The 72,089-nt window shown below is 43.3% G+C and overlaps 1 protein-coding gene and 1 long non-coding RNA gene across 3 annotated transcripts; both read left to right on the top strand.

Moving 5' to 3' along the window:
* Positions 1 to 10,774: 10,774 nt before the first annotated feature.
* On the top strand, positions 10,775 to 13,544 carry LOC122541971 (uncharacterized). Its single transcript, XR_006309730.2, has 3 exons — positions 10,775 to 11,169; positions 12,079 to 12,121; positions 13,158 to 13,544. It is a non-coding gene; the product is annotated as an uncharacterized LOC122541971 (long non-coding RNA).
* Positions 13,545 to 24,148: 10,604 nt separating this feature from the next.
* Positions 24,149 to 70,997, top strand: LOC122542201 (oxysterols receptor LXR-beta-like). Of its 2 annotated transcripts, none has more exons than XM_043679664.2 (11): positions 24,149 to 24,229; positions 32,727 to 32,963; positions 34,556 to 34,645; positions 36,521 to 36,679; positions 39,724 to 39,993; positions 42,188 to 42,396; positions 43,658 to 43,837; positions 59,525 to 59,624; positions 61,876 to 61,989; positions 64,267 to 64,361; positions 65,803 to 70,997. In XM_043679664.2, the coding sequence occupies exons 3-11, from the start codon at positions 34,606 to 34,608 to the stop codon at positions 65,947 to 65,949; spliced, it is 1,314 nt and encodes a 437-aa protein (XP_043535599.1). In that variant the 5' UTR covers positions 24,149 to 24,229; positions 32,727 to 32,963; positions 34,556 to 34,605; the 3' UTR covers positions 65,950 to 70,997. The 2 variants fall into 2 exon arrangements, with proteins under 2 accessions (XP_043535599.1, XP_043535600.1); XM_043679665.2 differs by lacking the exon at positions 24,149 to 24,229 and adding an exon at positions 30,438 to 30,462.
* Positions 70,998 to 72,089: the final 1,092 nt, after the last annotated feature.

The raw sequence follows: 72,089 nt of genomic DNA, 5'->3' as shown, positions 1-72,089 counted from the left end.
CAGCGACAAAAACAGAAATTGCTGGAAAAGCTCAGCATGTCTGGCAGCATCTATGGAGAGAAATCAGAGTTAGTGTTTCAGGTTGAGTGACCCTTCCTCAGAACTGCAAGATCTTGTATTTGGCTGGTTTAGTGGTTAGCCTGAACTGCATCAAAGGAGCTATTCCTAACTGTATGTATTTACCCAGTAAAGGACATGAGGTTGGATTAATCAGAAACAGAATGCTAGAGAAACCCAGTAAGTTGGCAGCATCTGTGGAGAGAGAAACAGAGCTAACTCTTCTCTTAACCTCATTAAGAGTCATATTGGACTCAAAAATTTAATACTTGCTCCTCCTGCAAAGTGCTGCCAGATCGCCAATGTTTCTCCCAAACTTTTAGTTTTTATTTCAGACTTCCAGCATTTGCAGTGCTTTTAAAAAATATGGTTAATTAAGATTGAGTAAAGTTAGGAGAAACACTTTGCTTAGAGAACTGTACCCAGTCCGTCACCACCTTCAGGGACTGGGGTGGGGGAAGAAGCTGAATGAAAAATCGAGTGGGAAATTTGGACATGAATGAAAGACAATGAAAGAGACTTAAAAGAGATCCATTCAAACCTCAGAAATAATTCTAGACATTTTAATAACCGTTAAGAGACAGGGTGGGGTTGATGTAATTATAAGCCAGGAAAAGCTGTGCAAACACATAATTATAATGGCAAAATGAAAATCAAGGCATTGAAGTGCCGATGTCTAAAAATTCTCATTGATAATTGCTGATCATAGCATGACCTTTCCTCTTCTATTCCTTTCATTCATACCTTAACTGATTAAAGGAAAAGTGTTTTATTGAACCACTATGTGTGGTGCTTTGACATTGGGTATTGGCAGGTCTGTGATTGTCCCAACCGAATGTATTCTGTGTGTTCTTAGAAGTCTGCAGGAACACGCTTCATTGGAATGTTATTTATTTAATGTATTGTCACTTGTACCTAAGGCCAGTGAAAAATGGATAATGTCACCACATTCCAGCGCTATCTTGGATTACAGAATAAATTACTGAATAAGTTGTATAAATGGTAAAATACAGAATAAATTAATATTAAATTGATATTCTTAAAACTGAAACAGCTTCAGAAGTTCAACTGTCCCTCTCTATAGACTTCATCCTCTCTGCTCCCTCAGTCGCTGCCATCCAACATCGTCCCCAGGATCCTGGCAATGTCCTCCTTTCCCATCGCCTCTGAGCTGGAGATGGTCATGCTGCACTGGTCCCGCAGCCTCTGCCGATGCTGGACATTGACAGACGGGATCCTGGCTCCAAATCCTGACCAGTGGGGTCCTGGCTCATCTTCCGACGCCGCTGCCCGAGATGGAGCAGGGATAGAGACACATGGGGCCCTGGCCTCCCGCAGGAGGACGTCAGGAGGTGGCCCCGGGGGCAACCAAAACAAAACCAAAATGTGACCGAGCTGGAACGACAACCGTGAAGCCGTGTGGATGTGGCAGAACCCGCTGCATGAGCTATGAGCTACTGAGCCCCGTGATCAGGAGCCTAACACTGCCCAGCCCGCCAATGCCATAGAACATAGAACAGTACAGGCCCTTCAGCCCTCAATGTTGTTCCAGCCTTTCATCCTACTCTAAGATCAGACTAACCTATATACCCTTCATTGTACTAACTTTCATGTGCCCATCCAAGAGTCGCTTAAATGTCCCAATGTCTCTGACTGTACTACCACTGTTGGCAGTGCATGCCACGCACCCACCATTCTCTGTGTAAAGAACCTACCTCTGACATCTCCCTTAAACTTTCCTCCAATCACCTTAAAATTATGCCCCTTTGTGATAGACATTTCCGCCATGGGAAAATGTCTCTGACTATCCACTCTATCTATGCTTCTCAATACCTTGTACACCTCTATCAAGTCACCTCTCATCCTTCTTCACTCCAATGAGAAAAGTCCTAGCTCACTCAACCTTTTCTTCACAAGACATGCCCTCCAGTTCAGGTAGCATCTTGGTAAATCTCCTCTGCACCCTTTCTCAAGCTTTTACATCTTTCCTACAATGAGGTGATCCGAACTGAACATAATATTCCAAGACTCTATAGAGCTGCAGTACAACCTCGCGGCACTCAACCTCAATCCCCCGCTAATGAAAGCCTTCTTAACAACCCTATCAACCTGGGTGGCAACTTTGAGGGATCTATGGATATGGACCCCCAAGATCCCTCTGATCCTCCACACTGCCAAGAATCCTGTCTTTAACCCTGTATTCTGCATCCAAATTCAACCTTCCAAAGCGAATGACTTCATGTTTTTCCAGGTTGAACTTCGTCTGCCACCTATCAGCATATTTCTGCATCCTGTCAATGTCCTGTTGAAACCGACAACAGCCGACAACACTATCCTCAACTCCACCAATCTTCGTGTCATCAGCAAACTTACTAACCCACCCTTCCACGTCCTCATCCAAGTCATTTATAAAAATCACAAAGAGCAGAGGTCCCAGAACACCACTGGTCAATGAGCTCTAGGCTAAATACTTTCCGAGGAGAAAGTGAGGACTGCAGATGCTGGAGATCAGAGCTGAAAATGTGTTGCTGGAAAAGCGCAGCAGGTCAGGCAGCATCCAAGGAACAGGAGAATCGACGTTTCGGGCATAAGCCCTTCTTCAGGACTCATGCTGACTATCTCTAATCAAACAATGGTTTTCCAAGTAATCATAAATCCTGTCTCTCAGAATCCTCTCCAATACTTTGCCCACCACTGATGTGAGACTGACTCGCCTGTACTTCCCAGGATTATCCCTATTCCTTTTCTTGAACAGGGGGATAACATTTGCCACCCTCCAATAATCTGGTGGACAGTGGACAGTGAGGATGCAAAGGTCATTGCCAAAGGTGCAGCAATCTCTTCCCATGCTTCCTGTAGTGACCTAAGGTATATCCCGTCTGGCCCAGGGGATTTATCTATCCTTAAGTTATTCAAAATTTTCAGCACACCTTCCTTCCTAACATCAACCTGTTTGAGCATATCAGTCTGTTTCACACTATCCTCACAAAAGACAAGCTCCCTCTCAGTAGTGAATACTGAAGCAAAGTATTCATTAAGGACCTCTCCTATTTTCTCTGACTCCAGGTGCAAGTTCCCTCCAATATCCCTGATCAGGCCATCACTCTTGTTCCTCACATAAGTCTAGAATGCCTTAGTGTTTTCCATAATCCTACCTGCTAAAGCTTTTTGATGCCCCCTTCTAGCGCTCCATTCTTCAGTCCCTTCCTGTCTACCTTGTAACCCTCTAAAGCACTGTCTGACCCAGGCCTCCACAACCCTAATGTAAGCTTCCTTCTTCTTGTTGACTAGGTGTTCCATATCCCTTGTCACACAAGGTTCTTCCAACCTATCATCCCTTCCTTGCCTCAGTGAGACAAACCTATCCAGCATGATTAGCAAGTGCTTCCTGAACAAACTCCACATTTCTGTTGTGCATTTCCTTGAAAACATCTGCTCCCAATTTAGGTGCCCCAATTCCGGCCTAATAGCATTTTAATTCCCCCTTCCCCAATTAACTACTTCCCATACTGTCTGCTCTTATCCCACTCCATGAGTAAAGGTCAGGGAGTTATGATCACTATCACTGAAATGCTCTCCCACCAAGGGATCTGACACCTGACCTTGTTCATTGCCAAGCACCAAATCCAATATGGTCTCCCCTCTAGTTGTCCTATATACATATTGAGTCAGGAACCCTTCCTGGACATACCTGATAAAAACTGCTCCATCCAAACTATTTGGACTAAGTAGGTTCCAATCAATATTAGGGAAGTTAAAGTCACCCATGACAACAAACCTGTCACTTCTGCACATTTCCAAAATCTGCCTCCTAATCTGCTCCTCCGTGTCTCTGTTGCTATTGGAGGGCCTCTAGAAAACTCCCAATAAAGTGACTGCTCCTTTTCTGTTTCTGACTTCCAGCAATACTGACTCTATAGACAAACCCTCTGCGACGATCTCCCTTTCTGCAGCTGTGATACTATCCCTGATTAGCAATGCCACTCCCCCAACTCTCTTACCTTCCCCCAATTCCTTTTGAAACATCTAAATTCTGGAACGTTCAACAGCCATTCCTGCCCCTGTGATATCCAAGTCTCTGTAATAGCCACAACATCATAGTTCCAAGTACTGATCCATGCTCTGAGTTCGTTACCCTTATTCTTGATATTTCTTGCATTAAAATAGACACATTTCAAACCCCATCACCTTTGCCCTATCAAGTGCCTATCTGTCTTCACAGACTCTCTGCATGCTGTATCTGGTTGTTCATTACCTACTCCATCACCTGATCTGTAGCTCAGCTTCCCACCATCCCCCATCTTGGAATGTGATCAGGAATGGGAATCCTTGTTGATTTTGCTCCTCCTTAATTGAGTGATCCTGAGGCCAATTCGAATTGCGGATTGGGGATCAAGCTGAAGATCTCTCTCTGGTTCACTTCCTTTTTGGAGAGACTGGCTGGGTTATGGACCCGTCCAGGAGCACAGATTTTCACCAGTAATTCTCCTCATGCAGATGCATAACATTTTCTTTATTTAAAATCAACTTCAGTCGTGGATAAGGGCTGACTTGAGGTATGTTTTACTGAAAAGGAGATGTGGCATAGTGGTTATGTCATTGAGGAGAAAGTGAGGTCTGCAGATGCTGGAGATCAGAGCTGAAAATGTGTTGCTGGAAAAGCGCAGCAGGTCAGGCAGCATCCAGGGAACAGGAGAATCGCCGTTTCGGGCATAAGCCCTTCTTCAGGAAACCTCAGGATCACTCAATTAAGGAGGAGCAAAATCAACAAGGATTCCCATTCCTGATCACATTCCAAGATGGGGGATGGTGGGAAGCTGAGCTACAGATCAGGTGATGGAGTAGGTAATGAACAGCCAGATATCGCATGTCATTGGACTAGTCATCCTGAGGCCCAGGCAAATGCAGTTAATAAATCTGGAATTGGAAGCCAGGCTCAGTAATATGTGATCATGTTTGTCAATTATTCTAAAAACCCATCTGTTCACTCAAATACAATTACAATATTTAAAAGGCATCTGGATGGTATATGCATAGGGAGGGCTCAGAGGGGTATGGGCCAAATGCTGGCAAATGGGACTAGATTCGTTTAGGATATCTGGTCAGCATGGACGAATTGGACCAAAGGGTCTGTTTCCGTGCTGTACATTGCTATGACTCTATAAATTCTTAAGAGAAGGAAATCTGCCACCTCTATCTGGTTTAGCTTACATGAGACTCCAGATTCACAGCAATGCAATTGACTCTTCAATGCCCTCTGAAACAGTCTAGCAAACCACTCAATTCAAGGGTAATTAGTAATACCATCTCTGCCAATGATATCCACATCCCCTGAGGAAGAAACCAAAATGTTCTCCCAAATGTAACAGAACACAGCAAAATAACATTTTACCTCTAGGTAGGCATTGTACCACTGCAAGGCAAGAGACCCTATTACCTGTAATTACATGATAGGCATTCAAAGCTTAAGACCAATTAGTGCTTATTAATTGTGCCGATGATGTATGGTGTTGGACCATTCTTAAATCTGATCATTTCACATATTAATCCATTTGGTTGCTCTGAATTGTACAGGTGGAGACACTATGAGACTTATCTGTGGGTGGGAAGCAGTAAACTGAAAAGCTGTGGGATGCTGGAAATCAGAAACAAAAACGACCCAGTGAGTTTTTCCAGCCATTTCTGTTTGTGAAGCAGTGAAATGGGTGGAACAATGATCTCTAAGCGAAGGGCAGAATCGACTGAATCTGTTGTAAGTTGACTGTAATTGTATAAAAGCCCCCGAGAAACGACGTCGGGGTAAATCCATTGACTCTGCAGAACATCTGGTCATTGTTGCATTGCTGCTTATGGGATCTTGCTGTGCACAAATTATACTACATTTTGAAAACGACATTATTGGCTGACTTGTGAAAAGTGCTGTTTAGGTGTATTTTTTTTCTTTCCCCAATATGGGAAAGAATGACCACTTGGCTGGATTTTAAAAATATGTTTTTTTAAATTTCAAAAATATACTTTATTCATAAAATAATTTAATGATCTGTACAACTGGACATGCCATACATATGTAAACATTCCATTTGTCTGCATACCAAAAACAGAGTAATCATTCCTATTTACAGGTCTGTACGATTACATTTTTAGCTGAGGCGTCACCAGAGCCCAAATGACTGCATGGGCCCCCTGTTCTTCGTTAGGCAGGCAGATGTTACACGGTGGTCTTTCCCCACCGCGCCTTGGCGGCAACTGCCCCAAGCTTCAGCGCGTCCCTCAACACGTAGTCCTGGACCATGGAATGTGCCAGTCTGCAACACTCAGTCAGGGTCAACTCCTTCAGCTGGAAGATCAACAGGTTTTGGACCGCCCAGAGAGCGTCCTTCACCGAGTTGATGATCCTCCAGGCACAGTTGATGTTTGTCTCGGTGTGCGTCCCAGGGAACAGGCCGTAGAGCACGGAGTCCCGCATCACGGCGCTGCTCGGGACGAACCTCGACAAACACCACTGCATTCCTCTCCAGACTTCTTCTGCGTAGGCACATTCCAGAAGGAGGTGTGTGACAGTCTCGTCCCCCCCCGCAGCCGCTTCGAGGGCAGCGTGCGGTGCGGCTGAAAGTCCGGGCGTGCATAAAGGATCTCACAGGCAGAGCCCTTCTCACCACCAGCCAGTCTTGGTGCTTGTTGGAAAGATCTGGCGATGAGGCATTCTGCCAAATGGCTTTGACAGTCTGCTCAGGGAACTGCTCGATAGGATCCGCCTTTTCCTTTTCGCGAAGGGTCTCAAGGACACTACGTGCTGACCACTTCCTGATGGACTTGTGGTCAAAGGTGTTTTTCTTCATAAACTTCTCCATGAAGGATAGGTGATACGGAACGGTCCAACTACTCGGAGCGTTCCGCGGCAGCGAGGCCAGGCGCATCCTTCGCAACACCGGGGACAGGTAGAACCTCAGTACGTAGTGACACTTGGTGTTTGCGTACCGGGGATCCACACACAGCTTGATGCAGCCACACACAAAGGTGGCCATCAGGGTGAGGGTGGCATTGGGTGTATTTTTTCCCCCGTTGCCCGGATCTTTGTACACCGAGTCCCTTTGGACCATCTTTGACCTCCATATGAACTGGAAGATGGCCCGGGTGACTGCAGCGGCACAGTTTCTGAGAATAGGCCAGACCTGTGCCACGTATAATAGCAATGACAGTGCCTCACACCTGATGACCAGGTTTTTTCCCGTGATGGAGAGCAACCTTAGCTTCCATCTGCCCAGTTTCTGCCTCACTTTGCTGATACGCTCCTCCCAAGACTTGGCGCATGCCCCAGCCCCTCCGAACCAAATACCCAGCACTTTCAGGTGGTCGGTCCTGACGGTGAAGGAGATCGAGGATTGGTCGGCCCAGTTCCCGAAGAGCATGGCCTCGCTCTTGCCTCGGTTTACCTTGGCCCCCGAGGCCCGTTCGAACTGGTCACATATGCACATGAGTCTGCGCACGGACAGTGGATCCGATCAGAAAACGGCGATGTCATCCATGTACAGGGAGGCCTTAACCTGCAGGCCCCCGCTGCCAGGAATAGTCACCCCTCTCAGGCTCGCATCCTTCCTGATGGACTCGACAAATGGCTCTATGCAGCACACAAACAAGGCAGGAGAGAGGGGGCAGCCCTGCCTGACTCCAGATCTGACTGGGAAGCTATCTGATTCCCACCCATTGATTGAGACTGCACTGACAATGTTGGTGTAGAGCAGTCTGATCCAATTGCAGATTCCCTCCCCAAAGCCCATTTTGGAGAGAACATCTCTCATATACCTGTGTGATATCCTGTCAAAGGCTTTCACCTGGTCCAGGCTAATCAGGCAGGTGTCCAACCCTCTGTCCTGCACGTAGGCGATCGTATCCCTGAGGAGTATGAGACTCTCAGCGATCTTCCTGCCCAGCACAGCACAGGTTTGGTCATGGTGAATCAGCGACCCCGAACGCTCTCGGTCAGATCCACCGACGTCAAGCCGGTGTTCTTCTCTGACCACTGCCTCCTGCTGGCCGACTGTCACCTACAGGACGAGCAGCGGGCTGGTAAAGGAACGTGGAAGCTGAACACAAAGCTGTTGACCCCGGGAAACATTGAGGAGCTCAAGAGGGACTACGCAGGTTGGAGAACCGTGAAGCCCCTCTTTGAGTCCCCAGCGGACTGGTGGGAAACAGTAAAGGGGAACATCAAGAGGTTCTTCATCTTCAAGGAGAAAGCCTTTGACAGGATATCACACAGGTATATGAGAGATGTTCTCTCCAAAATGGGCTTTGGGGAGGGAATCTGCAATTGGATCAGACTGCTCTACACCAACATTGTCAGTGCAGTCTCAATCAATGGGTGGGAATCAGATAGCTTCCCAGTCAGATCTGGAGTCAGGCAGGGCTGCCCCCTCTCTCCTGCCTTGTTTGTGTGCTGCATAGAGCCATTTGTCGAGTCCATCAGGAAGGATGCGAGCCTGAGAGGGGTGACTATTCCTGGCAGCGGGGGCCTGCAGGTTAAGGCCTCCCTGTACATGGATGACATCGCCGTTTTCTGATCGGATCCACTGTCCGTGCGCAGACTCATGTGCATATGTGACCAGTTCGAACGGGCCTCGGGGGCCAAGGTAAACCGAGGCAAGAACGAGGCCATGCTCTTCGGGAACTGGGCCGACCAATCCTCGATCTCCTTCACCGTCAGGACCGACCACCTGAAGGTGCTGGGTATTTGGTTCGGAGGGGCTGGGGCGTGCGCCAAGTCTTGGGAGGAGCATATCAGCAAAGTGAGGCAGAAACTGGGCAGATGGAAGCTACGGTCGCTCTCCATCGCGGGAAAAAACCTGGTCATCAGGTGTGAGGCACTGTCATTGCTGTTATACGTGGCACAGGTCTGGCCTATTCCCAGAACCTGTGCCGCTGCAGTCACCCGGGCCATCTTCCAGTTCATATGGAGGTCAAAGATGGACCGGTCCGAAGGGACTCGCTGTACAAAGATCTGGGCAACGGGGGAAAAAATACACCCAATGCCACCCTCACCCTGATGGCCACCTTTGTGTGTGGTTGCATCAAGCTGTGTGTGGATCCCCGGTACGCAAACACCAAGTGTCACTACGTACTGAGGTTCTACCTGTCCCCGGTGTTGCGAAGGATAGGCCTGGCCTCGCTGCCGCGGAACGCTCCGAGTAGTTGGACCGTTCCGTATCACCTGTTCTTCGTGGAGAAATTTATGAAGAAAAACACCTTTGACCACAAGTCCATCAGGAAGTGGTCAGCACGTAGTGTCCTTGAAACCCTTCGGGAAAAGGAGAGGGCGGATCCTATCGAGCAGTTCCCTGAGCAGACTGTCAAAGCCATTTGGCAGAATGCCTCATCGCCAGAACTTTCCAACAAGCGCCAAGACGTGGCTTGGCTGGTGGTGAGAAGGGCTCTGCCTGTGAGATCCTTTATGCACACCCAGACTCTCAGCCGCACCGCACGCTGCCCTCGAAGCGGCTGCGGGGGGGATGAGACTGTCACACACCTCCTTCTGGAATGTGCTTACGCAGAAGAAGTCTGGAGAGGAATGCAGTGGTGTTTGTCGAGGTTCGTCCCGAGCAGCGCCGTGACGCGGGACTCCGTGCTCTACGGCCTGTTCCCCGAGACGCACACCGAGATGAACATCAACTGTGCCTGGAGGATCATCAACTCGGTGAAGGACGCTCTAGGCGGTCCGAAACCTGTTGATCTTCCAGCTGAAGGAGTTGACCCCGACTGAGTGTTGCAGACTGGCACATTCCATGGTCCAGGACTACGTGTTGAGGGACGTGCTGAAGCTTGAGGCAGCTGCCGCCAAGGCGCGGTGGGGAAAGACCACGGTGTAACATCTGCCTGCCTAACAAAGAACAGGGGACCCACGCAGTCATTTGGGCTCTGCTGACGCCTCAGCTAATTATATGGGGATATGATTGAAAAATGTACAGACCTGTATAAAAATGATAAATTCTCATCTCTATGTACATGTTTACATATGTACATGACCAACTGTCCAGACCATCAAATTATTTTATGAATAAAGTATATTTTTGAAATAAAAAAAATCGCCAACCCGGTCAGGTCTGCTCTGGGATTTTAAAAATGTGTTGCTGGAAAAGCGCATCAGGTCAGGCAGCATCCAAGGAACAGGAGAATCGACGTTTCGGGCATAAGCCCTTCTCCATTCCTGAAGAAGGGCTTATGCCACAAACGTCGATTCTCCTGCTCCTTGGATGCTGCCTGACCTGATGAGCTTTTCCAGCAACACATTTTTAAGCCCTGATCTCCAGCATCTGCAGTCCCCACTTTCTCCCAATTGGCTGGATTGTCAAACTATAACTTTGAAGGAAAGAAAATCATGCTCTCTCACACTCCCTGCAGGAAATGTTCGCATTTGGACATTGTAACCTGAAGGTACAGATTCCGCGCCAGTCCCAAGCCACGAGGCGAATAGGTGACTAATGCAATGCCTTCGAACGGTTCTTTTTTGTTAATTTAGCAAATTCAGACAATATAAGTTTTTTTTTAAATCTTAGTGAACATACAATGAACGCAATCTTTATAAAACACGCGCCGGTAATGTAACAATTAGCGCAGGCGTATTTTTTAATTGCCTAGTATTGGGACCTGGAGACTGGGGTTATAAAAGGATTGCGGGAGGGCGCAGCTATCTCTTTGCAGCCTCGGAGGTGATGAGATTAGTGTTTGGGATCGGGCTGGGTGAGGGAGGGTAAGAGGCGCCGGGGTCTGGGCCGTGGGAAACCCCTCGATATTGTTACAGCTCGAGTTGCAACAATGTTGCAGAGTTCTATTTTAGAATGTGGGTCTTAAAGGGATCGCGCGCTCTTGTCAGGGTATCTCAGAATGGAGCATGCTGGGTTTTTTGAGGGGATGGCAGGAGGGGGAGAAGGCTATAAATAAATTTCTGGGGAATTGATTTAATCCCCTCTGAAGGAGAGTGATGTGGTTGACCACGTGTCAGGTTTGGGGTAATGTGCTTTAGTAGGCTCAAAATTATAAGCAGACATGCGGATGTAATTTGAGGCCGGGTTGGCAGCTAAGCGCCGAACCTTCCGAAAGGCAATTTTCTTCGTGGGGGTAAGTGTCCGAGGCGGCTGCTTTGCATGTATTTGATGTTTGAATTGAGATTATATTAAGCTGTCTCAATGGGAAGCTCCTCTGGGGCAGGTCAGGCCTCCTAGCCTGTATCGCACTGATGTTAGCACTGGGCTACCTCCCTTTAGGTAGGGCTACCATGTGCTTATCGGTAACTTTATTGACCGAGTGGAGGCTCGGCAATTATTAATGTTTGAAATGTGTACTTTATATGAAGGCTCCTAAGAATTGCCTAATGTAAGTGTGAATTTGGTGCTTGATTGGATAGAGTCCTTTTGAGCCTCTTACACCACTATTTTCCAAGCATGACTGTCTCCTTTTGTCTACCTTAGGTGTAATATGCACCTTGACCTAAATGTTTTAGGTTTGGATTTTCTTTCTAACACTGCTTTGTTGTTCATTCTCAATCAGCCAAGCTTGTGATTTCCCAAATCTTGGTTCATCATCCCTCGCCCCTGGAATAATTTGTCTATCAAAAGTTTATTACTTAAAATTACTTGATCTTATGCCATCAAATAACTCATGCAGGTTATCTCTCATTCCTAGTGTTCTCTCTACCAGAAGCCGTGCAGTGTACAAGAGATTTTGTGCCTTTCAATGACTTGTAATAGCATTGACTCATAGCAAGGCTTAACGATGACTGGAATGGAATATCTTTAAGCTAGGAAATAACCTTTTTAGATGTGAATATTCTAAGCAGTAGGTCCAATTTCAGCTGTACTTGCTATTCTATTGTGTAACAAACTCATCTGGTACAGTCTGTACAAACGGTTGGTGTACACTAAAGTCACTCCTTGGAACTCAAATCTTGTCAATGCAGCATGTGGTTAAGATTATGTAATGCCTAGGTTTCTATATTCTAAATACAAGTACTTGTTTCTTTTTTTCTAGTTTAATTGATTGACCCTGGATTGAGACTTGATGATGATCAGTTGTAAGTGTTAAGATTTCCTTCTAACATTTGCCCAACTTGCCTTGTGCTATTTCCTTCCTTCAGCTAGCTTCTACATCTTGGCTAGTTTTAGCTTTGAGTGGGCCAAATGGCCTGAGTTATCATTGAGATGGTTTAACAATTGCAATCTAAAAATGTAACTATAATTAGTCACTCATTGGGAGATGACTGGGGTGAGAACATGCCATGATCTTTTTAATCAAACTGATAACATTTTCTGGTGTAGAATGGGGTTTTTTTTACCTCATGGGATTAAGCCATTGCAGGCAGTAAAGATTGGCCTTGCCAATTCTTAATTGCTCTTAAACTGGCTTGTTCAGCCAGGTAGGAGTCGCCCCCTTTCAGGGTCTGGCATCATACTTTGATCACTAGGTTAAGGGTGGCTAATGTCTTTCAAAGGACACTGATCCAAAAGCCCATCTGGATTTAAAGTCCCATGTCCCTACAGTCTGCCCCTCTGGTTGAACAGTTCAGTGGCAATTCCACAATGCCATTATCTTCCCATTGTATTCCTTCATGGGATGCCAGTATAGAACATGAGCAGGATCACTATTGGTGGTTTGATTCAGGGTTGTAAGCAGTAATTTGAAGACTGCTGGTTTTTGGGGCAGAGGGGAAACTGTCACTAAGTATCACATTCAAGCAGTTGTCTGTTTTTGAACATTGTGCAACTGGGAATTGCGGTTATTGAGGCATTCTAAGTAAAATGTTTTCTCTTTTTCTTATTTGTAAACTCTCCTCCCTCTTTAATCTAAATGTGGTGATCACTGCCATAGGTTTTTGAGGAGACTCCTAGCTTTTACCAGTGATGCTTAGCACTGGGCTATGAATGCAGCTGATTTGGAAAGTGCGTCTGCTGAACTGACATATCAGCAGAACTGAGGGAAAGCTTGGGAGGCTCCTCATGAGGCTGTGATACAGGGGTTGGTTACAGGCAGATAATCTGTAGTCAGTTGTTGCCATGAGTACTGGATTGTTAAAGTTGATCAGTCACTAACAGACTTTCTTTTATCAATAGGTATGTCTTCAACCTGAGCATCCAGACAGGTGGACTGAGGGAAGTGGAATGATTTCATCAAATGTATGCTTTTGGAGTGGGAAAAGGGTTTTAATTTTGCCATTTCTAGGCAGAATTTTCAGTCCTAATATCTGCATTAGTTATTGCAAAATTGACGAAGGTGCTTACCAGGCTGCTGAACAATGCTGTTCTTGTGGTTTGGGAATGATTCTCTTTACAAACTGGGATGACATAGTTAATCCATGTCACTTGTAATTGACCTGGTTCATATTCACCTTGTGCAAATTGTAGGTGCCAGCCTTCATGCTGTCAGCTGTTCTAGACAATCTGGATTTTTTGCTGTGATTTATTGTAAAAGTACTGTCTCAATAAAAAAAATTCACTTAACTTAGTGTGGTGTCTCTTATTGGTTTGTAGTGACCTGAATGATATTGAGCTGAGGGATGTGTGCAGTCTTAATTGGCTGCAGTTAATAAATGAATCTGTGGGTGAATGTTTCTAAAAGTCAGCAAGGCTAGTCTAACCATGCAGCTCCCTTGAAGATAGAAGCTGCACTCTGGTATCCTGTGGGAGGCATGGTGGCACAGTGGTTAGCACTGCTGCCTCACAGTGCCAGTGACCCGGGTTCAATACCCACCTCAGGCGACTGACTGTGTGGAATTTGCACGTTCTCCCCGTGGCTGCGTGGGTTCCCTCCGGGTGCTCCGGTTTCCTCCCACAGTCCAAAGATGTGCAGGTCAGGTGAATTGGCCATGCTAAATTGCCCGTAGTGTTAGGTAAGGGGTAAATGTAGGGGTATGGGTGGGTTGCGCTTCGGCGGGGCAGTGTGGACTTGTTGGGCCGAAGGGCCTGTTTCCACATTGTAAGTAATCTAATCTAATCCTGTCTAATTTGCTGACTCATTTCAACACTAGGAAACAGATCACTTGCTCAATTGTCACAATTGAAGGTTGCATGTGGTAGGTGGTGTACATCCTTTTTTTGAAAGGAAATTAACAGGATAAGTTGGACAGTGATTGTGTAAATGCTGATGGGCTGACTATCCTGGCTTCCATTCTGTAAACGTACTACATCAGTTACAAATCCAGAGCTGCTGATAGGGTGTCTGGAGATCAGTTATCACTGCATATGCAAAATGTGGTAATGCTGAATGGGTGTGGGAGCATTGGAGTGCAATTAGTTTAATTCTAATTGGGAATGTTAGGAGTACTGTATTAGGTTTTACAAGTGATTGGTGTTGATTTGGAGGGGGGAGAGAAGACAAGACTAGGGAGGGTCAGCCAATCCATTTCTAATTAGACTAGGAATGGGAAGTGTAATCTAAAGGAGCTGTGAATAACAGCACTATTCAAATTGAGAAATTAGAAATAAACCAAGCCAGCAAGGAAACAATGGGTTGTGATTCTAAGACACTAATTTGCCCAGGCAAAAGATGCAGTGATGTCTCATGATTAAATTTCTTGTTGGAACAATGCAGCAGGCCAAGGACATAGATGGGAGTGAAGTGGCTAATTAGAATAACAGGAGGTTGTTTTATTGGTAATGGTTTCTTAATACAAAACATGTAATAAAATGGTCACTTGTGCTACCACTATTCTGGGAACACTGAGCCAATCTCACTTGATGAGATGGACCATTCTCAGCTGCCACTCGTGTATAAGGCTGTACATTTTGAAAAGTTTTTAACAAAAGTGTTTTATGCTCTACAAAAATGGTCTTGATAGAAATCAAGTAAGATTTAACCTTTGTTATGGAACAACCACTATACAGATTCAAACCTTAGCTGAATGGTTGTCCTGTTTCCATGGAGCTGCTTTGTTCAGTTGGCATGGATGTTCCTGGCAAATGATGGAACAAAATGTTTGATGCAAGCAATCAGTGACTAACCCTCCCCTCTGTTAAGCAGAGCAGTGGGAATGAAGGTGGTAGAGAACCAGTTCTCTTTGATCTTGCTGACTGAACACTGGTTCTGTTTGAATTAATTGCCTTTGTTGAAAGGTACAATGGATTTTTGTTTAGTGCTCCAGTTGTTTTCAGTACCAGACAGGTTTTTTCAAGATTATAAAATTACAAATCTATTTTGGATTTGTCTTTTTTAGTCTGTGACTGCAGCTTGTACCTGCCTCTAATATTTCACTGCAGTTCCTTGGGGTAGTGCTGCTTGGCTCTGTTGCAGGGTTTAAAGAGTTAGAAGCTAATCTACATCACTTTGGCAAGGGCAAGGTTCATAATTCAGTCCACTTCACGATCCAAATTTATATTAAGAACTTTGGTTTCAATTGAATTCTGAATGTGGTGCCAAGTGCTTGGAAATGTTTGAAATGGGCCCTTTAGGTGAGTAATTCAGTACTTTTGGAGTGGGTGGGGAAGTAGAGAAATCTGGCTGCCTAGCAACAAGATGCCCTATGACATAGGCAAACTGTTCCTCTTTTAGAGAGTTAGTCAAGTCGTCGGTGAATGTGCAGTTTCTTAGATAAATTCAAGGAGTGTCTTAAGAACAAGTGATTTAGCAGTCTCATAACATTTAGCACAGGAGAAAATACAAGTGGTAGTTAGGTTCATTTAAACTGTTTCTGGACCCATTTTGAGAAATGGGTGAGCTGAGTTTATGGGGCCTGAAATGTTTCTTTCACTCATACCACTTTTTATGGAATGCAGAAGTCTACAAAGACGTGCCAATTGATTCTTTTTAGCCTTAATCTTTATTTGTAATCGGCCATTTCAACTAGTCCTTATGCACTAAGTTTTTAGTTCCGTTTTGTATAATATGCTGTTTTTAAAAGTATATTGGCAGCCTTGTGAAAATGTTTAGTACTTGACCATAGCAACCAAATTGCAAAAAAAACTGATCTGTCGAGCCATTTTTCAATCTGGAATCATAGGTCATAGATCTATAGCATAGAAACAGCCTTCACCACTTCCTCTGGCAACTCATTCCATACACACCACCCTCTGTGGAAAAAGCTGCCCCTTAGGTCCCTTTTGTATCTTTCCCCTGTCTCCCTAAACTCCCCCTCCCACTCTGCCGAGGATATGGAGGTGCTGGGCCTCCTCCACCACCGCTCCCTCACCACCAGACGCCTGGAGGAAGAATGCCTCATCTTCTGCCTCGGAACACTTCAACCCCAGGGCATCAATGTGGATTTCAACAGTTTCCTCATTTCCCCTTCCCCCACCTCATCCTAGCTTCTAACCTCCAGCAACTCGATCCCCTGACCTGTCCGGACTTGTCCGACCTGCCCAGCTCCTTTTCCACCTATCCACTCCACCCTCTCCTCCCTGACCTATCACCTTCATCTCCTTCCCCACTGACCTATTGTACTCTATGCCACTCTCTCCCCACCCCCACCCTCCTCTAGCTTATCTCTCCACGCTTCAGGCTCTCTGCCTTTATTCCTGATGAAGGGCTTTTGCCCGAAACGTCAATTTTGCCTGTCTTCGGATGCTGCCTGAATTGCTGTGCTCTTCCAGCACCACTGATCCAGAATCTGGTTTCCAGCATCTGCAGTCATTGTTTTTACCTCACCCTCTGAAACAGCTCACCCAAGACACTCAGTTCAAGGGTCACCAGGAATGGACAACAAATACTGATTTAGGGTGTAGGTTTGCTCACTGAGCTGTAGGTTTGATATCCAGACGTTTCATTACCTGGCTAGGTAACATCATCAGTGGCGACCTCCAAACCTTCACAAACCTTGCAACAAATACTGGCTTTGGCAGGGTCACTCTCAACCAATGAATGTAAAAAGGATACATTGCTGCCTGGAAAATCTTACTCTCTGTTCAAGATCCAGGATCTGAATTTTTTAAGTTGAAAGCTGCACTGGGGATGATAATTTTACTTTTGTCTATTTCATCATTTCAACCTCTCTTCATCAAGAGGAGGCTCCTGTGTGGATCCTAATCTATGTGTTCTCTTTAGATGAAAAATTTAATAAAATGGCTGCTTCACCTTCTAAATAATTATCACTTATTGGAAGGGCAATGGGATATGGATGGAGGGAGATTGTTATACAGTCATCCAGGCTTTGGACAAACTACAGCTGGATTACTGTGAACAGTATTGGTTTCCTTATTTAAGGAAGGGTGTAGGACATTGGAAACAGATCAGAAAGGGTTTATCAGACAAATACCTGGAATAGGTGAGTTGTATTAACCGGAAAGATTGGACGCAATTGGCTTATATCCTCTGGAGTTCAGGAGAGCAAGAGGTGACTTGTTTGAAACGTAAGATCCTGCAAGGTCTGTGCAGATAGGTGCATGTTGAGAGGGTGTTTCCTCTTGTGGGACAATCTAGAAGTAAAGGGTCACTGTTTAAAAAGGTGTCACCCATTTAAGGCAGAGATGAGATTTTTTTTCCTCAGTGTTGAGTGCTTGGAACCTTTTTCCTCAAAAGGCAGTGAAAGCAGGGTCTTTGATCATTTTAAGGCAGAGGTAGATGGCTTCTTCATAACCAGGAAGGGATGGTGAAGTGAGAGGGGAAAGATTTAAAACAGATCTGAGGGCTAACTTTTTCATGCAGAGGTGGTGCATGTATGGAACAACCTGCTAGAGAAAGTGGTGGAAGCTGGGGGTAGGCAGGAATGTGGGGTGATCACATCAGCCACAATGTTATTGAGATGGCTCCATGAGTAAAGTGCCCTGCTGCTGAGTCTGTGTAAATTCTAGGCAATACAACTATATCCATGTAATTCAGTCCAACTTGCTTCCTGATGAGCTACGTAAGGGATTGTTGTTGTAATAATGCCATTGTGGTAATGGTCACAGGTCCAGATGAATCCTGTATGGGTTCAAATCTCACTATGGCTGTTGGTGTCATTCAAATTCAATGAGTAAATCTGGAATTCTATTCTCAACATTATTGATTGTTGCAAAACCTCTTGTGGTTTATTAATCTTCTTTCATGGACTTTAGTAAGATCTTTGACAAGTTTCCACATGGTAGACTGGTTAGTAAAGTTAGATCACAAGGGATGCCAATTAGATACGAAATTGGCTTGCTGGTAAGAAACAAAGGGTGGTGTGAGAGGGATGTGTTTCGGACTGAAAACCTGTGACCAGTTGTGTTCCATAGGCATAGGTCCTGGATCCATTGTTGAGGGCCAACACTTTCATGTTTGTATTTGGTATGAACTGCCAGAGGCAGTTACAACATATAAACAATTTGGATGAGAATAAAAGAATACATGTTTAGTAAGTTTGCATATGACTCCAAAATTGGTGGCATAGTGGACAGTGAAGAAAATTATCTCTCAATGGGATTTTGATCAAATGGTTTGAGGAGTGGCAGATGGAGTTTAATTTGGATAAATGAAAGGTGTTGTATTTTGATTAGACAAACCAGGACAGGACTTACACAATAAGCGGTAGGGCCCTGAGAAGTGGTTTCAAGCAGAGAGATCTAGGCATTCAGGTACATAGTTCCTTGAAAAGGTTTGCCACTTGTAGGCAGGTTGGTGAAGAAGGTGTTTGGCACACTTGTCTTCATTGGTCAAAGCATTTAGTATAAAGGTTGCGGCTGACTGGTCTATGGTGAGGCCTGTGTCCAGTTCTGGTCACCCTACGATGGGAAGGATATTATTAAATTGGAAAGTTACTGGGACTGGAAGGTTTGAATTATAAGGAGATGCTGGATACACTGGGACTTCGTCCCCTGGAGTACAGAAGGTTTAGGGGCGACCTTGTAGAATTCTATAAAATCATGAGGGACATAGATAAAGGGAAAGTAGAAGTCTTTTCCCTGAAGTAGGGAACTTCAAAACTAGAGGGCATAATTTTAAGGTGAGAGGAAAAAGATTTAAAAGGGACTTGAGGGGCAACTTTTCCACCTAGAGGGTGGTTAATGTGTGGAATGAACTGCCAGAGGAAGTAGGAGATGTGGCTGCAGATATAACATTTAAAAGACATTTGGACAGGTAAGGTTTAGAGGAAAATGGGCCAAATGCAGGCAAATGGGACTAGTTTAATTTGGAAAACATGATCAGCATGGATGAGTTGAGTTGAAGGGTCTGTCCATGCCGTATGACTCTAGTGAAGAAAATATGCTGTCCTTGTCTGGTCTTAACTACATGTGACTCCAGACCCACAGCAACGTGGTGAATCTGAAATGGCAGAACAAGCCATTCAGTTCAAAGTCTTTGATTTTTAGTTTTATTCCATTCACCAAGCATGGAGGGGGTGGGTTTAGACACTGTTTAGATGACATTCGTCACACATTTGAGAGTTCAGGAATCCACTTGAAACAATGGACCACGAGAAATCTGTCGTTAACTGTCACAATGTCGGTCTTTTTACAAGGTTACTATACCCTTGAGTTTTTTTATCCAGAGAGGGAGTAATTGGCCAGGCTCCAACTAGGCTGGGTTTGAAAGGTTTATTGGGGCCCTTTTTATTTTCCCCTCACAGGTAATGCCTCCGGCCTGAGGCTTTCATGTCTTAAAAAAAGGTATAATCAAAGGGGCATGGGCAGCTGGCTGTGTAGCTAGCCTTTGTTTAGATTAAAGGTTTTGATTCAGTTCAGCAGCAGTGTGTGAGAAGAAAGGCTGAGGGAGCAAGTCCAGTCGGGTTCTCTCTCTCTCTCTCTTTAACTTCAACCCTGTAAGCTCTGGTTTGTTTCATTTTTACTCTTTGTGCTAAGGGATTAGATTAGATTTTGTTTATTGGAACTGCTGCAAGTATTTTCAGAACAGCACCATTAAGTTGGGATGGTCTGTCGGTCTTTTGGACAGGATAACTTATCTGGTATTCTATTTTCTGTTCTTTGTGTTTCATTCTGTAATTTGGGGATAAATTGTGTTTGTTCAAAACTTGGCAGTTGGACCAGCTAATTCACTCCAGGAATATCCACTAAAAACAAATAGCAAAGTTACGGGTCTGGGCTACCTGCTTAAAAATGTTTTGAGGAGTCGGGCCTGGTCCATAACATTAACCACCCAAGCTCAACCTATCCCTGCTGCTGTCACGTGGACATTGCTGAGCAGCAGAAGGATGAAGATGTACCTTCGAGTCAAGGTCAGCAGTCCAAAAAACATTTGATAGCCCACATGGCAGAGGTCATCACTGCTTAACATCCCACCAACCACATGAGCACAAACATTTACTTTTGCCAATGATATCAGTCCTGATGATGGGTTAAGCCCAAACGTCAACTCTCTTGCTCCTCGGATGCTGCCTGACCTGCTGTGCTTTTTCTAGCACCACATTTTATTGACTCTGACTTCTCCAGCATCTGCAGTCCTCACTATCACCTATCACCTAGATACCTCAGGTAAAATATTTCCAGGACGTGGAAGCCATACTTAATTCAGACCTGTCAAACAGAGCTGAACCTTCTTTAAGCAAAGACTGCAACCAAACTCAGCCAAGTCCATTGTCTCCAAAGTCCTAAGCCGAAATCTCTCACCTTATTGTGGGGAAAAGTTACCTGACTCCTATCAATCTTGGTGTGACCCTTTACCACTCCCTAGCTTACCATTACCATCTCTGAAAGACTGAAAAAGACCAGTTCATAAATGAACACAATCTGCAAACTCACTGGGGTTCAAAAACTCATCCTCTTTATCTCTGCTGCTTCTCTGCCACTCTCAACATCCTCTGGGCTTCAAGTCATCACACCAAAGCAACAAGCAATGAATTAACACAGGTCAGCAGCATCTCCCCTCTTAACTTCACTGATTTGCAAGTGACACTTAGGAGTTGGATTGTCATATTGCAGCTGTACAGGACATTGGTGAGGCCACCTTTGGAATACTGCATACATTTCTGGTCACCCTTCTAAAGGAAGGATGTTGTTGAATTTGAGAGGGTACAGAAAAGATTTACAAGAATGTTGCCACGGTTAAAGGATTTGAGCTGTAGAAAGAGGCTGAATAGGCTGAGGCTTTTTCCTTTGAAGTCTTGAGGGGTGACCTTATAGAGGTTTATAAAATCATGAGGGGCTCAGTTAAGATGAATAGCCAAGGTTAGGGGAATTCAAAGCTAGAGGGTATAGGTTAAAGAGAGGGGGGGAAAGATTTAAGGCACCCAAACGGGTACCTTTTTCACGCAGAGGGTGATGCGTATGTGGAATGAGTTGCCAGAGGGGATGGTGGAGATTGGTACAATTATAACATTTAAAAGGCATCTGGATGGGTACATGAATATGAAGGGTTTAGAGGGATATGGGCCAAGTGCTGGCAAATGAGACTAGATTAGGTTAGGATATCTGAGATCCACGTCAGATGCCATATCACGTGCCCTTCACTCCTCCCTAGAACATCTTGACACCAAGAACAGCTACATAAGAATCCTACTCAATGAGTACAGTTCAGCCTTCAACACTTGAGACTGAGTTACTACTAAACTTAGTGATCTCAGACTAAACCCCACTCTCTGCAACTGGATCCTCAGTTTCCTGATCCACAGGCCACAATCAGTGAAGATTGGGGACAATATTTCATCGTCACTGATACTCAACACTGAAGCCCCCCAGGGGTGCATACTCAGCCACTATTGTACTCCCTGTATACCCATGACTAGGTCGCCAAATACCAGACTAATGCCATTTACAAGTTCGCTGATGACACTACCATAGTTGGTCAAATCTCAGATGGCAACGAAACAGACTACAGACAGGAGGTGGAAGACCTGGAAAAATGGTGCACTGAGAACAACTTAGCCCTCAATGCCACCAAAACCAAGGAACTCATTATTGACTTTCGGCAGGATGTTACTCATGCCCCCCTACACATAACAGCACAGAGGTGGAACGAGTGGAGAGTGTTAAGCTCCTGGGAGTGGTCATCCACAACAAGCTTTCTCGGACTCTTCATGTGGATGCACTGGTTACAAAGGCCCAACAACGTGTCTTCTTCCTCAGGCAGCTGAGGACATTTGGCATGGTGGCGAATACCCTTGCCAACCTTTACAGGTGCGCCATTGAGAGCATTCTGCTGGATGTATCACTACCTGGTGCGGCAACTGTACCATTCAAGATCAGAGATGGTTACAGAGAGTGGTGAACTTGGCCCAGACAATCACAAAGGCCAACCTCCCATCTATAGAATCCATCTACTGGGCCAGTTGTCAAGGAAAGGCTGCCAGCATTCTCAAAGATCCATCCCACCCTGGCAATGTTTTTCTACCATTGGGGAGAAGGTACAGAAGCCTGAACACATGCACCAGCTGGTTTAGTAACTGTTTCTACCCTACTGTTCTTAGAATACTAAATGGACTCAGAAACTTTTAACATTCGCCTGTACCTGTGTTTTTGTTTTTGCTATTGTTTACCCATTATTTATTATCTTTGCTACTTAACAACGTGATCTGCCTGTATTGCTCGCAAGACAAAGCTTTTCACTGTGCCTCGGTACATGTGACAATAAATTTAATTCAATGGTTGGCATGGACAGGTTGGACTGAAGGGTCTATTTCTGTGCTATACATCTCTACAACTCTTAACAGGCAAAGGTTCAAGGTGTGTCCAAATTAATGGATGACTAAGAGGCTTTCTTGAGTTTAAAAGACTTATAGGGAAGTCAACTTATTGGGGTCAGGTTGGAAAATGTAGTTGAAGCCAAAATCTTACTGAATGGCAGAACAGGTTGGAAGGGCCGAATGGCCTACTGCTGTTCCTCATTCTTATGTTTGTTTGCATGCATTTGATGTTTGTAATGCGGCTTTTGGCAAAATTATTATTTTAGGAGACAAAAACAGAAAATGCTGGCTAAACTCAGTAGGTCTGACAGCATCTATGGAGAGAAAAATTGAGATAACGTTTCGAGTATGAGTTATACAGTTTTTACAGTATGGAAGGCAGCCATTTGGCACATCATGTTTATAGCTATCATCAAGCATCCATCTACTCTAATCCCATTTTCCAGCACTCAACAGTAGCAATGACATTTGTATGCAAAGACATTTCAAGTGCTTATCTAATTACATTCGATTTTTAAGATAGTGAGTTCTAGATACCCACTACATTCTGCGTGAAAGAAAGTTTTCCCTCACATCCCCACTAAATTGCCTGATCTTTATCTTAAAACTGTACTCCCTAGACTCATTGATGAAGGGGAAATGTTTCTATCTGTGCTCCTCAGAAATTTGTACACCTCAGCTTTCTCTTGACTCTGGACTTACATTGTGGACTCTTTCTTTGCTCTCCACAGATGTTGCCAGATGTGCTGAGTTTCTTCAGTACTTAAATGAAACAAAGATCTGCAGTTGCTGGACATCTGAAATAAATAAACACTGAAAATGCCGGAGAAACTCAGCATGTCTGGCAGCAACGATGGAGCAAGAAGCAGAATTAATGTTTTGAGTCTAGTATGGCTCTCTTCAGAACTGGGAAGGGTCCCTGGACACAAAACGTTGACTCTATTTATCCCTCCACAGATGTTGCCAGACCTGCTGAGTTTATCCAGTAATTTCTGTTATTATTCCAGAGTTCCAGCATTGTGCTCATCTTGTGGTAAGAGCCCTTCCTTCATTCTGCTTGATGTGAGAATGCACTGTCAAATTGAGCAAAGGGAGTAAATCCTTGCAGCTGAAAAGCAATTGTCAATTGTGCACAATGGCTGGGATGGACTAGAGGCCTCTGCAGGACCGACCAAGGCATTGCTGCCCCGAACAAAGATGGCGTCCCAATGGCGCAACAGGCAGCGGGGCAAAGATCACACAACGGGATTCAATCTTAATATAAGTAAAAAAGCTCAGATATCGAACCAACCTTTTTGACTAGCCAAGCGGCGCCACCATTTTCAAATTTGGAAAAGAAAAACCCGTCGGAAGGGAATGATATCACTCGAAAGCGGCTTCCGCCGGATATTACGTCGACGCGTCACGCCTGTCAAACTTGACGGCCGCTGTGATGGACGTGAGGATAAACCAATGAAATAAGGGATATGTATGGCGTATGTCCAACGAGCGTTGTGGATGGGCGGGACCTGCGCTGATCGTTAAGTTAGGTTGCGCCTAGGTTTCCCTGAAGTTGTCAAAGGAGGGGGAGGGGAGAGAGAGAAACTACAGGAGAAAGGGGAAAGTTCTTAGGGGCTGGACGGAAAAATAATAACTTCACTTAATACCCCAGTTAAGCTGGTAAGGACGTGGAGATTGTGATCTTTATGGGCTGTGGTGTGTGACGGTTCTAATGGAGGGGAGAGGGGTTTAGATCTGGTGTTTGTTATTCCTGTTTAAATGCTGCATTATTATTCTAGGTGAGTTAGAAAGGGGGTTGACTTGGACAGGGGGTTGGAAAGGCCTCCTGCCTATATCCAGGCCCAGAGTGGACCCACTCTGTCTATACGACACCTTTACGGGGGTTGGGGGGGTGGTCATTGAGATCTACATTCACAATCTCCCCTCAAATCTCTGGCTAGGCTAAGATGACCCTTATCACCAGGCTGGCTGTAAAATTGCTTTAAATCACTATTTTATGACAATGATTTGTCCGCTACATTTGTTCCAAGAGGTTGGTGGATGTCGTTTACTTTGAAATTACGTGCAGATTGAAAACTGATATGTTTTGACTGAACCTCTACCATCAGATTGGCCTCCCTCTGTTTGGTTGTTAATCTGACCTTCTGACTGCTAACCAGCTTGGTGTTTCTGTCCTGTTTCATTGGTTGGATGTTGCTTATCTTGCATGGTTTATTCAAACCCATGACTTGGATGCAAGTAAATGCCCTGAAGGGGAATATCCTGTGCTGTCTGCTTAACCTGTATTAAGCATCTTACAAGAGGAAATGATACAGAGCATTCTGATCTGTTTTCTCTGTGTGGTATGGTGCATCGTGGTGCAATTTGGACAGACCCTGGGAAAATAAAATCGAGTTTTGGAGAAAAAATAAATCAGTTTTATTTCTGTGACAGCTAGAATCTTTTGTGGGGTTGTGGTGGGGTGTGGGGAGGTGCTTGTCACTTGCTGAGACTCAATGATGCTGTTGTTGAGGAATTTGTAGTGTACCCAAAACACTTCCCTATAAAAGGTGGAGTGGGAGAGCAAGTGTCATTGGTCTTTCCCTCTGCTACCTTAGGAGTAACACTGATGGATGTGGAGCAATTAATTGATAATCTTGTTTTTCACTTAAGGAAGGGTGTGCAGATATACTCAACCACTCTTCTAAAAGTAATCAATGTGGAGTCCCACTGTATGGAATGGGGAGGTGGGGTGTGCTTGGCATTTTAAATTAGTGCTGTAATAGCTCTGTGGGCTCAGATTTGTTGTGTGTGTTACTTGCAGTCCTTTTTGAAATTAAAATGAAAATGACACTAAGTATAAATTTTTTTCATAATCATTTTGTTGACATTATCAAAGATGAATGCTTCGTGCCTGCATAGAATCCTTAGGTACATTGTCTTATGAGTAATGATTGGACAGGCTGACCTTCTGTTCATTTGAGTTCAGGACAATGAGAATTGAGCTGTTTGAAGTTAAGATTCCTGAATGGTCTTAATAAAGTGAACATGGGAAGGATGTTTACCTTTTGAGAGCTAGGAGAACTGTTAAAATTGGGGATCATGCTTTTAGGACCAAGATGAGGGATTTTTTTTTTCTTGAAGGATTGTGAGACTTTGGAATACTCTGCCTCAGAAGGTACTGGAAGAGGAATCGTTTGAATATTTTTAGGGAGGGGTTGGTTCCCTTGCTTAAGATTACTGGAGATAGATGGGAATACAGAATTTGGAACACAAACAGATGATCTTGATCAATGGTTGTGCAGGCTGGAAGGGTTGAATGTCCTGTTGCTGCTCCTAATGTATTTGTTAATTTGAATGTGGCTTTGGAGCTAATCCCAAACCTACATGGCTTTCCACAACGTGGATAAGGTTGAATTGTTTAATTTATGTTTTGTTTGTTGTGCCTAGTCTTTCTCACCAGCCATTTGTCCTTAGCTATCTGTACTCTTTGCTGTTGGAAGGAAGCGATGCCACTACTTGAGGCTGCTACCTGGGTTGTTCTTTCTTGCACATTTTATTCCCAGTCTGCGGTAAATGTCCCATATTTCCTGAGACTTGTCTTCAAGCAGTCTGTGAACCTTAATCTAGGCAGACATCACAAGCATATCTGAGTTGAAGTTGTGAATACGTCACAGTCTTGGGGATTTTAACATCCATCACACGTACTGCGTGTCTGCTGTATTGGAGCTGGGGTTTGATGAGTGTCTACTTCCAGGGATTTCCACTCTTTGAAATGCCATTGTGTTGGGCACCTCTTAAAATTAATTTGTAGAACTTGGGCCTTGCTGGCAAGGCCAACATTAACTGCACATCCTCAATTGCCAATAGGACAGTTAAGAGTCAGCCACATTGCTGTGGATCTGGAATCATGTCAAGGCCAAACCAGGTGATGATGACAGATTACCTTCCTAAAGTTCATCAGTGAACCAGATGGGCTTTCACAACAATGGACAGTTTTTAATTCCAGATTTTTAATAAATTAAACTCACATTTTACTGTCTGCCATGGTGAGATTTGAACCCATCTCCCGAGAGGATTAGCCTGGGGTTCTGGATTACTAGCCCAGCAACGTTATAATTACATCACTACCTCACTGTGTCCTTCCATTTGATGCCCATGATCCAAATACATCTCAAATGGAACCTGTTCAATTGCTTAATGTACCTGGTGTAAGTTTGTGTAGGTCCATGTTTTTATATCTTGCAGGTAACGCTATAGAGCATCCATCATCTTGCTGCTGTTCAGGAGTGCAGTGGTCCTGCTCTGTTTCTGCCTTGACTCAGGCCAGCAGAGCAGAGACCAAATCTCAAAGTTTCCTGCTGTAAATGTCTCAGTGCCACTCCACAACACAACAGAGAGTACAATTCCCCTGCATTTCTTCCAAATACTGTCGTGGGAACTTGCACATGCTTCTGAGATAGTGAATGGCTTGTAATTTAATGTCTGCTCAATAAAATGGTACCTACATCAGTGTGGCAATCCCTCAGTATTGCACTGGACCTTCAGCTGATTCCTAGGCAGTGTACTTTTGGGAACGTTAGGCACAACAGCATTGGGCTCTTGTCTAATGCCTCCTATTGTCCGATAAAATGCACGCAATGTTGGTCTACGTGGGAAGGACCAACACTCTGAGGCAGGGCTGAGAGCTTTCTGTAATTGAAACATTTTTGAGCAAGGAGAAAGTGAGGACTGAAGATGTTGGAGATCAGAGCTGAAAAATGTGTTGCTGGAAAAGCGCAGCAGGTCAGGCAGCATCCAAGGAGCAGGAGAATCGACGTTTCGGGCATAAGCCCTTCTTGAGCAAAATTGGGGACCCAGGGGAAGGGAAGGGAAGGGATATTAGTATTGCTTTGAACATTTACAATTGAATATTGATGGTGCTCGCTTCAAGAAATTATATTAATTCTTAAACTGTTTCAATCTGGGGACTGACCTTTCCTCTGCACTGCCATCTGGTTTTCAGTCAGGCCTCCAGCGATAGGCTTAGTATTTTCTCTCTTCCCAGTTCAATTTGAGAACAGCTTAATGGAGTTTCTGAAAGCGTGCAAGTTTCAGAAATAAAGTTTTTGTTTTTGGTTGCCAAAGTGTGCTGTAATTTGCACTCAACATTATGTTTCCGGTCATAGTCTTTATGACACAAATGGCTCTCCATGGAGCCGTTCCATTTCTCCTCCCTAGTCCTGTAACCCTGCCATTTTAGTGCCCTCAAGTGTCCATCTGATTTCCTTTTTAGGTCAAATCGACATGTTCTGCTGCTGGTCACAGTCCAAAATCTCCTGTCCCAAACGTTTAAGTGGTGACATAATTGTATAGAGGATCAGTTGACTGTTTCCTGGGATGAGGGGGTTATTTTACAAACAAATGATGTACAGGTTGGGGCTGTATCCATTGACGTTGGAAGCATTGATTGCTGATATTATTGAAACATGTACGATTATATGGGGACTTGATAGGGTAGATACTGAAAACATGTTTCCTCTTCTAAGGGGGGGTTGTGGGGCTTGGGGGGAGGTGGGTGGAAGTCCAGACTCAGGAGACATAACTTTAAAAATACAGGGTCCCCCATTTAAGGTGGTAGATGAGAAAAAAATTCTCAGGCTTGTTGATCTGTACAATTGCTTCCCAGAGAGAGTAGAGGCTGTGTCTTTGAATAATTTTAATAGCTAGCTTCTCAATAATCTGTGCTCTACATCTCTATGACCCAGTGACTCTAGAATCAGAGAATCCCTACAGTGTGGAACCCACCCAGCTCCATTCCCCTACTATCTTATATTTAAACCTGACTAATGCCCCAAATCTACATATCCCTGGACACTATGGGCAATTTAGCATGGCCAGTTCACCTAACCTGCATGTCTTTGGACTGTGGGACAAAACTGGAGCACCCAGAGGAAACTCAGACAGACGCTGGGAGAACATGCAAACTCCACACAGACAGTCGCCCGAGGCTAGAATCGAACCCAGGTCCCTGGCGCTCTGAGCCATTGTGCTGCCCACAGTTGTGAAGAGAGTCAAAGTAACTGACTGTAAATGACCAACCGAGTTGTGTGCTCCCATTCCTAATGCATATGTTTGTATCATCATCTTGCTGCTATAGTTCAAAGAATGACGTTGATATTCGCCCCTGAAACTTATGAGGGTTAGGTACCAGGATTCTAGTTACTAGGCACTCACGAACAAGGGGCTTGTCATAGAATCGTGGATTCATTATTGTGCGGAAAGGGGCCACTCAACCTGAAGAGCATCCCACTCAGACCCAGCCCCTCATCTTATCTGTGGAACCCCACAGATAAGATGGTTAATCTACCTAACGTCCACATCCCTGCACACACTCTCTGGCAGTTTAGCGTGGCCTATCCACATAACCTGCACACCTTTGGACTGTGGAAAGAAACCATAACACTGGAGAAAACCCAGACAGTTATTCAGAGAACATGCAAAAAGGCAGTCACCCAGAACTGGAATCGTACCTGGGTCCCTGGCATTGTGAGGCAGCAGTGCTAACCACTGAGCCACCATACTGCCCGAGAAGGAGGTATTGAGTAATTCACTGGAGTTTAGAAGGATGAAAGGTAATTGCATTGTAACACACAAAATTCTTAGAGGGATTGTAAGGATAGACGTGGGGAAGGTATGGCTCAGGGAGCCTTGAACTAGTGGTCAAAGTCTCAGGTTAAGGGATGCTCCATTTAGGACTGGGCTGAGAATTCTCTTGGGAGGGTTGTGAATCTCTATAATTCTCTATCCCTGTGTAATGGTTAGTGCGTTCAAGGCAGAGGATTTTGGACTCGAGGAAATTGAAGGGATGTGCAGACAGTATGGGAAGGTGGACTTGAAGTCAAAGATGCAGCTGTACTCGTATTGAAATGTACCGTAGCCTTGAGGGGCCAAGTAGTTACCTTCTGCTCCCATTTTCTACATTTCCAGCTTAATTAAAGGAAATGGGATAGGCACTGGGGTCAGGTGGCAGGTAATGCCATTTAAATAAATGTACCGTGCTGACGACAAGATTCAAATTCCACACAGCGTTCATCACAGGTTTGTAAAAGCTGCTTGGTAAAAGAAGATAATCACTGAGAAATGGGAAGCAACCCACTGGGCATAGAAAGTTGATTGAATGCAGAAAATGCAGAATGGTAAAGAACCAGAAGATGCAGATTTAAAGTGATCCGCTAATGAACCAAAGTATACTTTTGAAAAATCATTTTTATGCCAGCAAATGATAAGGATATGGAATGCTCTTCCTGAGAGTGTGGGAGAGGCAGACTCTGTTGGTCTTCCAGAGAAAATTGAATAATGACGTGAAGAGAAAAAGTTTGCAGGCTCCAATGAGAGGGGCAGGGGAAATGAACTTAGTGAGTTGTTCTTGCAGAGAGATGGTACAGACACAATGGTTCAAATGCCCTCCTATGCTATAGCCATTCTATGTTTCAGTAGTATAATTCTGTGAAGCAGCTTGGGATACTTTATTGCGTTGAAGGTGAATGAGGACAAGATGTTATTGTTTCTTTTTTTGTGTGTGTTGGGAATAAGAAATGTATTATTCTTTTGCAGAGTCTGTGTTCCTTGCACTGAGGCAGTTTATACCACATGATAACTGTACTAGAGGATGAAGTGATTCCTCTGTAATCTGGAATCAGAGTATAGGGGTGGGGGGTGCACTACATTTGGACTCGGGAACCCTAGAATGGGAGGGGGAGAAATTGCTTCTGATTGTGTTTAGTGACACCAAAAAGCAGAGTATGTGTGTTGGTTTTGGGTAAAGTGAGGATTGAAGTTGACTGTGTTGTCCTTTTCAAATCAAATAGTTTGCAATGACCGTCTTGATCAAGAATTATTTGTGAAGACTGTTTGTTTGGAATAGTCAGAAAGTAAGTTCATGTTGATTTCTCATCTTTTTCCCCATAGCTTTTAGAAATGCTCCTGTATTTCTCAAAAACATTTAAACTGCAGCAGGATTTTTTTACTCTTGGCATTTTGCAAAAAAAAATTGATTTACTCTCCTGTCTTCCTGAACATACTGCCTCGAGCAAATACCTCCCATTCACCTGCCGGACTCCTAAATTCTTGCTTCTGCAATTCTACATGAGCCTACATAAGATGTGTTGTTGGGCTATTGAACTGGGAAAGGCATCCCATCTGAGTGGAAATTAAAGAGAGGATGTTGGAAGTGCTCTGCAAGTCAGGCAGTGTCTATGGAGAGACACTGAATAGAGTTAATGTTCCAGGTCAACGACCTTTTATCAGAACTGGGAAAAGTTACTGGGATTTGACCTGAAGGCAGGGGTGGGGTAAGGACAAATGAACGGCTGAGTCTGAGTAGCAGACAGGAGAGATTGCAAGACAGCAGAGCTCGATCCTGTTTTCATTGGACATTCATCCAGATGTAATTACTGGCAGTATCGCTTCACAGTGATCAGGAGCAGGAAGTAATTCATTTTGCTCTCTGTTCCTGACTCATGGGATGGCCCAAACTTTATTACTGAGCGTTTATATCAAAAAACTTCTCATGTGGCCAAAGTTCTCGACTGTCAAAGAATGACTGCTTTTTAGACTCTGGCCACTATTGTTTTATAGGCCACCATGACATCTGTCTTGCATGTAGCAAGGTCTCATGAGCAACAGATGAGATCAATGGAGAGTTATTTGTTCATCTTTCAGCCAATGCCACGTTTAGGTGGGACCATGGGTTAGATGAAGGAAAGTGTCTCTGACATTGCACTGTTCTGTGTGTCACAGTGGTACTGATGAAAACTGGGGGTTAATGTTTTCAAATCCTTGTGTGATCTGAAACACTCCACCTTCTGACTAGAGTAGCAGAACTTTCAGCAGGACCATGCTGACATCCCAGGTAAGGTCAGCACAAACTAGGAAAAGAGTCTTGGAGGATGTTGGGTTTGTGTGGTTCAATCCCCCACTGCCTAGCAACTTTTAAAAATCAAAGCACTTTTAGCTGGAACTCTGGGTTTTGAATCTCATCGTACTTTTTTGTGTGTACAAAAAGAAAGGACGTGCATTTGTGTAACACCTCTGATGGCCTCTGATCATCTCAAGTAATTTAGATTCAATTAGTCATAGTCCTTATTCTAGTCATACAGCACAAAAATGGACCTTTCGGTTCAACCAGTCCATGCCAACCATAATTCCAAACCAAACTAGTCCCCCCTGCCTGCACTTGGCCCATATCCCTCTAAGCATTTCCTATTCGTGTACTTATCCAAATGTCTTTTAAACGTTGTAAGTGTACCTGCATCCATCACTTCCTCAAGAAGTTCATTCTACACATGAACCATTCTGTGTTTTTAAAAAAAGTTTCCCCTCATATCTTTTTTTCAAATCTTTCTTCTCTCACCTTTTAAAATTAGGCCCCTGAGCCTTGATATCCTCCACCCAAGGGAAAAGACATTGGCCATTCACTTTTCTGTACCCTTCATTATTTTCTAACCTCTATAAAGTCACTTCTCAACCACCTACACTCTGCCCCAGCTTATCTAACCTCTCCTTATAATTCAAACCCTCTATTCCCAGCAAATCTTTTCTGAACCTTCTCCAGGGTCAAATTAACTAAACACTCTTGTTGTGTCAGCTGTTTAAAAACGATATCTAATTAGTCCCACACTCTCTCTCCCTGTAACCCTACAAAGTTCATTTTTGGATGTTGAGAATATGTGGTTATCAATGTAATTCTTCAAGTTTTGTAAGGTTGCATTCTATGTTTCTGCGATCTTTTTAATAAGATTTAGATTAGATTTAGATTTAGATTAGATTAGATTACAGTGTGGAAACAGGCCCTTCAGCCCAACAAGTCCACACCGACCCGCCGAAGCGAAACCCACCCATACCCCTACATTTACCCCTTACCTTACACTACAGGCAATTTAGTATGGCCAATTCACCTGACCCTGCACATCTTTGGATGGTGGGAGGAAACCGGAGCACCCGGAGGAAACCCACGCAGACACGGGGAGAACGTGCAAACTCCACACAGTCAGTCGCCTGAGGCGGGAATTGAACCTAGGTCTCTGGCGCTGTGCAGCAGCAGTGCTAACCACTGTGCCACCGTGCCGCGGAACTTAGATTTCGCTTAAAGCCAATCCTCCACTTATTGTTCTGACATGTATGTTGTGGTTCACAGGTTTGTTTCAGGCACGTTGTTCCACCCACTGACCTCGTGTTGTCGAAGGTGGACAGTGAGCACGAGCTCTCCAACGTGACCCAAACCCAGGACAACATCTCTCAAGCACTAGAGGCAAAGGAAGAACAAGGGTGGAGAACTCCCATGTGGTTTTGCCTGACTGGACTGTGTGGAACGGGAGCAATGTTGTGAAGCTGTGCACTGGCAGCCCAGTGGAGGCAACGTGTGCTGATGCAGGTATGCCCCCGTGTTTGCTGGTTCTGAGTAGGTCACTGCATCATAGCCACATTTCATGGTGTCAGCTGTAGCCTTAGTTGGAGCGCCCCCATCTCAACGTAAAATGATTGTGGGTTCAAGCCTACTTTCAAAGACATGACGCTGCCATTCTGAAGTTTTGGTTTCTAAATTGAAAGAGAGAACTTCGATGACTGGAATTTACATTTCAATTTGTATGCAGGGAGTCATGCTTTAGTCATGCATTCTCTCCTGAGCGAGAGAGGAAAGGAAAGTGGAAGAGGCAGAATTAACTTAATTTGCTTCTGTTGATTTCCTGTCAAACAGCTGCTCTGACAATTGTCCAAAAGCCTGGACTGCTTGCTGAGGCTGGAAGTATGTTGAAGTTTTTGTCTCGCTGTCACTGATCAGGACAAATGCAACTTTGAAATATTCTCAGCAATTTATGAGACAGGGGATTTTAAAAAAATGCTAATTACTTGGCAAGTTGGCTCTGACTCACTGAGGCATTGCTTTTGGAGAAAACAGTGACTAAACTCCCCCAATGTCATAGAATCTCTACATTGCAGAAAGAGGCCATTCAGCTTATCGAGTCTGCACCAACCTTCTGAAAAGCATCTCTGTAACCCCACTTTTCCCCTGGCTAATCCACCTAGCCTTCATATCTTTGAACACTGTGGTGCAATTTAAAATAGCTGATCCACCTAACCTGCATGTCTTCATCCTGAGTAATATTTCTTTTCTTTGCACATAACAGATCACTATCAATGGTGAGCCATATCACTGGCTCAACTGAGTAACTTAGATTTGTTGTTGGTGTAGCTATAAGTGCGCTCAGGATTGTTCAGCTCATGCTGTTCAATTGTCTGTTCGGGAAGATATAAATACATGCGGACCCATTCTCTTCAAACAAAAGGAATATGCTCAAATGTTGTGCATTTTTTGAGTAGCTTTTGTTTTCCCTTCAGCATTCTCCATGGTCATGCAGGGCAGCTGATCAGTCCTTTCTCCTTTTAGTATAAATTGTGTGGTTGATTGATTGAAGTTTGGCATTCTTGCATTTGGCCTGATGAGTGCAAGACAAAAAGCTTCAGTGATATCTCTCCCTTTTCAGACATATGCAAGCTCTATGCCTAGCTCTGCTAACAGAATTCCCAACTTAATGTTGAGTAGTCTGTTGTCTCTCACTGGAGGAGAAAGTGAGGTCTGCAGATGCTGGAGCTCAGAGATGGAAATGTGTTGCTGGAAAAACGCAGCAGGTCAGGCAGCATCTAGGGAACAGGAGAATCGACGTTTCGGGCATTAGCCCTTCTTCAGGGCTAATGCCCGAAACGTCGATTCTCCTGTTCCCTAGATGCTGCCTTACCTGCTGCGTTTTTCCAGCAACACATTTCCACATCTGTTGTCTCTCACTGTCTAAATGAAGCTCTGAAAAATGGCACTGGGCAGTTGCATCATAGGTATGAGTAGAAGCTGAAATCCAGCATTTCCAGGTAAAGGAGTGAAGGAATAAGATTAAAGATCAAACTGCCCTATTAACATCCTATAATTTTTTTCTCTCTCTCTCTCCCTCTCCCTCTCCCTCTCCCTCTCAGCTTCCCACTGGGATTGTATTTTCAGAATGCAGTGGCACACGTGATGGAAGATGTCCTTCCCAGCTGTAAATGGCTTGGATGCTGTCCACGGTAGGCCCATTTATAAAATTATCCAGCATGGAAGGAGATCATTCTGCCCATTATGTCTGTGCTGGCTCTTTGAAAGAGCTATCCAATCCAGTCTCCCTGCTCTTTACCCACAGAATTGCAGATTTTTCATTTTAAACCATGTATTTGGTAGCTTTTAGCACATAAGTTGATTTTTGAAGCTTCAAAAACACTCTCCAATTAAGTGAAGGAGGGGTTTGATTTAGAATTAGGTTTTATTGTTACATGTGCTCAAATATAGAACATAGAACATCATAGCGCAGTACATGCCCTCAGCCCTCGATGTGCGCCAACCTGTGAAACCAATCTGAATCCCAGTATGGGAGTACAGAAAAAAGTGGACAAAGTCAGCACTCCTCAGCATCATCTTGGTTATAAAACCAAAATCTCAACAGAAAAACAACAGAAATAAAAGAAAAGCAAAAGGTAGGATAAATGTCTAGATCTCCAAACCTGAATCTTATCTCAGTAAAGATTTTTGGAACCACTGATGCATGCACCTGGGCCTAGCCATGGCCTGAAGACTGGATAAGCCTGTGAATCTCTCATCGATTGCTGGGTGTGCTTGTTGCAATTGATGCTGCTGCCGCCTCTGATTGCTGGAGGAGCTTTGCCACCAGTGCCGGCCCCAAACGCCAGAAGAGGATGTCCTTGCTTCTGCCTCCAATCGCCGAGAGGAGCTGTGTCCGCCGCTGCCTCAGACCGCTGGGAGGTTGCTGTCATTCCACACATTGTTTGTTCTCGCTGCTGTGCTGAGTAACCTGCCGCAAAAGGCTTTAAAGAAAAAAAAAGAGGAAAAAGCAGAAGTTAAAAGAAAGAAAGGAAACTGGAGCAGACGAGCCCTCACACAGTCCTGCTGCCGTATTGTTCAAAAGCTTTCAAATTATACACAATGTAAAAGAGAACCGCAGGTGTGCATGAGCACCCTTTTTACTGATCTCCACGTAGATTCTGCTCTGTTGTAGCATGTCTTAAAATCCCACACAACTGTGTAGTGCAGCCTCTATTGCCATTTGATTCCTTGTCATCATTTATAAAGTAAAAGAAGTTTAGTGAGGTGAAAAATTGAGAGTTTCATCTAAATGAAAATAGCATGACATGGTTGGAAAAGGAGTTGAACTTAATTCAGCAAGTATATTCCGAAACATGATTTTTGAGTCCTGAAAAGTTGGGCCTGATACACTGAGCTTATATGTTCACTGGGATTTAGGTTATGAAATTCCCTTTTGAAAGTTACTGTTGGCACATTTTCCATTGCCTTTTCAAGCATGGCATTCCAGAACATCATAACTTGCTATGTGACCAGTGTCTCATCTCCCCTCCGATTCTTACCAATGAACTTCAAATCCACAGTTGAAACAGTTTCTTCTTAGCCAATATGTCAAAACAATTCATGATTTTTAACAGCTCCTGATAAATCTCTCTTCAACCTTCTCTGTTCAAAATGAGAACAATTCCACTAGTGGAAGGTTCAGCAGCAAGAGGGTACAGATTTAAAGTAACTGGGAAAAGAGACATGAGGAGAAACATTTTCATGTAGAAGGGGTGTTAGAATCTGGAATGCATTCCCTAAGGGTCTGATGGAAGCAGATTCAATGAAGATATTCAGGAAGGAATTGGCCATGTATCTGTATAAAATTGTGTGTCGACGCTTGGGTAATGGTACTAGATTTGTTACTCTTGTGTAGTGCCAGCACAGATTCTATGGGCTGAATGGCCTCCATTTTGTGCCATAAGTATTCTTTCTTGCTCCTAAGATTTTGTTCTCAAACAAGTCATAATCTTTCAAATACATAATTCAGTTTCACTAACTTTAGGCAGTTTTGAATTTATTTTATTCTCTGCATATGTTTTCAGAAGATGACCAAAGTATCACAGAGCCTGTCGCAGAGGACAGCGCTGACAGCCCACAGCATCATGTGAAGGAAGAGGAGGTGGAGGAGGGTGGTGACTCCGTCACCACGCTCCACAATGGTACATTCTCCACCGAGCCAGAATTCTCCCTCAGTATCTGCGGTAAGACTTATTCAAAGAGAAAGGAACTGTTATTTCAAATGATCGTCTGGAAAAATACATCAACTCTACTTTGACTGAACTGTTGGATCAGAATTCACTTGAATTAAACAGAACTGGTATATAAGATGTTTTATTGGGAACAGGAGTATAAGGAGCTTGATGCACAGAGGTTAAATAGATAACTCAGTGTTCAAAAACTTTCTATTTGAGCATTGCTGAGAAAAGAGGGACATGTTGCCAGGGTTCACTGGAATAAACCCAAAAATGCCAGAATTCATATAATCTCAATCATTTGTACTTTTCTTCTATGGAGTACATTGTTGTAATAATTTAAAATTTAACATTCTTGCATTTATCCTGATAAAATACAAAATGGGAGCTTCAATAACGTCCTTTTTTTCAGCACAATTCGGCTTTTTATTTATTATGATCATCCCTCATGTTTCACATTGAATTATACAGAGAACAACACCGAACAAGGCCCAGTGGGCTAATAGATCTATATGTGAGCCTGCTCCATGAGAATTGAATCCAAGCCAGAAAGTACGAACAAGACAATTCAAATTGAATTGAACTTATTGTCACGTGTGCCAAGGCACAGTGAAAAGCTTTGTATTGCTAGCAATACAGGCAGATCACATCGTTAGGTAGCGTAGATAAGCAAATAATAGGTAAACAGCAGTTAAAGACAAAAACACAGGTGCAGGGGAATGCTAAGAGTTTGAGAGTCCATTCAGTATTCTAACAACAATAAGGTAGAAACTGTTTCGAAACCAGCTGGTGTGTGTGTTCAGGCTTCTGTCCCTTCTCCCCGATGGTAGAGGTTGTAGAAAAACATTGCCAGGGTGGGATGGATCTTTGAGAATGCTGGCGGTCTTTCCTTGACAGCAGGGCTGGTAGATGGATTCTATAGATGGGAGGTTGGCCTTTGTGATTGTCTGGGTTGAGTTCACCACTCTCTGGAACTGTCTTTGATCTTGAATAGTACAGTTGCCACACCAGGTAGTGCTACATCCAGACAGAATGCTCTCGATGGCACACCTATAAAAGTTGGCAAGGGTATTCGCTATCATGCCAAATTTCCTCAGCTGCCTGAGGAAAAAGAGATGTTGTTTGGCCTTTTCCTCAATAGTAGATTTATTCACTGGATGTAAATTTACAGATGTCTACTTTCTAACTAATGCCCAGTGTATCTACTGCCTTTCTTTATACATGTCCAGGACTGGTGGGATTTGATCCAGGACTGGTGGGATTTGATCCTGGACCTCCTACCTCAGAAGTAGGGGACAGTATCACTGTGCCGCAAGAGCTCTCGCTCATTATAAGTTATACTAAATCAACCTATTTTGGGCAGCTCAGTTGTTAGTACTGTTGCCTAACAGACCTGGATTTGATTCCACTGTCTGGTGACTGTCGGTCTGTATGGAATTTGCACGTTCTCCCATGTAGTCTGGGTTTCCTCCCACAGTCCAAAGATGTGCAGGTTAGGAGAATGGGCATGCTAAATTGCCCATCGTGTCCGGGATGTGCAGGCTAGGTGGATTAGCCATGGGAAATGTGGAGTTACAGGGATAGGCTAGAGAAGGTTGGGAGTATCAGTATGGGCTCTATGGGCCAAATAGCCTGTTTTTACATTGTAGAGATTCTATGACTCTTTTTGCCTTCCTTAACGGATGGGATTTAACTCTGACCTCCTGGTCCAGAGGCAAGGACATCACTGATGTTCCATAGAGATGGCTTTCTTTTAAAATAATAATCTTGTTCATGTGTTATGATGTCCTTCTGTGGCCAACATCCTGAGGTGCGACTTGAACCCTGACTGTCTGGCCCAGATGTAGTCACACTTTCACTGTGCCAAAACCCGTCTCTCTTTTCTGTAATTCCAGATGCTAATCAAATAATCCCCATCGCCAGTGTATTTAAATGATATAATCAACAAAGCATTAACATTTGTGCTATCTAACCTCATGAACCTATCCATATTTGATTCATTGCTCTCAAATGCTTATTTAGCTTCCCTTCGATATATTAATGCATATGCCTCCACTTCTCACATAGTAGCAAGTTCCCCATTCTCCAGGTAAAGTAAAAAAATTCATCCTGGATTTCTTAATAATCCTTCACGGCTATTGAAGAAAATAATTAATTGATTCTTGTAATTCCTGGCATCACTTCAATAAATCGATATTCTTTCTCTATGGCCTTGACAGCTTTAATAAAGCAAACAACCCAAAGACCACGTACAAGCAGACAGACTAAATCTGATCTTTTAAACATGTACAACACCACCTGTCGACTTTGACGCTCCATTTGATTCAAGATGATCTTATAGTCTCGTGTATGTTTCATCACAAAGACCATTTCCACCTTCATGACTTCAGTCGATTTTCCCCTGTTTCAGCTAACCTACACTAAAACCCTTGTCCTTTCTTTCATTTCCTCTAGCCTTGACTATTCCAGTGCCCCTCTGGCTAGTGTTCCTTTCTTAACCTGAGGTCAGCCAAAACTCTGCCTCCTGGTGAAGCACGTTCATGATTTTAAAGTTTACATCCATGCTTTTAAAATTGTTCCATGCCTTCTTCCCATTCTACTTCTGTAAAATTTGTCAGCTCCACAACTTGATATGATATCTGCCGCCTTTTAATTCTGGCCAATCGCTCCTTCCCAAGTTTAATCCATCTGCTTTTGGCTTCAGTTGCCTCAGTCCCAAGCTTTCAAACTAATCCTTCCTCAACTTTGCAGCTTGAAGCAAGTCTCAGTCTCACCTAGATTTTGCTACACCTCTTCCCCACTTTCCTAGTCTAATGCACTCCTCCACACCAGTGTCCTTGACGAATCTCTTGGTCATCTAATTTAGTATCTTCATATGTGACTCTATCATATTTTGTTTGTGCACCTTGGGGCATTTCGTTCCATTAAAGCTGCTTTATAAATATGTATTGTTTCGATTGATTTGGCCAATAATCCTATTTTAAAAATTTGGTTTGCTAGGAGCCCTCTAATTATAGGGAGTTATGCCTCATTGCTTTGCCCTGCCTTTTCAGGAGATGAGCCAATGGTAAAACGGAAGAAGGGGCCAGCCCCGAAGATGTTGGGGAATGAGGTTTGCAGCGTCTGTGGGGACAAGGCATCAGGCTTTCACTACAACGTGCTGAGTTGTGAGGGCTGTAAGGGCTTCTTCCGCCGCAGTGTGATCAAGAATGCACAGTACACCTGCAAGAACAGTGGCAAGTGTGAAATGGACATGTACATGCGCAGGAAATGCCAGGAGTGCCGGCTGCGAAAATGTCGAGAGGCAGGAATGAGAGAACATTGTAAGCAAGTTCTAAGCCATTTGCATCCCTTTGAAATTGGTGGCGTTGTGGTATAGTGTTGGCTAATGCGATTTAATGAGTGAGTAATTTTTGCTCGGCTATTCTGAGCAACATAACATGCCGGTTCTGGATACCTAATGCGAGGCTACCCAAGAGTCAGGACATTTTGATACTCAATGTACTGGGGATAGTTGTGGTGGTTTTTGGAAAGCCAGTCTGGGATTGGAGCTGTGGAAAGGGTGAAGACAAGGACTATTCATGCCTGAGACTTGCTTCAAGCTGAAAAGTTGAGGAAGGATTAGCTTTGTACAGTGTAGGGCTTGGGTGCCTGCCGTGAACAATGTTAAAGAAATTGTACAGAAAACGTACATTAAAAAGGAAATATTTGGTGAAGACAAATGTGCGTCCATTAAAATCAGGGTAAGGAGAATTTATAATTGGGATTAGAGAAATGGTAGAGAAGATGAGTGAGTAATTTGCCTGTTTTCACTGAGGAAGATACAAGAAATCTCCCAGAATTAGATATCCAAGAGTCTGAGAAGAATGAGGAGTTGAAGGAAATTTGTTTTAGTAAGAAGATTGTACTGGAGAAATTGGGCTGAAACTTGATAAGTCCCTGGGACCTGATAGCTTATGTGTTGAAGAAGATAGCTGTAGACAGAGTTTTCGTTTGGTGATTATCCAAATGCCATATATTCTGGAATGATTCCTGAAAATTGGAAGCTTGCAATCGTCACCCTAATATTTAAGAAAGTAGCAAGGGAAAAAGCAGGGAAGTACAGACCCACCAGCCTTACATCAGTCAGATGGAAAATGCAGGAATCTGGATGTAGGTTTGCTCGCTGAGCTGGAAGGTTCATTTTCAGACGTTTCGTCAGCCTCCGGACGAAGCCTCACTGCAGATGTTACCTAATATGGTGACGAAACCTTTGAAAGTGAACCTTCCAGCTCAGCGAGCAAACCTACATCCAGAACTTCAATAAATCTTCTCAAAACTCGCTAAATGCAAGAATCTATAGGAAGTGATAAATGGGCACATGGATAACAATGATCTGATTGGAAAGAGTCAGCATGGATTTGTGAATGGGGAAATCGTGTTTGGCAAATAGTGTACTTTTATTTTCAGAACGCTTCTGATAAGGGCACCCCGGGGAGGTTGATTACCTCATAACATGTTCTTGTAATTTTTGTAATGTACTGGCATAGATTAATGTTTGGCTAACAAAAGCATTGTTGCCAAAAAGGCAGGTCACCTTCTCATAGGCAGCAAATCCCACATCCCTTGAATGAACATTTCTTTTAAAGAAAAAGGTAAGATTGGAATCATCATAGGGCACTTGTATGGAGATGGATCAGAGGAGGAGTGGTAGAAGAGAATGGATTGAGTGAGTGTTTTGAAAAAGCATGGAACCACTGAGGAAGTAAAGGGTAAATAGTTTGACCCCAAGCACAGAACCTTGTTGATTAGTTTGACCAGGATAGGCTTTGTGTTTAGATTAGAGTGGTGCTGGAAAAGCACAGCAGGTCAGGCAGCATCCGAGGAGCAGGAAAATCGACGTTTCAGGCAAAAGCCCTTTCCTGATGAAGGGCTTTTGCCCGAAACGTCGATTTTCCTGATTCTTGGATGCTCCCTGACCTGCTGTGCTTTTTCCAGCACCACCTTAAACTCCTGGTTTTCAGCATCTACAGTCCTCACTTTTGTCCAGCATAGGCTTTGTGATGAGTGTGAAGTGAAACCAGACTATCGTCGTTTTGAACAGAAGGGAATGATGCAAGATGGTGTGCTTGAAGACCTTTCTGAAAAGGTGAGATGAGTCAGTATGAGATCGAGAAGATTTTTTTTAAATGAAAGAATTATTGGAAATTTTGAAAACTTGTGGTTGGGTTGAATTCTTCAGGGGGAAAGGAAGATGATCTTGACAAATTTTAAGTTGATAAGCGCTCAGGTGGTTGAAAACTGGATAGGTGGAAGAATTTTGTTTAGAAAAAGTGTAAGGACAAATTTCTAGTTTGCTATCAACCTGCATATCGGTTTCTACTTGTAGTGAAAACATTATTTTTCTTCTTTTTCTAAAAAAAAAAGTACTTTAGAGGAAACTGAGCAATGATTCAGTTCAGATGTAGCCAACCTGAATGGAGAGATTGTTTCGATCCATAATCCTGGAATTATAGTTTTGTTTGTTACTGTCTCTAGGTGTACTGTCGGAAGAGCAGATTCGCAATAAGAAGCAGAAGAAGCGTGAGGATGACATTGCTCAGGCGTTGGTGGTGACAGCAGAGGACTCGCCGGTGGCAGTTGACATTGCCAGGCTCACGGTGGAACAGGAAGAGATGATCCAGCAGCTGGTGGCTGCACAGCAGCAGTGCAACAAGCGATCGTTCAGTGACCAGCCGAAAGTAACGGTGGGTTTACCAGAGCACAGGCCATCATACATTGTTTCACCCATTCACACTGCAATCCGCACGTAACCCTCATCACCCCCTTTCCTCCTGTCCTGTTACATCACAGTGTAAACCTCCTCCTGCTTAATTTAAACCAGCAACACAGAAAAGATTTATCCCGTGCAGTAACCTGTGACCATTCGAGAGGCCAAGAACTATTTAAAGTACAAATTAACAACTTCATTTCTTAAAGTATAACAGAGAATAATTAACTAACAACTATGTACAACTCCTTCCTCTAACCTATCTTTTACTTTCTCTTCTATAATACTAGTCCAATAAAATCCCCAATTCAGATTTCCAAAATTCAGATTTCAAGACCAGCAAGCTGTAGAATCTTCTCTTTGTATCTATCTCTGTCGTCTTCTTCTTAGGAATTTCTGTTTCACAGGTCACTGGTCGATAAAGGTGCTTTTTAAGAGTGCTGTGTTTCGGGCAGTCTGCACATGCTGGTGGTTTGGCAGTTCTCCTCCCAACTGTTCAATTTTTCCCAGTCTTCTACCCCGAAAGCATCGGATTGTGTCATTGGCTTTTAATATTGTCAATATACTAAATTCAAACTTAATTGGAGTTTGGTTTTTTTTGGGGGGGGGGTATAATTTAAACTGGCCTAATTCAAATATTTGTCTCCAGGCAACCAGCTACACTAGCTGCTGAACCAAAAGGTTACATTAAATCTTATTCAGAACACTTCTGCTAACTTTTAACTTAAAGGTACAGCACACCCACATCTCCATAACACCTGCAAGTACCAATTCCTGTGGGGGTACAACTTCGTGTGTGACAGGCAACGATCAGGCAGAAAGAAAGAAGTTTGCATTTATATAGTGCCTGTAATGGAAATGTGTTGCTGGAAAAGCGCAGCAGGTCAGGCAGCATCTAGGGAACAGGAGAATCGACGTTTCGGGCATTAGCCTTTCTTCAGGAATAGTGCCAGTAATGTCTTTTAGGTTGTCCCAAAAAGTTTCACAACCAAAAATTAAGGGAATCGACCAAAAGACTTTTGTTTCATAATTGGTCTCATTACGAAACCTGAATTAAGTTAACAGCCTTTCAAATTATGCTGAAGATGAGTTGGTGTCCATAAAGAATGTGAGTTGTATTACAGACCCTAGAGACCAGCATGCAGTTTATGAATGGTAGTTGTTGTGACTGGTTTAAGATCAGTGTCAAAAATAATCTCTGTGAATCATGATTCACTCTTCACCCCTTTCATCCTCAGCCCTGGCCACAAAGTAATGACCCGCACAATCGAGAGACACGACAGCAACGCTTTGCCCACTTCACGGAGTTGGCAATCATCTCTGTGCAAGAAATCGTCGACTTTGCCAAGCAGATTCCGGGCTTCCTTGACCTCTCGCGGGAGGACCAGATTGCACTGTTGAAGGCATCCACAATCGAGGTGAGATGAAATAGGTTCCTTTTTTAATGTTTTTGGGGGATGTGGGTGGTAAGTTTGGTGTTTGTTGCCCATTCCTCACTGTCCTTGAACTGGATAGCTAGCTAGGCCATTCTCGAGGGCAGTTGAGAGTTGATCACATTGCTGTGGGTCTGGAGTCACATGTTGGCCAGATATGGTAAGGCCCCAGATTTCGTTCCCTAAAAGATGTTTTAGTTATCATTGTCACAGTTATCATTGTCACCGTTACTGAGACTAGTTTTCAATTCCACAATTATTTGTTGAATTTAAAGTCTGTCAGCTGCTCTAGGAGGAATTGAATCTGTATCTCCAGCTGAATTTGGACGACTTGGGGTTACTAGTTCAGTGACGCTATTTCTAAACCACTGTCTCCTCCTAGCTACCTAACTAGCATGACCCCGAGCTTTCAGTTGCTTGTCATTTTAAATTCATCACCTTGCATCCATGCTGACCTGTCTGTCTATGGGTTTGGATAAGATTCCAGGGACACTCAACACAAGCACGAGGAACAGCAGTTTACATTTCACTGAACACACTAGACTCTTCTGAACTGAACACAGAGTTCAAAAACTTTAGATTGTAAGGTCTGATTTTTTTTGTGTTTTTTTTTTGTTGTGCTGGCTTAGTTTTGTCTTGCTTCTTCATTTATTCCTTTCTGTTTTATGTGTAACCATTTGCACTTAATTTGGACACTATCTTCATTCCTTTATTCTATGCTCTCCTGGGCTGTGGCAACATGAAATGTTTGATTGTTGAATCTCCCCTGGCTTCCACTGTATGTTATACCTTCCTCCTCCTCTGTTTTCTTCCCGCCTTGTCCTCACTTCCACTGGCTTAAATAAGCTCTATCCATCTTGAGTTCTGATGAAAGGCCATCAACCTGAACTTCTGATTCTCTCTGCAGATGCTGCACTATCTGCAGAATTTTTCCAGCATTGTTTTGTCCTTATTACCGATTTCCATTCTACAGTATTTTGCTTCTTTTACAAGTTGCTTCTTGGGTAAACTGCAAGTGTCCTATGAGTCTCAAAATAAAGAGAAGACAAGTCACTCTGTGTTCACTATTCTGTCATTAATAACCTGGTCTTTCAATCAATCAAGCTGGAGACAGAGATTCATTGACAGCTTCAACCTAAAAAATCCAATAAATCTCAGATCTCAGCTCCTATTTTGACCATGCATGTAACTAACTGTGCAGTGACCTCAAAGATACAGGCCAGGTTAAAACCCATCTGAGTCGTCTGCTACTTATGTTATAATGTAATTGGCTTATTGGTCAGTCACACAATCAGAGTTTTATTTCCTGAATTGTCTCCCAACTCCTCAACCCTCCAAGGTCAATGCGCTCCTCCAAATCCAGTCTCTTGAACGTCCCTGATGTTCCAATGGTTGATGGGCATACCTTCACCTGCCAAGCTCCAGAATTGTCTCCGTAAACCTCTCTGCAACTCCCCTTTTCCCTTCTCCTACAAAATGCTCCCTCTTTGACCTAGCTTTAATATCTTCTTAGGTGACTTGGTGTTAAATTTAAAAGAGTCTTTAACCTGGCATTTCTTTTTAAGTGCATTGGGGTGTTTTATTATATGAAAGATGCTACAAAAATGCAAGACACTTTGTTTATTAAGGACAAATTAGCCTTCTTAGCTAATTATTTTCAAGCTTCCTCTAACGAAGGCACTGGGGTTTGACTTGGTGGGTGTGAGAGATCCAGGACTGACACAAGTGAATATTGAGGCACCCAAGGCAGGCATCCATGGAACTTTATCACTTTCAATTTGCATTTAAAGGCATTTTGGAATGTGGGCTCTCTGCTGAACTCCAGAGTAAGAAAATTCCAGTCAAGGAATAATCTTTTTGGCAAAACTGTTAAACGAGTTAAGAATTGAAACTAACAAGGTTTATTGGACAGCAAGGATGAATGCTTCACGTTCCATGAGTTGAGGCATGGTGTCATATACGAGTTTAATGTATGATAGTCCATCTTTCTATAAATCCTTGGACTTCTGGACTTGTACTGAGAACTTGTTTCCTCAACCGCTCTCAACAAACTTTGTTTTCTAGGAGAAACTATTATTTCGTCTAACTTCAGTCAGGTCTCCTCCAAAGTGAATTCAGAAGCTTGTAACTGACTTTTTTAAAAACCTCATCCTAGGTTCTGCTGAGCCAATGGGGTAATGTCACCTTCTCCTGCTGTAAAAACCGACAATATAACGACACTTCCATTGACCATCGAGGAAGTCTGTTGCAAAAGGAATTACTTAGTTAATTACTAACACGTGTCATACAAATAGACCAGACTCACATGCCACTAGTTTAGAATAAAAAAAATGTTTTTATACAAAAGAAAAATCACACCTTTCATCCCAAGCAGCTTTTGCAATATCGAACCCGAGAATATGCACGTGTGTCAATTCTCACTTTCAATATTTGGAACCCTTGACCATTGGGAAACATGCTTCTGACTTCCCCACAACAATCTAAAAATTAACTTTTTTACTTGGAGACTCATCTTTATAAACACCTGACAGCACCAACTGCATCAGCAAGGACAGCATCCTCAAACTAGTAGACCGGTGCCTCACAACCCACTTCATCTTCAACAAGACCAACAAACAAATCAATGGGACGCCCACCGGATCGCCAACATCTGGACTCTTAGCAGAAGCAGTTATGCAGGAGTTAGAACAAACAGCTCTTACCATAATCAAGCCCAGTGTGGGTGACACCTTTGTCATCACGAAATGCAACAAATTAGAAGAAACACATAAACAACATCCCTACCAGTATAAAGTTCACCAAAGAGAACAACAACAGACCCCTCTTCTGAGACCCGTCATGGTAGAACGAAAAGCCAATGGAGCGCTACAGACCAGTGTTTACAGGAAAGCCACACACACTGACCAGATACTCAACTACAAGAGCAATCATCCCAACACCCATAAGCAGAGTTGCATCAGGATATTATTTAAGTGAGCCACAACACACAACAGCATCCAGGAACTAAGAGAAGCTGAGAGAAACACCTGTACAATGTATTCAGGAACAATGTACCTAATAAGCTGATTTTTACACAACAGACCTAAACAATAAGACACAATATGCCCAGAGACTACCCACCCTGACATACATTAAAGACATCCCTGAGATGACCACCAGACTACTCGGTCCCTAAGCATCATGGTAACCCACAAACCTAGCACCACACTGAAACAGCTCCTGATGAATTTAAAGGACCCCATAACAACAGCCAGCAGAACGAATGTCCTATACAAATTGCCCTGCAAGGATTGCAACAGATATTACACCAGACAGATGGGCAGGAAACTAGCCACCAGAGTACGAGTACTAACTAGCCACCAAAAGACATGACCAACTATCACTAGTATCCACACACACAGACGAAGAGGGAAGCCAGTCTGCGACAGGCTAAACAAAGACATGCATGGGAATTCCTAGAGGCCTGGCATTCAAAACAGAACTGCATTAACAAACATATCGATTTGGACCCCATTTAACAACCTCTCAGAAAAAGAAACGGAAATGATATCACCCACACAAACAGACCAAGACTCATAAATAGCAAGCTGGACAGAACACTGACGGTTCATTGGAGGCTCACTGATGATGTTACCTAGCATAGTGACAAACGTCTGAGAACAAATCTACCAGCTCAGCGAGCAAACTTACAACCTGACTCACCTTAAGACCATTCTTCTAGTACATTGGCATTGCAGTCATGTCTTTTACTTTTAATGCTAGACTCACTGGAACCCAAATATGCAAAATGTGTCACAACTATAACCTCTGTTCACTCCTGTGTACTTTTTAAATTAAAACTACCTCCCAGCATTGGGTACTTAACGAGATGCTAACTTCAAGTCTTTCTTAAGAGCAGCCCAATAATGCATGAAAATCTTAGACTTTTCATCACTAAGATTATGTACAGTACAACTTAAGAGAACTTAAGCCTTGTTAATTACATAATTATGCCAACAAAGTGATATCAAACAGGGAGAAAACAAGAGTCCAGAGACAGTACATTCCTGTTAGGGAGAAAGGTAAGGCTGGTCGGTATAGGGAATGGTGGATGACTAAAGAAATTGAGGGTTTGGTTAAGAAAAAGAAGGAAGCATATGTCAGGTATAGACAGGATAGATCGAGTGAATCCTTAGAGTATAAAGGCAGTAGGAGTATACTTAGGAGAGAAATCAGGAGGGCAAAAAGGGGATATGAGAAAGCTTTGGCAAATAGAATTAAGGAGAATCAAAGGGTTTTTACAAATACATTAAGGACAAAAGGGTCCTTAGGGAGAGAATAGGGCCTCTCAAAGATTTTGATGTGAGCGTAAGAGGTATAGTTAGTAAGTTTGCAGATGACACCAAAATTGGAGGTGTAGTGGACAGCGAAGAAGGTTACCTCCGATTACAACAGGATCTTGATCAGATGGGCCAATGGGCTGAAGATGGCAGATTGAGTTTAATTCATGCAATTCTGGTCTCCTTTTTATTGGAAGGATGTTATGAAACTTGAAAGGGTTCAGAAAAGCTTTACAAGGATGTTGCCAGAGTTGGAGGATTTGAGCTATGGTAGAGGTTGAGTAGGCTAGAGCTTGTTTTCCCTGGAGTGTCGGAGGCTGAGGGGTGACCCTATGGAGGTTTATGAAACCACGTAGAGCGTGGATATAAATAGACAAGGTCTTTTCCCTGGGGTTGGGGAGTCCAGACCCAGGGGGCATAGGTTTAGGGTGAGAGGGGAAAGATATAAAAGGAAAGGGTGGTGCGTGCCTGGAATGAGCTGCCAGAGGAAGTGGTGGAGGCTGGTATAATTGTAACATTTAAAAGGCATTTGGATTGGTACACGAATAGGAAGGGATGTGGGCTGGATGCTGGCCGTTGGGACTAGATCAGGTCGGCATGGACAAGTTGGACCGAAGGGTCTGTTTCCGTGCTGTACATCTCTATGACTCTAAAAGGGGAGTAATACTATTTTGAATAACCTGAACTGTACACTGCTATGTGCTTATTCGGGAATCATGATTGAGAGGTATGAGTGAAAATACAGAAAACAAAGAGACAAGGGCAATTCAGACCCTTGAGTCTGCTTTACCATTCATTAAGTCTTAGGCTGATCTGCACCTCGAATTCACTTACTTTGCATTGTTTCATATCCCTTCAAGCCCTTACCCAATAAAACTCTACTCATCCAAAAGTACCAGAAATTTCTATTGATGCTAATCCATAGGATTTATGTAAGAAATAGTAACGAGCAGTTCGTTCGGCTTCTTGTAGCTGTTCTGACATTCAATGTCTTGCATTAGGGGCTTGCGATCTCAATTTAAGGTAAACACAAAACTGCTTTGAGCAAATCCCAGTGAATGTGTTTTAAAATGAAGTGGGATTGAAGCAAATTTTTAATAAAAGAAAGGAATCTACTTTCAGCAGGATAAAGCAATTCCTGATTTTGTGTTGAGCCAAGCTGGCTGGCTGTAACAAATGGCAGCTTGTGACAGATGAATTCGTGTTTATTTCAGTCTCCCTCTGCTTGGGTCGATTGTCTGCAGAAATTGTGTGAAGTCATTTTCACTACAGTATTTCTCTCAGCTTCTGCAGATGTTCCATCAAAGTTTAGTGGCCAATCGGAGGGGAAATCCATTTAAATATCCTTTTACAAGAATGGATAGATATTCCAGTTGTGGAAATGCACAAGTACAATCACTGTTTTCATATATATTCAAATAAAGATACGATAAAAGTGTGTTTGCCATTTGTATCAGGTTCTCTTATTTGGGAGGAGATATGAGCCACTCCCATGCTTTAAACGCATTTGTGGATGTTGATCAGACTTTCAGTATACTGCTTAATGCAACACAGCAGTCAGTTTGTCTGTAACAAACCACTACAATAGCAGAGAAATGAATGGACAGCTGTCAATTGTTTTGACTATTTTTTGTCCTTTTTCAGTCCAAAATCTCCTCCTGTCCCAGTTAACCTTCCAGTGCCAGATTTAATTGATATTCTACTTAAAGTTTCTGATTTGCAAAATTCAAATTAGGCATTGCAGAGATGCTGGGTGGAAGATGCAGGTAATATTTTGGATTTGTTCCAATTGTTTTGTGTTTATTTTAATTGGACATTGTGAGCCCCAGTCCGATGTGGGTATCACTGGCTGGGCCACCATTTATCGCCTGTCCCTAGTTGCCCTTGAGACAGTGGTGGTGTTCTGCCACTTTGAATTGTTTCAGTCCACCTGCTGTTGGTTGACCCACAATGCTTTTAGGGAGGGATCTCCAGGATTTTGACCCCGAGACAGTGAAGAAATGGTAATATATTTCCAAGTCAGGATGGTGAGTGACTTGGAGAGGAATTCGAAGGATGCTGTTCTTCCAATACATCTGCTGTCCTGTCCTTCTGATGGATATGGTTTGGAAGATGCTGTCTGAGGATCTTTGGTGAATTTCTCCTGTGCATTTTGTCGATAGTACACACCGCTGCTGCTGAGTGTCGGTGGTGGAGGGAGTGGATGCTTGAGTCAAGGCAGGTCATACAAGATAGACTTAGGGTCACAGAGATGTACAGTGCGGAAACAGACCCTTTGGTTCAACTCGTCCATGCTGACCAGATATCCCAACCTAATCTAGTCTCATTTGCCAGCACTTGGCCCATATCCCTCGAAACCCTTCACTTTCATATACCCATCCAGATGCCTTTTAAATGTTGCATTTGTACCAGTTTCCACCACTTCCTCTGACAACTCATTCCATACCTGCACCACCGTCTGTGTGAAAAAGTTTCCCCTTAGGTCCCTTTTATATCTTTCCCCTCTCACCCTAAACCCATGCCCTCTAGTTCTGGGCTCCCCCATCCCAGGAAAAAGACTTTGTCTATCTATCCTATCTATGCCCCTCATGGTTTTATAAACCTCTGAGGTCACCCCTTAGCCTTCAATGCTCCAGGGAAAACAGCCCTAGCCTATACAGCCTCTCCCTATAGCTCAAATCCTCCAACCCTGGCAACATCCTTGTAAATCTTTTCTGAACCCTTTCAAGTTTCACAATATCCTTCCACTAGGAAGGAGACCAGAATTACATGCAATATTCCAAAAGTGGCCTAACCAATGTTCTGTATAGCCACAACATGACCTCCCAACTCCTATACTCAATGCTGTGACCAATAAAGGAAAGCAGACCAAAATGCTGCCTTCACGGTCCTATTTATCTATGACTCTATTTTCAAGGAGCTATGAACCTGGACTCCAAGGTCTTTTTGTTCAGCAAAACTCCCTAGGACCTTAACATTAAGTGTGTAAAGACCTGCTAAGATTAGCTTTCCTAAAGTGCAATACCTCACATTTATCTAAATTAAACTCCATCTGCCATTCTTCAGCCCTTAGGCCCATCTGATCAAGATCTCGTTGTAATCTGGGGTAACCTTCTTTGCTGTCCACTACACCTCCAATTTTGGTGTCATCTCTAAACTTACTAACACAACCTCCTATGTTCCTATCCAAATCATTTATATAAATGACGAAAAGTAGTGGACCCAGCACAGATCCTTGTGGCACTCCACTGGTCACAGGCCTCCAGCCTGAAAAACAACCCTCCACCACCACCCTCTGTCTTCTACCTTTGAATCCGCTGTGTATCCAAATGGCTAGTTCTCTCTGTATTCCATGAGATCTAACCTTGAAGTTTGATAGTTCAAGAAAGTGGCCCTTCACCCAGGGCAATTAGAGATGGGCAATAACTGCTGGCCAGCCACTGACACTTGTCCCACGAGTGAATAAAACAGGAAATAAATTCTGAGACCAACACATGAATTAGGAGGATGTGTAGGTTATTTAGCTCTCAGGTCTGCTTTGTCATTTAATAAAATCATGACAGATCTGATTGTGGCTCCTATTCCACTTCTCAACTTACCTCCAATATACTGTTGACTAACAAAGGAGTCAAAAATTATCTGCCTCTTCCTTAAAAGGGATTCAATGACTTGGCCAAAACAGCTTTGAGAGAGAAAGCTTCTCATCATTGGTTTTAAATGAGAATCTGGGTGTTTCAGTGAATAGACCTGCTCACTGCTCAGTTGGTTTAATATTTTGGTTATATGCTTTGGGGCTAATATAGCAAAAGTTCACTAGATTGGCACCTAGGTTGAGGGTTGTTTTCTGATAGGCTGAGTAAATAGGTCCATTTTCTCTGAAATTTAGTAGGCTAAGATTTAACAGAATCTCATTGAAACATAGAAGATACTGGTAAGGTGTTTGATCAGATCGATACTGTTCCTTCTGGCTGGGGAATGTAGAACACAGGAGCACAAGGGGAACATCGTGTAGGACTGAAATAAGAAACGTCTTCTCCCAAAGAGTTGTGAATATTTGGAACTTTCTACCTTTTTAGAGGGCTGTGGATGGTCCATTTTCAAGTATATTCAAGGTTTGGATAGACAAATATTTGTCTCTCTGACATTCAGCTGAAATGGGGAGTGGGTGAGAAACTGAAATCGAAACTGGGGATCGGCCAGGATTGTATGAGATCCTGGGGCAGACTCAATGGGCTGTCTGGTCTCGCCCATCTCCTGTTTCTTACATTGGGTAATGCTAAACTGTAGATTGTTAGACAAAATTCGTGATGTTTGGAGATGGCCACGGTTTTGAGAGATTGGTGAGAAAATGAGTTGGAGTCGGAGATACTCCAATAATGAGTCTTGATTCGATAGTGAGGATGCAGAGATTCCGGATGCTGCAGCAAAGAAACTTGCTCCCTCCAGGCTATTTCTCTCTGTCAAGATTTAGCTCATACCTGTTCAGAAAAACCAATGGGCTTTGATTCAATAATGCCCCGTGGCAATTTCAAATCCAATTCCAACCACAGACTGTAAAGGAAATTTTCTAATCTCCCTTTCACATTCTTGTTATTCTAAATGTGTATGCTCTCATTGCTGCCTTAGCGACCTTTGGAAGGAATCTGTCACTGTTTAACCGATCATAACCCTTCATAAACCTGTGATCATTTATCAGGTCACCCTTAACCTTAAGAGCTTCAGTTAAAATAAACTGTTGATTCTCATGAAAAGGAATCTATAATGTTTTTTCTTGCTTCCTATAATGGGGTGTTCAAAGTTATACACAATACCTCAATTATAGCCTCATACAAGTATTCCCTTAAAGATGAGAACATTAGGATCAGGAGTAGGTCATTTCGCCAGCTCCAGCATTCAGACATTTTGTATTTGTTGCATTTCTGTTTTCCTGCTCTCTCTCCATTACCCTTAACTCCTATGTCAATCAAAACATTTTGTCTAAGTTAGTCTTGAATATATTCAATGGTCCAGCCTCCACAGCTGTCTGGGGAAGAGAATTCTAAAAATTGATGTCACTCAGAGAAGAAATTTCTCTTTGTCTCCATCATAAATGGGAAATTCCCTTATTTTGAAACCGGTTTCTCTATTTCTGGATTCCTACAAGGGAAAGCATCCTCTCGACATATCTACGAATTCCCCTCAAAATCTAAGATTCTTTTAATGTTCCCTGCTTTAGAAACAGATTCAAGGTTCCCATTCACTCACTTGGTGGCCATGTCTACTTGTATATTCACCTTTACGCAATAGATGTATCTGCACATCAAGGTTCCCTTCCTTCTGTACAGCACTTCAAGTAGGAACAGAGGTAACGCATTCAGCTCTTTGAGCCAGCTCCATCATTCATAGGGAAGATAATGGCTGCTTTTCTATCTCCATCACCCACAGAGTGAAGAAATTCCTCCTCGTCCCTATCTTAACTGGCCCACTCAGTCTTAAATATGTCACGCGGTTCTAGACTAACTAACCAGGGAAAATATTTTATCCATTTCTATCCTGTTATGCTCTAAGAATTCTTATGTTTTGATGTCTGTCAATTGTGCAGTAGAACTTGAACCAGAGATTTTGGCTCAAAGATAGCTCTGTCCCATCCACCAGCTGTCCTGTAGGCACTACATTTTCCAGAAGATGTGAACGCATTGCAGATGATGTAGGGCGCATTTATTAGAAAAGATTGAAAGATGAATGCAGTTACATGGATGGACTAAGGCAGCAACAGCTGTTCTCCAAGAGGACGTCTGGAGGTATTTTAAGCTGATGAAGGGTTCAAATAAATGGGAAAAATACTCTCTACTTATATTGTGCTTCTTGCAGCCACTGGACTGATACTTGATAAAATACTTTCAGAATGCACTTAGTGGAAAATATTTAGAATAAAAAGGTAACATCTACTTTCCTAAGACTTCCTTGCCAACCCGCTAGCTTAGCTATGTCTTAAGTATTTACATTTGCGTTGTACAGAATAGGAACAAGGTTGAAACTTTATTGCTGGAACAGCACAGCAGGTCAGGCAGCATCCAGGGAACAGGAGATTCGACGTTTCGGGCACAGGCCCTTCTTCAGGAATGAGCAGAGAGTGTTCAGCAGGAGAAGATAAAAGGTAGGGAGGAGGGACTTGGAGGAGGGGCGTTGGAAATGTGATAGGTGGAAAGAGGTCAAGGTGAGGGTGATAGGTCGGAGTAGGATGGAGTCGGAGAGGTCAAGAAGAAGACTGCAGGTCAGGAAGGCGGTGCCGGGCTGGAGGGATTCGGCTGAGACAAGGTGGGGGGAGGGGGGATGAAGAAACTGGTGAAGTCCAAGTTCATCCCCTGTGGTTGGAGGGTTCCCAGTCGGAAGATAAGACGCTCCTCCTCCGACCGTCACGTTGTTGTGGTTTGGCGGTGGATGAGTCCAATGACCTGCATATCCTCAGTGGAGTGGGAGGGGGAGTTGAAATGCTGTGCTACAGGGTGGTTGGGTTGGTTCGTCCGGGTGGCCCAGAGGTGCTCTCTGAATCGCTCCGCAAGTAGGCGGCCTGTCTCCCCAATATAGAGGAGGCCACACCGGCTGCAGCGGATGCAGTAGATGATGTGGGTGGAGGTGCAGGTGAATCTGTGGCGGATATGGAAGTTTCCTTTGGGGCCTTGGAGAGAAGTGAGGGGGGAGGTGTGGGCGCAAGTGTTGCACCTCCTGCGGTTGCAAGGGAAGGTGCCGGGAGTGGAGGTTGGGTCGGTGGGGAGTGTGGATCTGACAAGGGAGTCGCGGAGGGAGTGGTCTCTACGGAAAGCTGATAGGGGAGGGGAGGGAAATATATCCTTGGTGCTGGGGTCTGTTTGGAGGTGGCGGAAGTGACGGCGGATGATGCGCTGTACATGGAGATTGGTGGGGTGGTAGGTGAGGACCAGTGGGGTTCTGTCCTGGTGGCGGTTGGAGGGGCGGGGCTCAAGGTCGGAGGAGCGGGAAGTGGAGGAGATGCGGTGGAGGGCACCGTCGACCACGTCGGGGGGGAAATTGCGGTCCTTGAAGAAGGAGGCCATCTGTGTTGTACGTATTTTGAATTGGTCCTCCTGGGAGCAGATGCGGCGGAGACGAAGGAATTGGGAGAATGGGATGGCGTTTTTACAGGGGGCAGGACCGCCATTCAACCCAGCTGAACCGTGCTGACCTTTATACTGCACACATGTCTGTTCCACTCTCTCCTTCCATTTCCATCCATTTATCATGTGGTTCTTTTCACCTTTTGTGTGTTTGTCTGGCTACTACGTAACACATAAACATTGTTTATCTAAATCACTTCTTTGTGTTCTCTGGATAAAGAAGTTTCGAACTAAATTTCCTCTTAGATTTATCAGTGACTGTCTAGTATTTATGATATCTAGTTCTGAATAGCCTCAAGTGTAAACACTTCCTCTGTATCAACACTATCAAAGCCCTTCCTGATAGCACACCCTCTCAGTTCACATCTCGTCCTGTGAACACTGGGCTTTCTTCAGTTGAACCGTTTGAGTTTTTTTGGTATGGTCATGTTGGCTGACCCTAGCTTTTCTTTATTTCCAAATTTTTAAAAACTGAATTTAAAAAAAACAACTTTGTTTATTTGTTCACCTGGCTTACTGGTCCAGAAATATAACCATAATGTGTTTGAACCCCTTCAGAATGAAATTTGGCTGCACATTTACTTTGGTTAACGTAGCTCATTTTACACAACAATAGAGAATCGCAGGAGTTTGTTTGGCCCATCGTGACCTTGCTGGCTCTCTGCAAACACAACTCAACCAATCCCATTGAATTCCCCAACCATTTCCTTTTTGTTTTCAGGTGCTTATTACAATCCCTTGGGAAAACTACGATTAAATCTTTCTGCGTCACACATTCAGTCCAGATCCTAACCACCTGCTGTAGAAAATATTTTCCCCATGTCACCATTGGTTCTCTTGCCATTCAGCCTAAGTCTCCATTCTTTTGCTAGAAGGAGCAGTTTTATTCTGTTTGCAGTCATTGTTTTTTTAACTTCTGTATCAAGCCCCAAGCTGATCTAGTCCCTGAAAGTGAACTTGCTCTCCTCCACCTACTTTAGATGCTGTAACGAGATTCTGTTTCTCTTAAGAAACTTACTTTGATGCATAGTACATCCCAGCTAGTGATCAAGCAATTAGCGCTGGCCCTGAGACTGTACCCTTGTGCTGGAGAATGACTATAGCAGAGAAAGATTTTCATTTAGATCATCCCTTTCATAATCATGGGACTGACCGTGAAAGAAAGAGTTAGAGATGAGATTGCAAATACAATGTATAAAACATGGCAGCTAATTTGTACATATCCAGACCTTGCAAATATCAGTGGCCAGATACCTGTTATTCTGCATGTTTGTCAAGGGATAAATATCAGCCAGGACACTGGAGAAATTAGGCAGAAGTGCCCTGCCCATAAACTTCCAGAGGACAGTGGTGATGCAGGTACAGTCACAATGTTTAAAAGACATTTGGATAAGCACATGAATAAGAAATATTTGGAAGGTCATGAGCCAAGTGCAGGCAGGTGGGACTAGTTTACTTTGGGATTACGATCGACATGGACTGAAGGATCCTTGTGTGCTGTTTGACTCTGCGGTGAGAAGGGAAAGATTTACAAAGGATTTAAGGGGCACCATTTTCATGCAGAGGATAATGTATGGATACATTGAGCTGCCATAGAAAGTGGTGAGGGCTGGTACAATGACAACATTTAAAAGGCATCTGGATGGGTACATGAATAGGAAGGGTTTAAAGGGACATTGACCAAATGCTGGCAAATGGGACTAGATTAATTTAGAATATCCGGTCAACATGGACAATTTGGACCGAAGGGTCTGTTTCCGTGCTGTACATCTGTGACTATGACTCTATGACATTTTTGATAGTGATGCAGCCTCTTGATGGTTGTCAGCTGATAGATAGAGTCACAGAGATGTACAACGTGAAAACAGACCCTTCGGTCCAACCCATCCATGCTGACCAGATATCCCAACCCAATCTAGTCCCACCTGCCAGCACCCGGCCCATATCCCTCCAAACCCTTCCTATTCATATACCCATCCAAATGCCAATATTGCAATTGTACCAGCCTCCACCACTTTTTGTGGCAGCTCATTCCATACACGTACCACCCACTGTGTGTAAAATTTGCCCCATAAGTCTCTTTTATATCTTTCCTCTCTCACCCTAAACCTATGGCCTCTAGTTCTGGACTCCCCGACCCCAGGGAAAAGACTTTGCCTATTTACCCTTTCCATGCCCTTCCTAATTTTGTAAACCTCTATAAGGTCACCCCTTAGTCTCCGACGCTCCAGGGAAAACAGCCCCAGCCTGTTCAGCCTCTCCCTGTAGCTCAAATCCTCCAACCCTGGTAACATCCTTGTAAATCTTTTCTAAACCCTTTCAACTTTCACAACATCCTTCCGATAGGAAGGAGGCCAGAATTGCACGCAATATTCCAAAAGTGGCCTAACCAATGTCCTGTACAGCCGCAACATGACCTCCCAACTCCTGTACTCAGTGCTCTGACCAATAAAGGAAAGCATACCAAATGCCTTCTTCACTATCCTATCTACCTGCGACTCCACTTTCAAGGAGCTATGAACCTGCACTCCAAGGTCTCTTTGTTCAGCAACACTCCCTAGGACCTTACCATTAAGTGTAGAAGTCCTGCTAAGATTTGCTTTCCCAAAATGCAGCACCTTACATTTATCTGAATTAAACTCCATCTGCTGCTTCTCAGCCCATTGGCCCATCTGGTCAAGGTCCTGTTGTAATCTGAGGTAACCCTCTTTGCTGTCCACTAAACCTCCAATTTTGGTGTCATCTACAAACTTACTAACTGTACCTCTTATGTTCGCATCCAAATCATTTATGTAAATGACAAAAAGTAGAGGGCCCAGCACCGATCCTTGTGGCACTCCACTGGTCACAGGCCTCCAGTCTGAAAAACAACACTCCACCACCTCCCTCTGTCTTCTACCTTTGAGCCAGTTCTGTATCCAAATGGCAGTTCTTCTTGTATTCCGTGAGATCTAACCTTGCTAATCAGTCTCCCATAGGGAACTTTGTCGAACGCCTTACTGAAGTCCATATATATCACATCTACCGTTCTGCCTTCATCAATCCTCTTGGTTACTTCTTCAAAAGATTCAATCAAGTTTGTGAGACATGATTTTCCACGCACAAAACCATGTTGACTATCCCTAATCAGTCCTTGCCTTTCCAAATATATGTACATCCTGTCCCTCAGGATTCCCTCCAACAACCTGCCCGCCACCGACGGCAGGCTCACTGTTCTATAGTTCCCTGGCTTGTCCTTATCACCCTTCTTAAACAGTGGCAACATTTTAGTCAACCTTCAGTCTTCCGGCACCTCACCTATGACTACCAATGATACAAATATCTCAGCAAGAGGCCCAGCAATCACGTCTCTAGCTTCCCCCAGAGTTCTAGGGTACACCTGATCAGGTCCTGGGGATTTATCCACCTTTACCCGTTTCAAGACATCCAGCACTTCCTCCTCTGTAATATGGAGATTTTGCAAGATGTCACCACCTATTTCCTACAGTCTATATCTTCCATATCCTTTTCCACAGTAAATACTGATGCAAAATACTCATTTAGTATCTCCCCCATTTTCTGCAGCTCCACACAAAGGCTGCCTTGTTGATCTTTGAGGGGCCCTATTCTCTCCCGAGTTATCCTTTTGTCCTTAATGTATTTGTAAAATCTCTTTGGAGTCTCCTTAATTCTATTTGCCAAAGCTATCTCATGTCCCCTTTTTGCCCTCCTGATTTCCCTTTTAACGATACTCTTACTTCCTTTATACTCTTCTAAGGATTCACTCGATCTATCCTGTCTATAGCTGATATATGCTTCCTTCTTTTTCTTAACCAAACCCTCAATTTCTTTAGTCATCCAGTATTCCATACACCTACCAGCCTTTCTTTTCATCCTAACAAGAATATACTTTCTCTGGATTTTTGTTATCTCATTTCTGAAGGCTTCCCATTTTCCAGCTGTCCCTTTACCTGCGAACATCTGCCCCCAATCAACTTTCGAAAGTTCTTGCCTAATACCGTCAAAATTGGCCTTTCTCCAATTTAGAACTTCAACTTTTAGATTATGAGCTGCAGTTCAGTTTTAACGTGAATCAGTATCCTTTGTGTTGGTTGTCACTGCAGTGCGGCGAAGTTGAGGTGGAGCAAGAGTGAAGAAGGTGCTATCATTTGTAACCTTGGCAACTTTGAGGCTGTGAGATTCTGAAGCAAAGGTTTAATTTTTGTTTCCATTTTTTGTTTCTCCTGAATTTTCTTTTGCAGATTATGTTGCTGGAGACAGCACGGCGATATAACCATGAGACAGAATGCATCACTTTCCTTAAGGATTTTACATACAGCAAGGATGACTTTGCACGGGCTGGTGAGTGAAGCCAGGTTTCTAATACCTGTAAGAAAAGCAAAATACTATAGATGCTGGAAATATGAACTAAAAACAAAGTGCTGGAAAAACTTGGCAAGTTTGGCAATATCTGTGGAGCGAAACAGAGTTAAGTGTTTGAGTCCCGTACTGTTCTTCAAAATGGAGTCATACTGGCCTCAAAACATTAACCCAGATTCTCAGATGACGCTAGACCCGCTGAGTTTCTCCAGCACACTCTCTTTATTTCTGATTCCTCTCCTGGTTCCTGCCTTTATTTATTTTCTTTCCAATTTTTAATCGTTGCCAATTTATCTTCTATATCTTAGAGGAGCTAAATCATGGCTCCGTAAACACCAGCAGACAGCAAACCCTCCAGTACATCAAGCGAGCAGCATTCTTTGTATTTTTTTAGATTAGATTAGATTAGATTCCCTACGGTGTGGAAACAGCCCTTCGGCCCAACAAGTTCACACCGACCCTCTGAAGAGGGTCCAGTCCCATTTCCCTCTGACTGATGTACCTAACACTACGGTCAATTTAGCATGGCCAATTCACCTGGCCCGCACATCTTTGGACTGTGGGAACCGGAGAACCCAGAGGAAACCCACGCAGACACGGGGAGAATGTGCAAACTCCACACAGACAGTCACCCGAGGCTGGAATCGAACCTGGGAGCTGTGAGGCAGCAGTGCTAACCACTGAGCCACCGTGCCACCTATTCAAGCACAGCAGTTGTCATGTCTTATTCCCATTCCAATCTTCATGTATTTCGAGTCCCCCTCTGCCCACACCTTTCTCACCCCCCAACTCACTTACCTCCCCCATTCAGTATCCCAGGCAAGAGACTTAGGTCAAGAATTGTATCAGAGACTTTCTGGTGTAAATGGCTGATTAACAACCTCGTTGGAGTTCCTACTGAGTTGGCCACTAGGGGGAACTAGTTGTTTAAAATTGAATGAAGACGGAGGTGTCGCATGTTCCTGAAATGATGGGCTGTAATGAAAATTGTTGCTGCCAGAAAAGAATTCTGCATTTTATGTTTCAGTTGTTACCTGATCCCTCTTTCCCCCCCCCCTTCCTAGAAGTGAGGAACCAGTGGAAGAGCAGAGTACAATATTTTTTTTGTCTTGAATTCTGGGGTTATCTGGTTTGAGGATTATCGCTGTATCCCTACCATACATTACACCACTAATAACTACCTTTCAGTATTACTGTTTGTTTAGTCTTGTAGATTGTGGTTCTATTTTCCACAGCCCTTGAATGAGGTTGCCAGTGAGGGATGGTTTTATGCTGAGGGTTTACGCCTACAGCAGCTTGATTGAGAATGCCTGACATCAATTCATGTCTGCTGTTAGAACCTAAATGAAAACTGCAGCGCATTATGCTAGCCTAACTTTGAACCCAGTTTCAATCCGCTGAAAGTTAACTCTGTACTTGCTACTTTTTAATTCATTTGCAGCATGTGGACATCGCTGGCTGGACCACCATTTATTGCCCACCCCTACTTGCCCAGAGGGCAGATAAGAAACAACCACATTGCTTTGGTCTGGAGTCACATGTAGGCTAGACCAGTTAAGGATGACAGTTTCCTTCCCTAATGGACATTAGTGAACCAGATGGGTTTTTCTGACAATCAATTCATGGTCATCATTAGACTCTTAATTCTAGATTTTCATTGAATTCAAATTCCACCCTCTGCCCTGACAGGACTCAAACCCAGGTCCTCAGGATTAATAGTCCAGTGGTAATACCGCCAGGCCATCGCCCTCCCACTGCTTGGTGGCATTTTTAATTTTAAACAGTCTGATTCAACCCAAGTGGTAATGGTAATATTACTGAGCTAGTAATTCTAAGGCAAAAGAAAAGTCCTGAAAGGCTTGGAGATAGTGGCACTTCTGGCAGCATCTGTGAAGAGAAGAATAGAGTTAATGTTTGGAGTCCAGTGTGATCTTTTTGCTTTGAAGGCCCCTTTCAAAAGGGAATGTGACTATTATCTGAAAAAGAAGAATATGCAAGGTTGCAGGGACAAGGCAAGAGAAAAACACAAAGAAAATTGCTCATTCAAAGAGCTGTCACAGTTGGATGGAACAAATAGCCTCCTCCTGCGCTATAAGAACTCTGTATTTAACTCTTCATATGTCACCATCTTGTCAGTTACTATGCGACATGGTTCTATGAGTTCTAGCAAGTGAACATTCTCATGTTACCTTTAAATAATGTGTTTCTGTCTGTCTCATTCTCTCTTGTTTAGGGTTGCAGGTCGAATTCATAAACCCGATCTTTGAGTTTTCAAAGGGCATGAGGAAGCTGCAGTTGGATGATGCTGAGTATGCCCTGCTCATAGCCATTAACATCTTTTCAGCAGGTTTCTATTCATTTTATTTTTGTTTATCTTTTTATGAAAGATGTTATCCTGTGCTTAGCATGGCTATGAGGGGTGGAATGTTATCCGTTTCAAGGCAGTCAGTGTCGGCATCAAGTGCTTCAAATCACTTGATATGGAGACTAAGAGGATGTGTCCACTGACTGGACAGTTTAGACTAGGCCTCATAGTCTCGCCTGGCACTTGGGACTGAGGTAGGGGGAAATGTCTTCACTCCAGAGTTTTGTATCTTTGGTGTTCATGACACGTGGTTTTAGGTACTCAGCCATTGCGTATATTCGAGACAGATTGAAAGGTTTTTCTGAATTGAGGGAACCAAGGGATGAAGGTAAAGTGGGAGTAAGTTGTGGATTTTATTGATTTTTATGAGGCAGAGCTGACTCGAGGGGCGAATGGAGGGCTTGAGTTATAAGGAGAGGCTGGGGCTTTTTTCACTGGAGGATAGGAGGTTGAGGGGTGACTTTATAGAGGTTAATAAAATGATGAGGGGGTACAGATAAGGTGAGTGGCAGCTGTCTTTTCCCTCGAGTGGGGAATTTCAGGACTAGGGGATATGTTTTTAAAGTGAGAAGACAAAGATTTAAAAAAAAGACATGGGGGCAATTTCTTTAACCTAGAGAGTGGTTTGGTTTGTCTGTGGAAGAACTTCCACAGGAAGTGGTGGATGTGGCTACCGTTGCATATAAAAGACATTTGGATAAGTACACTAATAAGAAATATTTGGATGGATGTGGGTCAAGTGCAGGCAGGTGGGACTAGTTTAATTCGGGATTGTGGTCAGCATGGACTGGTTGGACCAAAGGGTCTGTTTCTGGACTGTATGACTTTGTGAATAGTTTACTGCTGCTCCTACTACTCTACATTGCAATTAAAATGCACTGTAATCTGCTTGAGTTTGTTCATCAGCCCCAACCTTTTCACTGCATCAAAATAGCAATTTATCGCCTCCCACATTGACTAATTTTCAGCATGACTGCCAATGCTGTGGATAACCAGAGTCTCTTTAATACAATTAGGAAAGCAAATGTCATGTTGGCCGCCTTTGAAAAGGATTGGTGTACACAGATAAAGTATATTGCTACAGTTGTGCAGGTCTTTGGTGAGGTCACACCGAGAAAATTGTGTCCTGATTTAGTCTCCGTTTCTAAGAAATGAACCGCATGCCTTTGAGGCAGTGATGGTAAAGTTTCATTAGATTGTTCCTAAGAATGAGAGAATTGTTCTCTGATGAGAGGTGAATAATTGGGTCCATATTCTCTGGAGTTTATAAGAATAAAAGGTGAACCAGTTGAAGCATACAGGATTCTGGGGAGGCTTGACAGGTTAGACACTGGCTGGGGGATCAGGGACACAATCTCCGATAAGGGATGATGTTTAAGACTGAGATGAAGAGAAATTTCTTCACTCAGAGGGTTGAGTTTGTCTTTGGATTCTCTGCTCAGAGGGTTACAAATGAATATACAAGTTGAGAGCAAGAGTAGACCATTCAGCCACTTGGGCTTGCTTCACGATTCAGTAAGATCATGGCTGCTCTGATTGTAACTTAAGATCTGAGTTCTCACCTACTACTGATCACTGATCATCCCTTTGTGTACCAAGAATCCACCTGACCTTGAAAAGCGATCTGCTTCTGTCATCTTTTCAGGCAGGATATTCCCAAGACTCGTGACCCTCTGAGAGAAAACCTTTCACTTCATCACTGCTGTTAATGGGCGTTAATATGTTTAATATGTTTTAAGCAGTCTAGATTCTCCTTAAGTGGGAAACATCCATTCCACACCTACTGTCAAAACTCATCAGGATCTTGTATGTTTTAATCAAGTCACCTCCCTCTTCTACACTCCACTGGATGCAGTCTGGCATATCCAACCTTTCTTTATAAGACAACACTCTCATTCCAGGTATTAGTCTTGAGAATCTTTTACTGAATTGCCTCCAATGTATTTAACATTCCTTAAAAATGTTGTTGATATTCCATCAAAGGGCTGGGTTAGACAGAAGTTGAATCCCAAGAACCGTCATGATATTGAATGGGCAGCAGGCTCAATGGGCTGAATGGTCTACTGCTCCTATTTCTTGTGTTCTTTTGCCGGAGGAAGTGACTTCACTTCTCATAAGGCCTAGATTTTAAAGAGTGGGAAGCTCTCCCCTTTCTTAATGGGCAGGTGAGCAATCCCAGCATTCCCCTTTTTTTATACATGTAATACAGTGTCTGCGTTTATCATCTTTCAAATGACTTTGGGATGTTTGCCTTCACAGACCGACCTAATGTTCAAGACCACGAGTTAGTGGAGAGGCTCCAGCAGCCGTATGTTGAGGCCCTTCATTCGTACTTGCGCATCAAACGACCAAAGGTAGGCTCAGCAACACAGAAAGGAGAGGGTCTGGCACTTGTATGACAGCTCTCACAACCATGGGCCATCCTAAAATACTTTACAAAGTAAGCAGGAATTTTGAAATATAGTCACTTCTGTGACAAAGGACACCAGAATGCATACAGCAAGATCTCATGAATATCAATGAGATAATGATCGGATCATCACCTTTTGAATATTGTTTGAGGGATTAGGACACCAGTGAGGATTTCCTCGTTCTTCTGAGTGGAAAATGCTGTGTGCTTATTTTGTGAACTCTCCAGTATCTCTGACAGTGCAGCCCTCCCTTGGTACTGCATTGAAGTGTCAGCCTTGATTTGTATTCCCCAGTCTCTGCAGGTGGACTTCTCACTCAGCAACAAGAGTACAACTCTGAGTTAGGGTTGACCACATACTGGTTCCAATCCTGAGTGTACTAAGTTCTGACTCTTGATGCTTGGATTAAGAAAATATCCAGTTTCCAGCAGCAGTATTTTACACACACACATACACACTCCTGATTTGTACAATATTTCCAAACCAAAATTAGGGGGATTTATAAAATACAAGTAACTTATTGTTGACAATGTGTTTGTTTTAAAGTATTGTGTTTAAAATTACAAGGGGTTTTGTTGGTGTAGAAAGAGGAACCTGTTTCCGTAAGCAGGAGAGTCGTGTGCAGAAAAGACAGCTCTGAGAAAATTGGTAGAACAAAGAATCCGGGGATGTTACGAGAGATTATTTACTTGTGATTTGTTATTGTGACCTGGAATGTGCTGACTGCAAAGGCAGTGGAGGCAGATTTCAATAATAATGTTCAAAAGGTAAGTGGATAGATAATTAAAAAGGCAAAAGTTTGCAGGGCTACAAAGAATAATTGCTCTGTCAGAGGCAGCACAGGATTGATAGACTGCTGACCCATGTTGTAAGATTGTATAAGTTGTCAACTGCCCCACAGTAGAATAAAAGAAGGAAAAATAGTTTACACTGGCAGGAAGGATGGTAATGAGCGGTGAAAGTTTTTTCCTGTTAGTGGAAAAGCAGTATGGGGATGTTTTGTACGGTGAAGGGTTCTGATCTTAAATGCGCTGCCTGAAAGAGAAGTGGAGGTCAGTAAGCAGGAGGCTGGAAGAACGCAACAAGCTAGGCAGCATCAGGTGGTGGAGAAGTTAGCGCTTCGGGTATAACCCTCCTTCAGGACTGGAGAAGGATTACACTCGAAATGTTGACTTCTCCACCTCCTTGTCTCCCTTGGATTCCAGCATCTGCAGATTATTTTTTTTTAAGAGAAGTGGAAGCAAATTTAATTGCTTTATTCAGAAGGTAATGGAAACCTAAAAAATTGCTGGAGCCACAGGGATCAAGCAGGATTTCAGTAAGTTGCACAGCCTCTGTACATGCTGGAGAAATTCAATAAGTGCTGTTTGTTTCCATGTTGCAGGACCACCTGATGTTCCCTCGGATGTTGATGAAGTTGGTCAGCCTCCGGACCCTGAGCAGCGTCCACTCAGAGCAGGTCTTTGCCCTCAGGCTTCAGGACAAGAAGTTGCCACCCCTGCTGTCTGAAATATGGGACGTTCATGAGTGAACGAGCGGAAAGCCATAAGCAGGAGAGGAGAAGGGTGGCGTACATACACTTTTATTTTTACAAAAGAAAAGTGCAAGAGAATGTAGGAGAAAAAAAGTTCTGTCTTTTTTTTAACAAACTTAAGACTCAAAGGCAACAATGATACAAGAAGTCCTGACCAATGTGTGTGAGAGGGAGGATTTAAAGAAAAGAGAGACAAATATTAAACTTTATTTGGTTGTAGGACTTGGATGTCCAGATGTTGAAGAGACATCCATCCCTGCACTTACTGGACTGATTTCCAATGAGAGACTTAAGTCTCCACTTGTTCTTAACGCAGTGGTACTGTTGCCCCCGCTCACCTTATCTCCTTTGTTCTTTGTTTAACATGCATTGTTTACCAACCCCCCAAAAAAGATTTTAACAGTGATTTCTTTTGCTCAATAATATATGAAGTTTAATTTTTTTTTATTGAGCACGTTTTCAGAAAGGCAGATCAAATTCAATCTGGTATTGGAAAGCAGTTGTTGCAAAGACTATATATGTGCGCATGTGTGTTTTCATGAGAGTTTTAGTCATGTTCCAAATGAAGGGAGTTGGGTTTTGCTGCCAAATAGGCAATGTTATGAAGAGAAAAAAAGTTGTTTAATTTTTTTAAACAAACTTAAGCACTACATCCCATCGCTTATTTCCTTGATCTCTGGAACCATTAATTGTTGATCATTGCTATGACTAATTGCAATTTTTGATAATCTTGTAATTCTGTTAACTATTGGATTTATGACTGGGGAAGGCATCAAAGTTTTTTTTCCCTAAGGGATCATAGTAATCAGGGATCCTATTGATGTAAGTTGCACACATGGGTTTCTCCCCAAATGTAATGTTTGAGTGACGATGAGGTTTTCAACTCTATTCATTCACCGACTGTGGGTGCTGCTGGCAAGGCCAGCATTTGTTGGCCATTTCTTAATTGCCCTTTAGGAAGATGATGGTGAGCTGGCTCCTTCACTACAACTGAGCAGCCAGTTGGATCATTTGCAGATTTAAGAGTCGACCACCTTGTTGTGTGGCTCTGGTGTGTTGTACAGGCTGGCTGGCTAATAACACCAGATTTCCATCTCTCAGTTGAATCAGTTGGTGACTGAGTGAGATGAGAAACTGGTTGAATTCTGCCAAATTTTGGAGAGAGGAAGGGTTTGTCTTTGAACATCACTGTTGGCCTTAGTTGAAACCTGGGTTGTTTTCCTTCCTGTGATGAATGCACTAGTCTTTTTGTCCCTCTTTGTCTCATTCTACCTACATCTGTCTAGTATCTCTCACTCTTGCCACATGTACATATCATTCTCTCTGTACTCTGCACTTTATCTCTGACTGGCTTTTTAGTATGTGTGTTTTATTCGCTGTATGTCTGTCTGTCTCATTTTCTTTTTGTGTGCTGTGTGTACGTATATCTTCATAACTTCATCGCGTAATCGTAGACATCAAATACTTTTCACAGTATCGATCTGATTTTGATATCCAATTTATAGGCATTCATATGTATGGGTAAGAGGGCAAAAAGAAGCAGCTGGAAAGAGAAAGATGAACAAAGTTTTTTTTATACAAAAAAAGGGAAAATTGAAAAAAAAAAGTAGAAATATATGCAAGGACAAATGTTTGAGCCCCAAAGCCAAAATGAATTTGATTTAGACATTTGATTACGGGTGGACTGCCTGGAGCAGCTGCAGATACATGTTCTTGCTTTGAGGTGTATGAAAACAGTCCTACCTCTGTAGTTCACTATGGAGAATGGGAATGCTGCCTGTCACCAGTCACCTGGGCAATCAGTTGAGTCAATTCACTAACCCATTCCTGCGCCCAAAGGAGTTTTGCAAGCAAAGTGATTTTCAAACAAAAGCCTGTTTTTCACAGAAACTACCATTATCAATATTTCCACCACTGTCTTCTGCTGATTATTGACCCACTCCCCATACCATCTTCAATATTTGCACATTAAGAGACCATACTGAAATGCCTCCATCACTTTGCCCCTTGTACATTACATGGGGTTCCATTCCTCCAGGTGTGTAAACTCATAAATGGAGCTAAGGTACAGATCAGGAGCTAAATGGCCTCCTATGTCCTTCTTCTGCTCTCATTTCCTCTGTTTTCGAAGGTAGTGAGGTTTGCTTCTGGCAGTGAGGTTGGAGGGCTTGGGGTTCTGGGCACTTTATGGTCTCCTTTCTAAATGACCTTGAGTGATATTCCCAAATAATGTTCTTCCATCTTTCAAGGGATGAAGCTTAGATCACATCCCTGATCAACACATGCATGTTCCAGCACAAAGTGGAGATGTTTTCCTCAACTGTTTGGTTAAAGAGTCCTGAGATTCATTTTAGTGACTCCAACTTGGATTCAGACACCTGCAACATGGGCTGGGAGTCAAACCCCTGGGCAGAGGGCTTCTATCCTTCACCTCAACCCCCTCCAGTTTCCACATTGCTTTAGTGTCTATGTCTACCTGCACTGCCAAAGACTGTACTTAACAGCAGTGAAACAGTTTTCACAGCTCCAGGACTGTCTGCATTTATTTCAGATTTCCAGCCTCCTCAGTACTTTGCTTGCGTTTTCACAGCTCAATTACACGCCTACTTGTAAGGAACTTAGGGGTCCAATTCAGTTCCATGCTGAAGTAATTGTATTTTAGACATTTCTGAAATTAATTGTATTTTCCTTTCCTCCTTGTTTTGTTTAGTCGGGCTAGGGGTTGGTTCGGCAAGGGCGGGCCCGAGAGAGCAGGCAGGCTAACCTGCTCCCAGACCTTTGTCAACATTGGACGTATAAATAGGATCAGTCACCCCATCAGTGGAAGGAGAATTGAAGGCTAATTGTTTTCTTATTCGACTCATGATCTGGGGAAGCACTTTAGAATGAATAAAAGCATTGTGAAGTTTTAACCCTTGCTTTTTCTTACTCCCCTAACATCTATGGTACCTTTTTTTATTTTTAGTCTTATATGGAATTCTTGCACCACACACCGCTAATGCACAAATATTGCCATTCAGGCTTATTGTTCTGTTGAGGGCTTTCTCCCCTGAAGATTTTCCAATATGTTGCCCTTTATTTTTGTACCTCTGTGTAATCAGGAAAAGTGCCTCAATGCTGTCACGTCCACTGGAAAGCTTGCATCTCATTTGCACGGTCTTATTAGTTGATTGCACTTGGCCTCCCAGCCTGAGGGTTCTTGTGGTGCAGTGGTAGCGTCCCTACCTTTTGAGCTGGAAGACCTGGGTTCAAGCCTCACTTCTGAACAGGTTGATTAAAGATATTTTTTAAAAACTCCCGCCCTTGATTTCTGTTCCATTTAATCACACATTAAGCCATGGATTGATCTAACTTTGTGTTTTTCCCCATTTGCAGTATGTTTGAACAATTTCTGCTGGCCTTCCTGTGTTTTAGAAGGGGCTGAAGGCAATGGAGAAACTTGTACGTCTTTTCGTTACCTGTATATGCATTGAACAGAAGCACATTGTTATGTGCTGCCTGAAGATTGTTGGGGGTGAACACTCCCTGTCTTTGTACATTTAGCACAATTGGAATTATGATCGAAAAGTGGGGACTTTATTGCACAGGATCATTTAAAACCAAATTTTCTTTTTGAGACAGAAACCTCTGCACTTGTCCAGTTCAGGGGAAGTGAAGCATTTTCAATATGAAAGCCACAGTGCCACTGCTGAGTAATCACAGGTAAATTTGCAGAGAGCAGATGACACACAGTTGTGAAGCTTCTCCTACTGTGTTCCCTAACAATGCGCCTCAGTCTTGATTTGAAAGGGACTCTAACCCCTGCTTGAAATATCCAGGGTGTTTTGAACATAATTCAAAAAGTATTTTCCTTGATCCCACTGGACACTCTGTAATCTTTGATAATGAAGCCCAGTGATATTTCTTGTTAGAAATCAGTTACTTCTGCATTCCCACATTGGCTGTCCCAAATAATAAGCTGGATTTGTCCTGTGGTGGGTTGAGATTGCCCAAGCGTAGTTTCCTTCTGAACGCTATAGCGTCCAAAGAGAAGGGGATTCCATCCAGAAGGGGGCACCCTTAACAACAAAGGTCAGGGACCAGTTTGGAGCTCCTGCAGCATCCAGAGCCTATCAAAGAAAGGCTAATGTGGCCTTTCCACTCTTTTCATAAAACAAAGAGTGAGCAGGGATGCTAGGTATGGGGTGGAAAAGAAGCAGAAGGAAGATGCAAGTTATCTTAACCATGAATCATCCCCTGGACTTCAGATCTTTCTGATTCTTACAAGACTTTACCCAAAGGCAGTGACTTAGGTATGGGTTGCCTGTATCTGACCCATTCTTCTTATGGTTTCAGCTATGTCTGTATGATCCTGTGCACCTGAAATAACACTTGACAATGTTTTGAGTTCATTTTTGTCCTTTGGATCTAAATTTTATTTCCAGGTTGAACAGACAAGCGAGAGCTCTGTCAAAGAGCCTCTGCCAACACTACTCCGAAACTAACTATACATTTTTTACGTTCCTCCCTTTTGCTGACCCTCAAGAACTGTTTTTGGGAATCATTTCAACCGGTGGACATTGGTATAAAATGGGATGATACGGAGGATTCATACCTCTCTCCAATCCAATTTTCCCAGGCAATTTGAGATCTCTAGTTTCTGCATCCAATTTAAAATGCCTGTGTTGAGTAACTCTTCTGGGAATGTATTGGCAGTGGGAGCTAATTCAAACTAACTTCTCTGCTTAAATGTTTAACCCCTCTTCATGTGTGACTCTGGACAGGGTGTGCTGGCAGTTTGAGTTGTACATCAAGTTTGAGTTGTTTAAAAGGCTGAAGGGAGATGTTCACCATGTAGGATATTGGTATCACTGTGCTAATTAATTGCCGAGCAATGCATTGTCCTAATCTATTAGAGTTCAGTAACGCTAATAAAATTCAGCCCGATGCAATTTGGGGAGTGGGCATTTTCATTTGGAGAGTACTCTACAGGGTTAGTAACTGTTTGAAAAATGTTGCTCAGTTAGTACTTGTTTGCTGGCAATTAAAATATTAATGTGAATCCATCAAGTGCTGGAATTGCATTGTATGTCATCTGTAGCTTCCTTCACATTTGACTTGCTTCTCCTTTGGGTTTGCTCAATGCAATTTCTTCAAGGGCATTCTCTACTCTCGATTTTCCTCTTGATTTTCCTCTCCATTTACCCATGCAATGAAACCGGAGGTGTCCAAAGGAAACACTCTGTGTTGGTAAGTCTTCAGGCTCTTAAAAACAGCCCACTTCTAGTGAATTAATTCTTTTTTTAAAAAAAATCCAAATTTTAGTAAGAAATCCTCCTGTACACGTTATTGAGGCTTTATGTTGAATGAGTCTCCTGTCAAATCATTCGACTGGAGACCGTCATGGGGCTCAAGATACTCTGTCAGGTGAGTTATCACACCTCTTAGCAGAAGATGCTATTAGTCCCTAGGAGAGTAGCTATGTTTGAACTAGGAAGCTTGCAATTGAATGCTTATCAGCTCAATTATGTAAAAGAAAAAAAGCAAAAGTGCAGATATTGGAAAGCTTCAATCACTACAACAACAGAATACAAAATGAGAAAATGCAGGAAACACTCAGCAGGCAACTTCTGTGGTGAGAGAAAAATAATTAATATTTCTAGTTGTGCACAGTTTTGCTCTTTCTTTAAATAAGGATGCAATTTGTTAGAAGTGTTGGAGATGGTTTACTGAAGTGATATCTGGAAAGGGAGGAGGAGTGGATTATCTTAGTAGGTAAGTTGGGCCCCTCTCCAGTAGAGTTCAGAAGGATGAGAGGTGGTCTTATGGAGACATAAAAGATCCTGAAGAGACTTGATAGGGGTGGATGCACCAATGCTGTTTTGCCTTGTAGAAAGGGTTATAATTTAGGGATGAAGTTTAAAAATTAAGGGGTTGCCCATTTAAGACAGATGAAGAGGAATTATTTTCTCCCAGACAGTCATGAGACTTTCGAACGGTCTTCCTCCATGGAGTGATGGAGACAGTTAAATATTTTTAAGACTGAGAGATTTTTGAGTAACAAGGAATTCACAGGGTATTGGCAAGGTGGAAATGTGGAGTTGAGACCAAAATCAGAACAGTCGTGACTATGGTGAATGGTAGAGCAGGCTGGAATG

This window comes from Chiloscyllium plagiosum, unplaced genomic scaffold (genome assembly GCF_037043375.1).
Source record: "Chiloscyllium plagiosum isolate Xiang-an unplaced genomic scaffold, Cpla_swu_hap1 HiC_scaffold_33, whole genome shotgun sequence".
In the NCBI taxonomy this organism is placed as follows: Eukaryota; Metazoa; Chordata; class Chondrichthyes; order Orectolobiformes; family Hemiscylliidae; genus Chiloscyllium; species Chiloscyllium plagiosum.
The sequence above is the reverse complement of the archived record's forward strand: the minus strand, read 5'-3'. Positions and strand labels throughout refer to the sequence as shown.

Coding starts and splice junctions, on each gene's coding strand:
- LOC122542201 (XM_043679664.2), top strand. CDS start 34,606: ATGTCCTTCCCAGCTGTAAATGGCTTGGATGCTGTCCACG. Junction 42,397..43,657: donor GTGACCAGCCGAAAGTAACG/GTGGGTTTACCA, acceptor TTTCATCCTCAG/CCCTGGCCACAAAGTAATGA. Junction 43,838..59,524: donor TGAAGGCATCCACAATCGAG/GTGAGATGAAAT, acceptor TTTCTTTTGCAG/ATTATGTTGCTGGAGACAGC.